Genomic DNA, 72,089 nt, shown 5'->3' on the forward strand with positions numbered 1-72,089 from the left:
CCAAGAGCTGAGCTTTCAGTTAGCAGCTGATTGCTTTAACCGCTGCATCAAAAAAACCCAAAAAGGCCATGTTTATTCAGCAGTGACTGTGCCAAGCACAGCTCAGGGTCCTTCACATTCAGTTCCTGGGACCACCTGAGGTAGGTATTGCTATTATCCTCATTATACAGATGAGGAAACTGAGGCACAGGAAGGGAAATTCACTTTCCCAAAGTTACACAGCAGAGCTGAGACTTGAATCAAGATACCTTGCCCCCACTACTCCGAGATGAGCCAAAGCTGATCCTGCCAGCTTATAATGGGAAAAAAAGAGGAACCTGAAGTGAAAGACGGGATGAGCCTCCTGCTGACTCTCCCGTGAGATCGCTGGACACACACGGGGCTTACCCTGTATCTACTGGCCAGGCTGCCTAGGCACCAGGGGGCCAGAGGAGGAAGGGGCTCCTGAAGGCAGGGGAAGGGGGTCACCCAGGACCAGCTGGGATGGGTGGACATGGAGAGGAGGGTGGTCGTTGGCAACAACAGGGAGGGAATAAAGAGTCCTGGACAGGCTGCCTGGGTGTGGGCTCTGGATGCCCCCCTCCCCTTGTATGCTGGGCTAACCAGGGGCCTGTGTCCTGGGGGATCCCAGGAGCCAGAAGAAGGGATCTGCCACTATGGGTTCCCTTCCCTGACTTAGGGCCTCAATCTTATCCCTTAAGTCCATCCTCAACCCTGGTGTCTCTCCTGCCCTACACCTCCCATGGCTCCCTGCTGTCCACAGGTTAATTCCATGATCCGGATCTGGGAGAACCCGCGGGCAGCAAGGTGGGTCTTGAGCTCCGAGTGACTGGGCCCTTCTCCACCCAATCACTCCCACCCACAGTCCTGCGGTCCCCAAGCACCCCTGCTGACTCCTGGGGAGACTAAGGTAGAAGTGACAACAAAGTTTTATTCCTGGGAGTCTCCTAAGGTAGGTGGGTGAGTAGGGGCGGAACTAAGGGTCAGCGTGGCTTATTTCTGACCCCCACCCAGCGGCTCCACCCGCAGCCACAGCCCATCCTCAGCGCGCAGGATCAGCTCCGGCTTCCTCCGAGGCTCAGCGTCATCTGGCAGGACACGGAAGCGCAGCAGCGTGAGCGCCAGGACCACCTTCATCTCGGTCATGGCGAACGTCTGCCCGATGCAGTTCCTGCCAACAGGACGGGGTCTCATTTAGCCCAGGTCCCTGTCCGGGCCTTACTGTTCCTGGAATCTGGCCCAGGACCCCCACTCCCATCCCGCCCTGATCAGCTCAAGGGATAAAGAGGGGGTGACCGAACCGGGGACCCCCATGAGGGCTTCCGTGGGTCCCCTGAGCTTGGCCCAGACTCCAACCACTTACTCAGAACAGCAGATGGGGAGGGGCTCTGAACACCCAGGGACCCCTCCTTGAATCCCACCTCCGTTCCCCCAGATCCTTGTCCAAATCTCAGGGGGTGGAGAAGGAAGGGGGCTGGAACTTGGACCACTGGAAGCTCTCCACACACGCACACACAGACACACACACAAACACACACACACAAATCAGGCCTAGACGAAGTCGCAGACGCTCCCCCCATATCTCACCCCATCCTCCCTCAGTCGCCTGCACATCTCACCTGGGACCTGCAGAGAAGGGAATAAAAGCCAGAGGCGACCTCTTCTCACTGTTGTCTAAGTCGAAGCGGAAGGGGTCATAGACCTGGGGGTGGGGAGACAGGACTGTTGGGTGAGGTCTCCCAAGACACACCACCCGGGAAAGGCAGATGCTTGTAGAGTGCCACATGCAGTGTCTGACTCCCCACTCAGGACCCTGCCCCTTCCCCAGGTTCCTTCAGTGGATAAGGATGGGTGGGCAAGGGCGGCACCTCAGGGTTCGGCCACACAGAGGGGTTGTGATGGGTCCCAAAGATGCTGATGAGGCAGATGATACCTGTGGGAGGAGGAGGCAGTCAGATGGAGATCCCCACTGCCTGGTGGGCTCCCCTTCCTGCCTGGGACCTCCCCCTTGCCAGGGTGGGCACCTTTGGGGATGATCCGGCCATCTGGAAATACTATGTCCTGGGTACAGCAACGTGCGATGGCAGTAACTGAAGGATACATCCGCAGACTTTCCTTGATGCACATGGTCAAGAAGGGCAGCTGGGTCAGGTCATCCCTGAGGAACCCCACCCCAACAATTAACCTGAGAGCAAAGACTCCCCCAGGCCCCGCCGTCTGGTGACACTTTTTTTTTTTTTTTACCATCTCTCTCTGACCTTCACTCCTTATAACAATATTAATTCCAGATTTATCAAAGATTAAGCATGGGATGAATAGATAAGCAAAACATGGTATATACACAGAATGGAATACTACTTATCCATAAAGAGAAATGAAGTCCTGATGCATGCCACTACATAAATGAACTTTGAAAACATCATGCTGACCAAAATAAATCAGTCACAAAAGGACAAATACTATATGGTCTCACTTATATGAGATAAGCAAATATAGGGAAACCAAAGATTACTAGTGGTTACCAGCGGTTGGAGGGAGGGGGACAGGACAGAATTTTTGCATAGGGGACCTTGAGGTTATGTTAATGGTGGTGAAATGATTTGGAAAAGGATAGCAAGAATGATCTCACAGCTTGAAGAATGTAATCAGTGTTACTGAATTATACATGCAGAAATTGTTGAGGTAGTGTATGTTTTATTATGTACATTTTCACCACAGTAAAATTAAGAAAGAAAGAAAAAAAAAGACGAAGCATTAGAAAAGCAATATAATCACATAAGTCCCAGAGAAAATTTAGCTAGGTGTTTTTAGCAGCCTTTCTCAGCAAACCACAACACCCAAAAGCCATCCCGGAAAAGGCTGACAAATTTATAGAAAAATAAAATATTATTTATGGTAAGAGAGAAAAATCAAAAGGTAAATGAGTAAGAAACGATGTAAACATATCCAAATTCTACTCCTACTTAACACCCTACTGGAGATAGTAGCTGATGCAACGAGACAAGAAAAAAAAAGTATAGCTATTAGAAATGTGGGGAAAATGTATCTGTACTGGCAATTAGTGGTTTTATACTTGGAAAGCGAGACAATCAACTGGAAAACTTTCACCAACAGTGAGGATTCAGTAACTAGGTTCAGTTGCCACTGAGTTATTCTGCCTCCTGGAGACCCCAGGTGTGTCAGAGTAGACCTGTATTCCACAAGCTATTCAACAACTGATTTTTCAGATGTAGCTCATCAGGCCTTTCTTCCAAGGTACCTCTGGGTGAACCTGAACCTCCAACCTTTCAGTCAGAAGCTGTGTGTGTAAATTATTTTCACCACCCAGGGACATCAAGAATTCAGTAAGGGGGCTGAATTTTTTTGATCCCTTTCTTTTTTTGTATGGCTATTTACATTTTTAAGTCACTGATACAGTCAAATGGTTCAAATTTCAAAAACTATGAAAGAGCACCTGTATAGCCCAGCACCACACACATTCCCTCCCCACAGGTTTCCCAGGTTATTATTTCGTTATGTGCCCTTCCAGAGATACTTTTCTGCATCTCAAGAAACTATATACACCTTTTCCTCGCTTATTGACACTTTCATTATCCATCATTTTGCACTTACGACAATAGTAAAAAATCTACTATCTGACTATTTTGCACATTAGCGGTGTATGTCTGGCACTAACAAATGGCCAGTTATGAGGTGAGAGTAATGCTGGCTTTGGTGATTAATGTTATGTATCACCTTGATTGGACCATGATTCTCAGAGGTTTGGCAGTTATGTAATGATGTAATTTAGCGGTTGTAAAAAAAAAAAAAAAAATTTTTTTTTTATACTGATGTAGTCATCCTCCATTTCTGCGATTGGATGTGGTCATCCTCCATTTTCACATAATGCCAACTTTGCATAACAACCTAGTCTTTGGAAGCTAACTGTGTTGATAGATGAGGAGAGGGTGCAGTAGCATACTATACACTATACACTCCTCTGTATCTTTTTAATTTGACAGTGTGTCTCTTCTTGTATACCTCCTCAAACTTGTGTCAAAATAGGACCTTCGCTATCAAATAGCTTTCACATGATTTCTTCTAGAGCTTTTAAGACTTCCTCTTTTAATTTTAAAGCTTTCCTTTATCAGGATGTTATATTGTTATAAGAAATGAGAATCAGTTGAATTAACTTTTTTCCAAGCAACTTTCCAATAGTCCCAGAGGTTTTTTATTAAATGATCCATATTTTCCCCAAGGTACAAAATAACATCCTAAGTATTTACTAAGTTTGCTGGGCACAAAATTTATATACATAAATCACAGATTTTTCTATGTAGATAACTGGTATGTATATAACACTAACCTGTTATAAACGATAATAATACTAACTAACTGGTAATAAAGAAAACAAAAGATGCTAATAATAATAATATAAAATACCTGGGTTAAATTTAACAAGACATGTGAAAGCTCTATATTCCAAATGCACTTATAAATCTGACTCAATCCAAATGAAATACCAATAGAAGATTCTATTCCCCATAGTGATGAAAGTATCAAAGGGTTCATTTAATAAAGCATGCCTAAGATCTCTAAGCAGACATTTTCTACTCTATTAAAAAACGATATGGTTATTTGAATAACTGGATATCCATCTATACCCTGGAATAGGATGTATTAATATAGCAAAGCATTCCACTTTCCACCAATAGATCATATACTCAATATAAATAAAGTTCCAGCTGATTTTCTTAGGAACTTGACAAACTTACTTTAAAATTTCTGTGGAAGAATAAAAGATCATGAAAAGCTTGGACAATTTAAAAATTAAAGACTAAAGACAGGAAACTCATTCTACCACATTTAAGACCTGTTGCAAAGCTGTAATAAACAAAACAGTGTGGTACTGTTGCAAGAACAGGATAATCCATTCGGGGGCAGACTAGAAAGCTAAGACACAGACACATGAATGGGTAAAAACTTAACATCCAATAAAGAAGGCCATTCCACAAAACCCTGGAGAATGGATGGATAGTTTGGCTGGAAAGAAAAGATGGATAAATTTGACTTCATAAAAACTAACAAAAAGTCTAAAGGCCATCTTTTGCAATACGAAACAGAAAAAGGATTAATTTTTAATATATAACTAATTCTTATAAAGACATCTGAAAAAAAAAAACACTTCCAAAACATCACAGCCATTGAAACCCTGTGAGCAGTTCTACTCTGAGACACATGGGGTTGCCATGAGTTGGAATCAATGTGACAGCGACTGCTTTGGTTTTTGTTTGGTTTGGTAGTTTGTCTAACTAATTAGATTCCTCTCCTTCCCCTCTCCCCCATCTCTATCTCTGTCTCTTTCCTCAGCCTTTGCCCAGGCAATTTCCTTAGCTTAGAGCATTCTTCCCAATTGCACCTAAATGGTTTCTCAGTTGAGGCTTCTTCTCTATTTCAACCTCAGTCCTATCCATGAAAGCTGGGACTATCCTGGCCTGGGACTGTTCCCACACCAGGCTGGGAACTCCTGGAATATGGGAACTGGGAACGGGTCCTTCCTGGGATTCCAGGACACAGAATGGAGCTGGGCATAGCGTTGGGGATGGAGGTTGAGTTGGGCACAGTGAAGGAGTGTCTGCTGGGTGAGGACTGGATGGATACTGATGCAGGTGTTCCTGGACAAGAAATGGAAGACTTTTACCCCCAGATGTCCCATGTGAATCCCTGGACTGGAAATTAGGGTAGAAATTAGGGGGTGGGAGAAGGGCAAACATCCAAGGGAGTAAAGATCTTTGAAAAACTGTGATTTCAAGGAGAAAAACAAGGGAGGTGGAGGGGAAGTTTGTTTACTGAACACGGGCTAAGTGACAACCGCCCTCATACGTTGTCGCTGTTCTCCCAACAGACCAGATCTTACGGACTCGAAAGCCACAACCTTTCCCCTCCTGACCAGGCTGGGTATCAGGCCTTGCATCTGGCCTCTGCTCCTATTCTCACTAAGCAATTAGGACAGAATCAGTAGAAAGATCTTCCCTCATCCCCACCAGAGCCAAGGAAAAGTGCTTGGGGAACAGGTCACGAGTTCATGCACTCACCATTCAATCTCCTCTGGTTGGCGGTCCCTCAGGAGCTCTCGCACCTCCTGCCGGCAACGCTCCTGGTATTCCGGGTGCTTGGCAAGGTTGTATAGGACCCAGGAGATGCCACTGGCCGTGGTGTCATGGCCTGACAGAAGCCAGGGAGACTTGGGTCACTGGGCTGCTTTAGTACCAGAAGACAGACATCTTGCACTGAGGTCCTCAAGGAGGACAAAGGAGGGTGGAGCATGATGCGGTGGTCCAGGGCCCACCCACCAAGTCCCTGGAAATGACAGACACCTGCCCCCAATGCAACCCCATGCTGGGACCCTCACCCTCGAACATGAAGGTGTCAGCTTCTGCTCGGATGTCCTCATCTGACAACTCCTTCCCATCTTCATCCTGGAAACAAGGCAAGACCACCATTATTCTTGAGTCGCATCAGCTGTAAGGGTCTCTGAGCCGAACCTCCAGAGTCATACCCAGTGGTCAGGTTTCAGTGGAGCTTTCGGACTAAGGCAGACTAGGAAGCCTGGCAATCTACTTCTGAAAATTAATCAATGAAAACCCTAACGATCACAACAGAACATTGTCCGATATAGTGCTGTAAGATGAGTCCCCAAGGTTGGAAGACACTAAAAATACACAGTGGCCACAACAATGGACTCAAGAACACCAGCTATTGTGAAGATGACGCAGGACCGGGCAACATTTCTGTGTTGTTGGGTGCAGAGTCACCACAAGTGGGAGCGGACACTCCAGCTGAGACCATCTGCAAAGATTCCTCTACCATCCAGAAACTGATGCTCACCCTGCAGTCCTAGAACCATCCCCTTCCTCGTCATTTCTAAAGCCCTCTCCCCATAGGCCTCCTTCCTTTTCTCCTTGCCACCTGTTTTACACCTAGTGGGAGGACTGAAGGCTCCATTAATGTTTCCATGTTTCTGCATGATGAAGGCTTTCTGAGAAAAAAAAATCACCGGCAACCTTGTTGTGTTCTTAGGTGCCCTGTTCCAACTCAGTGGCCCTATATACAAAGAACGAAACACTGCCCGATCCTGCTCAATCCTTATAATCACTGTTATGCTTGAGCCCCTTGTTGCAGCCACTATGTCAATCCATCTCACTGAGGGTCTTCCTCTTTTTCAATGACCCTCTACTTTACTGGTTGTTCAACTTTACCAAACGTGATGTTCTTCTCCAGTGACAGATTCCTACTATTTCCATGTTCACAGTATGTTCAAAGAAGTCTCAGCACCCTTGCCTCTAAGGAGCATTCTAGTCATACTTCTTCCGAGACAGATTTGTTCATTTTTCTCGCCGTCCATCGTAGTATACTCCACATTCTTCACCAATACCATAATTCAAAGGCATCAATTCTTCTTTGGTCTTCCTTATTCTTTGTACAGCTATTGAAGGCAACTAGCTTACACTGAACGATAACTACTCCTGAATGTGAGAGACTGAGGGTGGCTCCAGAGCCATTGGCTCACACCCGACGGTAGTAAGTCCATAGAGTTCCGTCTTATCTCCCTGAGAGGCATTTGCTTACATGTCAGGAGTTGTAAACCTAGAGACTTTGCCCTCTCTCTGGAGAGTATTTGTTTATACTCCAGAACAAACCTCACTCACTCTCCCCTCTCTAGCTCTCTGGAGGAGAGGAGGGCAGATGTGCCACCTATTCTATATGAACTAAAAGACTGATACTGTGGGGGTCATCTCCTATGGTGCAAACTCTTAGCTTATACAGATGAATAATTGGGCCAACATCTTGTGGACCTTGTGATAATTTGGAACTGGAAAATCATCACTATGATGCTACTCTGGATGCTGTTATTGCTGTGAAATAAATGATCTACTTTAACCCAAGAGTCCGATATAAAACATATACATATATATACACATATATATATGTATGTATATGTACACACACACACACACACACATATCTACTACCCATCTGCCAGTCTGCTGTACTATGGTGACTTGCATGTTGCTGTGTTGCTGGAAGCTATGCCACTGGTATTTCAAATTCCAGCAGGGTCACCCATGGTGGACAGGTTTCAGAGGAGGTTCTAGACTAAGACAGACCAGGAAGAGTGGCTTGGCAATCTACTTCCAAAATTAACCAGTGAAAACCCTAAGTATCACAAAAGAACATCGTCCCATACAGTGCTGGAAGAATAGACCCCTAGGTTGGGAGACACATAAAATACAAAGTGGCCACAACAATGGATTCAAGTACACCAACAACTGTGAAGATGGCACAAAACAAGCCAATGTTTCATTCTGTTGGGCACAGGGTCACCAAGAGTTGGAGCCTACACTGTGGCTGAGACCATCTGCAAAGATTCATCTTCCATCCAGAAACCCAACCCACCCTGCAGTCCTAAACATGTCTTCCTGACCATCCCCAAAGCTCGCTTCCCACACGCCTTCTCCCTGTTCTCCTTGCCTTCTGTTTTGTGCCTAGTGGGAGGATTGAAAGTTCCATGAGTATTGCCGTGTTTCTGCGTGACGAGGGCTTTCTGAGAAAAAATCACTGGCACCCTGTTTTACACTGAATGACTAAATGTCCCTAATGTTAGAGAGTGAGGGTTGTTCCAGAGCCATTTGCTCACAACCTAGGGTAATAAGTCCATAGAGTCCAATCTTATCTCCCCAAGAGGCATTTGCTTACATGTCAGGGGTTGTAAACCTAGAGACTTAGATTTATACACAAGAGCACAGGTCACTACCCCACTCTCCCCTCTGTCTCTTTGGGGGAGAGGAGGGCAGATATGCCATCTTTTCTATATAAGCTACAGGACTGATAATGTTGGGGTCATCTCCAATGGTGCAAACTCTGTGGCACATACAGTTGAATAATTGGCCCTTGGGATCATTTAGAAATGGGGAGCCAGCACTATGATGCTACTTTAGATGCTGTTATTACTGTGAAATAAATGGTCTGCTTTGATATTATATTTGTGTGCATGTGTGTGTGTGTATATCTACTACCTATCTGTCAGTCTGTTGTACTCTGGTGCCTTAAATATTGCTATGATGCTGGAGGCTATGCCACAGTTATTTCAAATACCAACAGGGTCAGCCATGGTGGACAGGTTTCAGCAGAGCTTTCAGACTAAGACAGACTAGGAAGAAAGCCCTGGCAATCTACTTCCAAAATTTAGCCAGTGAAAACCGTTTGAATCACAATAGAACATTGTCTGGTATAGTGCTGGAAGATGAGCCCCCTAGGATGGACCGAACCAAAACGATGGAAGGTTATCAAAATACACAGTGGCTACAACAATGGATTCAAGCACACCAACACTTGTGAAGATAGCACAGGACTGAGCAATGTTTCGTTCTGTTATAGATAGGAGTAGGGGCAACACTAGTAATAACAGCTACATTAAAAAAACTCACTGCTGTCGAGTTGATTCTGACTCACAGCAACCCTATAGGACAGAGTAGAACCGCTCCATAGAGTTTCCAAGGAGCGCCTGGCGGATTTGAACTGCAGACCTTTGGTTAGCAGCTGTACCACTTACCCACTACGCCACCAGGGTTTGCACAGCTATATCATATGTTATAGGAAACCCTGGTGGCATAGTGGTTAAGTGCTACGGCTGCCAACCAGAGGGTCAGCAGTTCGAATCCACCAGGCGTTCCTTGGAATTTTATGCGGTAGTTCTACTCCGTCCTACAGGGTCGCTGTGAGTCGGAATCAACTCGGCGGCACTGGGTTTAGTTTGGGATATTATATGTTACATATTAAGTAAACATGCACACACCATGTCTGTGTAACTTACTAGTTTGTAAGTAGACTAAAATCTCAGGCCCTTCACAATTCAAGATTAGCATTCCCTGCAGGTTGCATTCATCTCTAAAACATCTGATACATGACCCTCCCTTTCTCAAGCATCTTCCATGGCTCCCCAGTACCCTCTGAATCACATTCGAGTTCCTCTATCTGACATCTGAAATTGAGGTTTTGCCCATTTCTCAAACCAGAACCTACAGACACTAACCTTGCTCAGCAGGAGCACATCAATGAAGTCCAAAGTCTTGGCCTTGGTCTTAGCCTTGAGGAAGTCATCAACACCGTGTTCTGAGAGGGTGCGGCGCCGCTCCTGGATGACAGCATCTGTGAAGTCATGCACCAGGCGGCAGGCCCTGCGGAAGCGCTGCCCATCAGGAGTGAGGTGATACAGGAAGTCGAAATGCAGTGAGATCTGCCGGATCCGTTTCGACACAAGGGCGCTGAGCTCCAAGATGGCAGCAATATATTCACTGGGCTTCCTACAGGACGAGGACAAGAAGGAAGGCAGCAACTTCACACACCTAAAGCCCAGAGTGAACCTCCCACCTGGGACCAAGGCTCTAACTCTCGTGATGAGAGCATCGAGGAGAAGATGGCCCCAAAGATGCATGGTGGGAATGAGCCAGGAGATATGACTCTCCACATTTTCTTCTCTCCCTGCATCCCCATCCCCGGGAGCTGCCTCCAGGGGACAGTCACAAGGGAGAGCTTGGCCATCATGGTCATCACTCTCACCAGCCCCTTCTTCTTCCCAAACTGTCCATGCAGTTCACACTTCATCTTCTCCCACCTCATGCATGGGCCCAGACTCCTGTCTGATCTCCTATTCAATGGCAACACCATCCAGTGTCTACACAACAGTTGGTAGTCCACAGACACAGATTTCTAAAGCTCATCTCTGAATATGCCCCTCATCTGCTCAAATGCCTTCCGTGACTCCACGGAGACATTGTGAAACTGAACATCCAGGAGAAGAAGACCCCAAAGATGCATGGTGGGAATAAGCCAGGAGATATGACTCTTCACATTTTTCTCTCTCCTACACCCCCATCCCTGGGAGCTGGCTCCAGGCCCCAGTCACCAAGGACAGCTTGGGCATTATGCTCATCACTCTCACCAGCCCTGTCTCCTTCCTAAACTGTCTATGTAGCTCATACTTCATCCTCTTTCATCTTGTCCATGGGCCCAGACTCCTGCCTGGTCTCCATCCATCCAATGTCAACGCCATCCAGTGTCTACATGACAGTTGGTCTTCCACAGACACAGATTTCTAAAGCTCATTTCTGAACATGCCCCTCATCTGCTCAAATGCCTTCCGTGACTCCATTGGAGACCCCAAGATTAAGTACATACCTCTTTGCCTAGTTTCTTAATATCCTAAAGATCCAGCCCCTCCTTACCTTTCCAACCTCATTTCCAATGTGTCCTCTCACTATCTGTTGCACATGCTCTGCTCATCCCAGCCTTCTTGTCTTTACTCAAATATTGCCACCTACCTGAAAGGACCTTTCTTTCTCTCCCATTCCCTGTCCTTCGATGCCCAGCTCTGATCCACCTCCTCCAAGAAGGCACTTCTGATTGCCCTGGCCAGTCCTCCCTCTCCACTTACTCCCTTGGGTCAACGGCCCAAGTTCCCAGATCTAGGTTTAGGACTCACTCCTGGCAGTGGCTGTCAAAGCTGAAGACACATTTTTGCAGACTGTCCAGGGTCATGAGGCTGATGTGCTCAAACATGTCCAGACGGGTGCTGCCACCAGAGACCAGGTGCTTCCATTTGGCCTGGAAAGAAAAGGGGGCAGAGCTGGGTCTGTGCTCTGCCTCCTCTGGGGCCTCCCCCATAGCCCCAGTCACCAAGATGAACTCCACCCAGAACCCAACCTCCTGGTCCTCCATCCAAGGCACCCATCTCCAGAGTGGACCAGGCTTGAGTGACAGTGAAAGCGGTCACTATTAAGATGTGAAGACCTCACTGGTGTGAGTCAGGAGACCTGGGTTCAAGTCCCAGCTCTGCCTCTTATGTTCTATGTGCCCTTGATCAACCCATTATTTCCCCTTGGTCCCCCACTGTTAAATGTTCACTAAGAGTTAAGGTGTCTTTCCTCAGTGTCATATAAAGCAGGGTGGAATTCCAGCTTCACCACTTACTAGCCCACTTACTAGCTGAGTGAACATGGATAAGCTGCCTAATCTCTCTGAGCCATAGTATCATCATCTGTAATGGAGCAAAAATAACCATCTCTGCCTCATAGGGTTTTGAGAATTGAATTAGTCGGTATATGTCATGAAATGGTACATAGTTTCTGGCATATTGTGAGTGCTCAATAAACGCTAGCTTGCATCATCTTCAACATCATAATCCTTGTTCTAGATTTACTGCAAAAATATCCCCTGTATTGGGAGAGGCAGTCTTCCATGGCCCTTAGCATCCCTACACATTCTTCCTGGGTATATCAAGAATCCAAGGCCGTTATGGTTTTTACTTGGGCCACTTTTCAGACATGTCTTTGTGAAGAACAACATGAGGGATGAGGAAATGTCTTCCCTTAGGCAAAAATCAGGCTTTGTTCTGCTTACTATGAAAATTGCAGATTCCCTAAGCTCAATGTTCCTCCCCAGTATTACAACATACTGCATCCATCTAGGTCCACCTCTGTTGCTCCCGTGGGATTTGGGTGGCTTGGGGAAAGGATACAAACCAACATGAAGCACATACTTCCTGCTGTGCTGTGAATAAAAAAATTCTTTATTGCTGACCCAGGAAACTCACATCTTCTAGCAGAATCCATGAAATAGTAACAACCTAACTTATCAGCTTGCAAATCCCAGACACTTATTTCCTATTTCTTACCTCTCCCTAAATCCACACCCTTTGCAATGTGCCTTTGCAGCAACTTCTATTAGGAGGAGGAGCCTATTCCCCCACCCTTTGATTCTGGGGTGGCTGTGGGACTTGTTGAAGCTAATAAAACCTGGGGAAAATGATGGTGTTATAATTGTAAACCTAGACTTCAAGAGGCATTGCAGCTTCATCTCACTCTCTTGGAACCATGCCTTCACCATGTGAACAAGCTTGGGCTGCCAGCTAGAGGGCGAGAAACCACATGGAGGAGACCACTGGTTTCCAGTCAAGGTCATCCTAGATCAGCCTGTAGCCAGCTGAGTCCCAAACATGTGAAAGAGCCCAGACTGGGTCAGAAGAGCTGCCTACCTGATCCATACCTGACCACAGATGCATGAGGGAACCCAGCCAAGATCAGGAAAATGGCCCAACTGACCAGGAGGCTCATGAGCAACAGCAAATGTTAATTATTTTAAGCCACTGAGTTTCAAAGGGGTTCGTTACTCAGCAATAGCTACTATACAGTTTTCACCATTATCATCAACACTATAACAGGATTCAGAGAGGGGAACATAGACACTAACAGGTTCTGTACACCTACTATGTGCCAGGGACATGATTCCATTGCGTCATCTTGAACATCCTTCAAAGTGGAGATCATTATTCCCAATTTACAGATAAGGAAGCTGAGGCTTAGCGAGGAAGAACAATGGGCCCAAAGCCACCCAGCAGATCCAGGACCCCAGACCAGATCTGTTTGTGGCCCCTTCCCCCCAAGGCTCCATCACGGACTCTGGGTTCACGGGACTCACATGCATGATGTTCGTGCTCTCGTTGAAGATCTTCATGTAGGGCTTCAGGATGTTAAAGTGAAAGGCGGGTGCCAGCATGCGGCGGTGGTGGCTCCACTTGTCACCGCCACTCAGCAAGAGCCCGTCCCCTGTTAGGGGCAGCCACAGGCAGTGGGCAAGGGCAGCACCTTCCTCTGGACCCCACGACTATCCCCAACCCCCTTCAGTTACTCACCCAACCAGGGCTTCAGGAAACTGTAGAAGATCACATCCTTGGGTGCGATGGCAGCTGACATGAATGAGTGCCATCAGTGGCCAAGGAGAGAGGTAAGGGAGGGACTCTGGGTGGGGGTGTGGGCTGCTAGCCAGAGGTCTGCACCCCGCTACAAGCCCAGCACAGCAGGAATGGGGCCAAGGGCAGAGGAAGCAGGGTGAGCCAAGAGGGGACCAGAAACAGGCTGAAGCAGTGAAAGTGGAGCAAAGGCAGAGCTCACAAAGACACCCCAACATGCTAACACACCCTAACATGGCAAAACACATCTCAACATGCCTGGATGTGTCTCCTACATCCAACATTTCTGAAACACCAAGCAGAGCCCCAAACCCTAGCACTGAGGACACCCTGGTACAGCACGCCCTCCTCTGAGATCTCCGGACATGGACCTAAAACAGCTAACATGAGACCAACATGTCCCAACATGGCAACAGCATACATGTCACACCCTCACATGTCCATAACATGCTCTGACATGGATCTGAGACCGCTGATATGGTCCAAACATGTGTTAACATGCTCCACCATGGCCACGACATACCTGACACACCCTAACATGTCCATAACACAACACAACATGCCCTGATATGGACCAGAACCATCTGACATGACCTCAGAATATCACACAAACACGTCCCAGGCAGAATTTAAATATGGACTCATTAATGTCCCAGATGTGGCCAAGGAGTGACTGTACATATCTTGGACCTGTCTCACAGAAGATTAAAGTAACCTCCCAGACACTTCACAGAGGACCCTGGGTCCCAGGCACAGCCCAGCCTTGACATAGGGCAAGCCCAAACATGGCCCCCACATGACCAACAGGATACCTGCACAATCTCAAATGGCATCTCAGACAGACCTCGAGAGGCCCTGAAGTCTTGGGCTTCAGCTAACCCCAGATGTGATGGAGACCATTTCCAAATGGTCCCAGGTGTAAAAATTCACCCGACATGGCCAAACACCAGGCATCACACAGACACACCCTAGACGTGGCCAGACATGACTAGGGTCAGACAGTTCGGTCCAGGTGCATCAGGGACAACAGGCCCAACCCATAGCTCTCCTGTCTGCATGCTCAGTCACCTGCCAGCTGAAGCCAGCAAGCTGTGGGCAGCAGGCATCTGGCTGGGGCCAAGAGGACAGGCTTGATGAAGGTGGCGTGGAAAATGTGGACAACCACATGCCAGGGCCCCACCCCCCAGCAGCACACATCCACAAAGGCGTTGGCCAGGCCTTGTGTGTACCAGAGACCCTCCTCTCAGCTCTGGATCTGGGGAGGAACAAAGAGAACTGAGTTCATGCCCTTGTAGGTACCAGAGAGAAGGGTAGGAGGCAGAGATCCACCCAACCATGAGACCCCTGTACAGCTGTTTGTCCCCTCTGTACCAAAACCACTCCTGGCCCTATAGCCTGACACATGGTCATTCAGGGTCCCTCAGTCACAGGGGCAGAAATGGCCTCTCCCCATTGGGCATCCAACACCACCTTCTCCTTGGTGTTCTTTTTACCCCCATTTTCCACATAAGGAACCTAAGCCTCTGAAAGATGATCTCACTTTCCCAGAGTCCCCCAGACAGTAAGTGACTGTCTAAGACCTGAGCCCAGGTCTGTCTGAATCTAGAGCCTGAGTTCTTAGGCATTGTGTTGCTTGTGTCCTCAAAACAACAGCTCTGAGAGACCCGTACCCACCAAGACTGGGCAAACAGAGTTCCAGCAATTGTCTTGGGAGTTGATGGGAGTTAGTGGGCACTCTGGGAGAAAAGGTGAGCTTTCCCACTGCAATGAAGCTTGTTGAATCATCATTTACAATGTGAGGAAAGAGCCTTCTTAAGGTAAAACTGACAAGGAAAGTAGAACCAAGATATAAAGACAGATTCCTGGTGGCATTGTTTGAGACCTGGATTTAGCGGTGCGAAGGCCACCCTCCCTGGGCTTTTACTTCAATGGATTCTCTTTCTTTGCTTAGGCTGCACATGGTTGGGTTTCTACCACTCACAACTGAAAGGGACCTCGGCAACCAGAGTCAGGTAACTGCCCACAGTCACTGAACAGATTAGTGACAGAGTCGCGATCCCTGTTGGACACTGCCCATTCTCCTGTCCAGAGTACAAAAGGAAGAGGGCAAAGGAAGGGAGCAGAGATGAGGTGGGGTATCATAGGAGAGACATCTGGGGGTCTGGAACAGGAGAGGAATGAACATAGGATGGACAAGTCACAGGATGGTGTAGAAGGGACTGACCCACCAGAGATGGACGTCATGAAAGTAGTGGCCCAGAGCTCTCCTCATAGCACTGCAGCTGGGCGGGGGGGGGCTTGGACGCCAGGCCTGGCAGGAGGCTCAGAAGCCACCACTGCCCACTGTACCACCGTGCCCCAGCTTTAAAAATTCCTACACAACTTTCCACACCCATCTCCAACAATCCCTCCTCCAGGAAACCTTCCAGCCTGGCCCAACAGAAGTCTTCCTTCTCCTCTGAGATACTCTTGCCCACCTCTCTCACTGGACCCACTCCTGACCACATGCCCCAAAGTGTTTCCAAGGAGCAACTGGTAGATCGAAACTGCTGACCTTTTGGTTAGCAGCCAAGTTCTTAACCACTACACCTGTCCATGATTGGGGGTCCCTCCAGGACTGGTCCTGGATTGAGAACACCAGTAGGGTTGCAGATGATGAGGTGGGGGCTGTTGAATGCATGAAAGAAAGAGAAAGAAGGCTGAGAGAAGAGGGAAGGGACTGGGGTCTTTCCAGAGCCACCCAGAAGCTGGAAGCAGAGGGGAAGCAGCCCTTGGATGCTAACAGGGCACCCACCACCAGAAGCTCTGCGTGGGTACCTGAGGCGTTAATGATAGGCCGAATGATCTCGGGGTGGCACAGAGTGATGATGGGGCGGATGGGGCCCAACCAGGTCTTAAAGCCCTGCGGGTAGGTCGCTACCAGATGAGTCACTTCCATCAAACCCTCCTCCGTGGGGGAGCCCTGCAAATAACCAGAAGTGGTCACCTCTCCAGAAAGAGCTACAAGTGTCCACCCCTTCTCAGCTTCCAGAGGTGGCACAGCCTCTCTGTGAAACCTTGTCAGGATTCTGCCCGGAGGGAGGGACACCCTGCTTCCTCCTGCTCTGTCCAAAGGAACAAGCGTCCCTTGAGGGTGGGAGAGTCCTGGCACCAGCATCCAAGTCCAAGGGTATAACCAAGAACAGAGGGGTAAGGCATGCTCTCTAGCCACAAAGCTTGGCTCCAGGTGATGGGTTTTCTTGTCTTGGTTGTGGGTACAGTACAGTGGACATTCCCAGGGGGAGGTCCCCGTGGGGAGGTCTGCAGGCAGCAGTGGGGTCTCAGGACTATAGCATAGGGACTTGTTCCCACATTCTCTCTGGGCCCTGGCAGTCCACACCGAGGCCACTGGGTCCTCCACCGGGGAAAGTCTGCAGATCTGGGACCTTCCAGCTTTGCATGCTCCACAGGAGGAGGCATGAACTCTGACTGCCCATTACACAGCAGCCCTCCTCAACAGAGCACCTCCTGCATGCTGGGCTGGGACAATCACAAGGGGAGGTCCCCAGGGGAGGTCTCCAGGTAGCAGTGTGGCTGCAGGTCTCCAGCATATTAACTTGCTTCCACATACTCTCTGCTCCTCACCAATGCACAAGGCCTCTGGGTCCATCAGTCGAGAAGGTGTACAGGACCTTCCACATGTCCCCTTGGCAAATCCAATGGGAACAGACAAAAACATGGACTCACTTGGAATGTAGTTCAGCCAGACCCCATGCAAAGCCCTGGAGTATTTACAGCACCCCAAGCAAGTAGGCTAAGCTGGAGCCCAAGCTCAGACTGATCCCACTGTGTCTTAGTCTCCTAGTTTGCACCTTAACAGAAATACCAAAGTGAGTGGCTTTAAATTAAAAAAACAGGAATTTATCGTCTCACAGTTCCGGACCTGGGAGTCCAAATCAGGACACTGGCAGGACTATGCTTTCTCTGAAGGTTCTAGGTGTTCCTAGGCTTGTTGACAGATCCTCCCATGGTGTAACCCCTTGTATGTGTCTGTGTCTGTGTTCCCTTTTTTGTTTGTTTTGTTTTGTGTTTTCTCTTGGTCTCCTAGGGCTGTTGTAAGAGAAATACCACACATAGGTGGCTTTAAATAACAAGAATTTTTTGTCTCATAGTTCTGGAGACTAGAAGTCCAAATTAGGGTTTAAAACCAAAACCAAACCTTTGCCGTCAAGTCAGTTCCAACTCATTCTGGCCCTATAAGACAGAGTCAAACTGCCCCAAAGTGTTTCCAAGGAGCAACTGGTAGATCCGAACTGCTGACCTTTTCGTTAGCAGCCAAGTTCTTAACCACTACACCAACAGGGCTCCAATCAAGCTCTAGGGCGGGTCAATTACTTCCTTGTCTTTAGACCTGGGTGATCCCTGTTACTTGGCCAGGTGTTCACTTGCTCTCCTTTAGCCTCTGTTGGGGCTGTTCATCCACACAGAATACGCTCTCTCTTCTTGGCTTAAAAAAGCCCATTCCTCTTTCCAGCAGCCCCTCCTCCAGGAAACCCTCCTGCTTGCCCTCACTTCCTCACTGGGCTGCTCAGCCTCATCTCTTCCTCTGACCCACCCTCGACCACACAGGTTTGGGGTGTCTCCATCTAGTTCTGTGTTCCTAAGATTGAGGGTTCCCCCAGGGCAGAGCTAGGGGGGTGAGTCCTCTGTAGGTGGGGACTCAGGTCCAAAACACCACAATGGGGATTGGAAAATAGGTGAGAGAAAGACAAGGGTGACCAAGGGCACCTAAGAGAATAGCTTGGTGTCTTTATCCACAGCCACAGCACCCACCACCACGTGCTCCAGGTGATACCTGCAGTGTTGGTGACTGACCAGATGGTGTTTGGGTGGCAGAGGATGATGAAGGGGAAGATGGGGCCTAGTCACAGTCTAAAGGCCTGGGGGGTAGGTGGCCACCAGCTCAGTCAGGTCCACCAGGCCCTGCTCTATGGGGGTGATTAGCAAGCAAGGTGGGTGGTCACCTCACAGAGGAGCCAAAGGAACCCCCTTCAGGACCAGAGCAACTGGGAGTCCCCACTTTGAAAAGTCAGGTGAGAAGGAGCCAAGGCTGGAGACAGAAAGGCCCAAGGGAGGGACAGGAGACCAAGAGGATGTATCTGGAAGCCAGAGAAGACAAGGCTCCAGGAAGGATGGGGCAGCCAGCTGGCTGGGGGATGAGATCAGGGAGGTCCTGGTCATCCGTAAGTCATCTCATGGGTCATCATGGCATGATGGGGTAGGGTTTGAACTAGGACTGTGGACAAGCAATTGCGGAAACTGAGGCAACAAAAGCAGACAATGCTTAGTTCACGTGGAGATGGCAGAGTGGGCTGACCAGAGAGTTGGATGAAAATAGGACGCTTTGGCGGTGGGTGGGTAGGATTTATATGGTCATCTTTCTTTGGCTGTATTGTGGAGAAAGCCTAAGAGAACATGAGTATTTCTCATCAAAGCTAAATGATTTCCAAATGGCCATGAGCATGGATTCTGTAGTGGGGCTCATTAGTATATCCTGAGGGTGGAGGGCAAGATAAGAAAAGGAAGTGGCCTGAGGAAGGCGAGAGGTGAGGGAGACTGCCCGCAGTTCTCCCCCGGCCCAGCTGTACCCCTGTGGGTCTGGGGAGAGGGTAGGGGAGCTGCAGCCCTCATAGGAGTGGGCACTGGCCTGGGGCCAGCAGAGGTGGACCCCGCAGCGGATGGGGGGACCCTTGACTGTGTCCCCGATGAGGCCCCCGTTCAGGGTAAGACTATGGGAAAGTCAGGAGCTCCAGCTCTGTCCAGCCTGCCCTGGGAGGCCCCCAGAGTAGCCAGAGGTGCACTAATGGGTGAAATACAGGCAGGAAAATGGCCCAAAACAGTCTAGGCAAAGGCGAGAGGGAAGAACGAGAGAAAGGACTCAGGCATTGCGGGAGTCAGAGAGAAGAGTGGAATTGGGGCATGAGGGAAGAAAGTGGGGCTCCCCTCACGGTCCCCCACTGCTCTGCTGTCCTAGACTCTACCCACCTCTGGCCCCCAGCCCCCTTGTCCTCACTGCCCTGGTCCTGACACCCCAGATCTTTCCTACTGTCCCACTCACCAGGCCCAGGTGTCCCAAGAACCCGTTCCTCATTGGGGGCAGCGGGAAACTTCGGAGGCGGCGGCAGATGTCATAGAAGGTGTAGATCCAGGCCAGGAAGCAGGCCAGGAGCCAGGAGGCCACAGCCAGCAGCAGGAGCAGCCACGGGGAGGCTGTCCCGGGCCACAGTCCCAGCCATGACAGGTTCAGCAGAGACATCCTGCAGGCCAAGGAGAAGGGGTGCTGATGGGGAGCTCAGAGGCAGACGAGGGACGGACACAGAGTAGAGGAAGGGCCCAAGGGTGTGGGCTCCAGAGACAAAGTAGGGGGCTAAGATGCATAAACATGGGATCAAAGAGGGGAAGAAGGCCCAGGAAGGCCACGGGAAGAGGTGGAGTGAGAAGTGGAAGCAGAGAGGGAGGGAGGGAGTGAGGGAGTCCACGGAAGTCCAGGGGAAGGTAAGTGGAGGGAGAGAGACAAGGGGTGCAGCTGAAGTCCAGAAAGATCCAACCCGAGCCAAAGCAAGACCAAGGTGTCAGGGGCTCTATTTATCCTTTAATCAGGTGGTTCCAGGTCAGCTCGCTCCCTGGAGCCACCCAGCCATGAGCAGTGCACCCCCCACCCCCGCCATCACCAACTTGGCACCTCCTGTCCCCAGCAGCTTGTCCTGCACAACCTCCTCTGCCTCTTTCTGGGACTTCTTTGCCTTTGGCCTGTCCTTAGACCCTGGGGGCAGGTAGGAAATGACTCATTCCAGCCATCCAATCCCCAGAGCCCTGGCTGATTCCTCTTTGCTGGGCAGCCAGCCCAGAACAGCACTGGTCCAGGGAACCTAAAGCACAAGCTCTGAGTCACACGTGCGAAAAACAAAACCCATGACTTGGCACTTCTGCTTTATTTTCTCTGATACTCATGTCTTCAGTTATAAGCTGAGGAGAAAATCTGTTACCTCCCAGAGCTCTGCACATACCGTGTGGTCACTGAGTACCTCCTGTGAGCTCAGCACTGTTCTTGATACTGGGGTGGGGGCGGGAGGGGGCAGTAGTGAGCACAGCAGGCACAGTCTCTGCCCTTAAGGGGCTCACAACTAGTGGGGACACAGGCAGTGATCACGTACATGATCAAGAACCAGAGCGAGACCACCTGGAAGATGGTGGCATGGGCAGCATTATAGATTAAATTTTGTTCCTCCTGATAACATGTCCAAAGTATGTGAGACATAGTCTTGCCATCTTTGCTTCTAAGGAGCATTCTGAATGTACTTCTTCCAAGACAGATTTCTTCATTCTATTGGCAGTCCATGGTATAGTCAATATTCTTCACCAACACCACAATTCAAAGGCATCAATTCTTCTTCGATTTTCCTTATTTATCATCCAGCTTTCACATGCCTCTGAGGTGACTGAAAACACCATGGCTTGTGTCAGGTGCACCTTAGTTTTCAAGGTGACATCTTTACTTTTCAATACTTTAAAGAGGTCTTTTGCAGCAGATTTGTCCAATGCAATGAGTCTTTTGATTTCTTGACTTCTGCTTCCATGGGCGTTGATGGTGGATCTAAGCAAAATGAAATCCTTGACAACTTCAATCTTTTCTCCGTTTATCATGATGTTGCTTATTGGTCCAGTTGTGAGGGTTTTTGCCTTCTTTATGTTGCGGTGTAATCCATACTGAAGGACGTCTGAAGATAATCAGAAATAAAAGGAATTTGTAAAACCCAAACCGAACTTTTAAGAATTATTAAAGAAAGTCCTTAAAACAGATACAAACATCAATCCTAGAACTCTAAGCATCAAATAAAGGGATAAAGAACATGATATAGCACTGAATGGAAGAAGAAACTAACAGAGAATAGAGAATGAAGAGAGCTAGGGACTGGAGGTCTGCTTCCAGCTAACACAGTATAGAGTCACCATCTTGCACTGCAACCACCAAAGAGTCTGGACAGGGAGTGCAGGAAGGCAACTTCACAGAGCTCCCAACAGCAGACAGAGAACCTGGTCTGCACATAACATCCTATCCCTACCCTCCTGGTTATCTGTGCCATACCCCATGGGGGTACCAGCATGGACCCACAGAACCCACATACCCCACCTTCCCAGCCACAGTTTTACTGCAAATGACCTGTTCCCACCCCCCACCCCCTGCTGGACCTGCCCTGCTGCAACATAGGGAAGTCCTAGACAAGATGATGAGAACTATCGTGCCCGCGGACAAGCAAGCAACAAAACGCACCCAGCCCACTCACCCAGACATTACCAAATAAACAAAAAAACAGGACAAAACAAACCTACAATCAATAAACAACAGGCAATATTAAAACATATTTTTAAAAAATAGGATAGGATGGCTCCAGTAAGTGAACAAAATAAAACACCAAATGACCCTCCGGTAGAAGAAAAGGTACTAGAACTACCTGATAGGGAACTCAGAAGTCTTATATTCAGGGTTATCGAAGAGATTAGGAAAGAGATGAAGGAAAACACAGACAAAACGAAGGAAAAAATAGACAAAATCATGGAAAATACAAACAAAATCAGGGAAATCACAACAAAGAAATAGAAGAATTGAGGAAAATAATACAGGAACAAAATGTCAAAATAAACAAACAATTAGAAATTGTACAAAAACAGCAATTAGAAATCCAAAAAATAAACAACAAGATTTCAGAAATGAACAATACGATAGAAGGTTTTAGGAGCAAATTTGAAACAATGGAAGACAGGATCAGCAAAATTGAAGAAAATCCTTAGATATCATTTTGCTGGAGAAAAAATCAGAGAAAAGAAGGAAGAAAAATGAAACCTGAGAACTACGTGGGACACAATAAGAGCAGAAATTTGTGCATGATTGAATTTCCAGAACAGGGTGAGAAAAAGGAAAACACAGAGAAGATTTTTGAAGATTTGCTTACAGAAAACTTCAATAATATCCTGAAAGATGTAAAGCTGCTCATCCAAGAAGATCAACATACCACGTAATGGAGAGACCTCAAAAGAAAGTCACCAAAATATATCATAATCACACTAGCCAAAATCAAAGACAAAGCAAGAATCCTGAGAGCAGCTTGGGAAAAATGAAAAGTTACATACAAAGGAGAAACAATTAGACTAAGCTGTGATTACTCAGCAAAAACCATGCAAGCAAGAAGGCATTGGGGCAACATACAGAAAACCTTGAAAGAAAAAAATTGCCAACCAAAAATAATATAGAGAGCAAAATTCTCACCCAAATATGATGGCAAAACTGGGACATATCCAGATCAATAGAAATTAAGGGAATATGTAAAAATGAAATCAAACTTACAAGAATTATTAAAGGGAGTCCTTCGGTTAGAGAACTGACAACATCAGACAACAACCCAGATCTTGGACACAGGACAGCATCAGCCAGATACCAACCTAGCCAATGAACTCTCAAGGATAAAACAAAACTAAAATTTTTACAACAGGGAACCAGAGATGTCACTCTGTAAATGACTACAACATCAGAACAATAAAAGAGGGAATATAAATGGTGTAGGTACAGAACTTTCAAAAGGAGAGGGAGTGAAGGTGATATCAAATAACAAAAGACTGTTTCAAACACAGGAAGCCAAGGGTAAATTTCAAGGTAGCCACAAAGAAAGTTAACAAATCTACTCATCAAATTAAAGAACAAAAACATAGAGTCTCAGTAAATACAAAATCTATAAAAATGAAAGAAAAAAAAATCCAGAAAAAAAGGAATCCAGCACAGAAGAGTAAGAGGAACAAAGAAAATGTCACCACCCCCCCATAAAAACTACAAAATAACAGCAACAAAGTCACACCTATTGATAATCACACTGAACATAAATGGGTTAAACGCACCCATAAAGAGAGAGTGACAGAATGGGTTTTAAAAAAAAAAAAAAACAGGACTCATCAATATGCTGTCTAAAAGAGACACACCTTAGAAACAAATACAAAAATATACTAAAAATCAAAGGATGGGGGAAAAAAAGAAACCAAGCAAACAGAAGCAAAACACAGAGCAGGAGTGACAATACTAATCTCAGATAAAATAGACTTTAAGACAATATCAACCCTGAAAGACAGGGAAGGACATTATATAATGATTAAAGGGACAATAGACCATGAGGATATAACCATAAAAAATACCTATGCACCCAATGACAGGGCTCTAAAATACATCAATCAAACTCTAACAGCCCTGAAAAGGGAAACTCACAGTTCCACAATAGTAGTAGGAGACTTCAACACACCGCTCTCAGTAAAGAACAGAAAATCTAGAAAGAAACTCAACAAAGAACAAAATATCTAAAGGCCACAATTGACCAATTTGGCCTTGTAGGCATATATAGAACACTTCACCCAACAGCAGAAAGTATCCATTCTTTCCCAATGTACCTGGAACTTCCCCAAAATAGGTAACATTGCCACCACAAAGTAACCCTCAGCAAAATCCAAAACATTGAGATAATACAAAGCATCTTCTCTGATCACAATGTCATAAAAGTAGAAATTCATAACAAGACGAATGAGGGAAAAAGATCAAATAGATGGAAAAGTGAATAACACCTTGCTTAAAAACCACTAGGTAATAGAAGAAATCAAAGATCAAATCAAAAAATTCCTACAATCAAACAAAAATGAAAACATATCGCATCAAAACTTTTGAGACACAGCAAAGGCAGTGCTCAGAGGCCAATTTATGGCAATAGATGTACACATCAAAAAACAGAAAAAGGACAAAATCAACACATTAGCTACACAACTTGAACAAACTGAAAGAGCACAGCAAAAGAAGCCCACAGCCAACAAACCAAAAACTAAACCCGTTGTTGTGGAGTCCATTCTGACTCATAGGGACCCTATAGGACAGAGTAGGACAGCTCCACACAGTTTCCAAGGAGCACCTGGTGGATTCGAACAGCCTTTCTTTTGGTTAGCAGCCATAGCACTTAATCACTACACAACCAGGGTTTCTCGACAGCCATCAGGAGAAAGGAAACAATAAAGATCAGAGCAGAAATAAATGAAATAAAGAATAGAAAAACAATAGAAACATCAACAACACCAAAAGGTGCTTCTTTGAAAGGACCAACAAAATAGACAAACCCACTGGCCAAACTGAAAACACAAATACAGGAGAGGACACAAATAACCCAAATAATACATGAAATGGGGACATTACAACAGATCCTACTGAAATAAAAAGGATTATAACAGAGTACCATGAAAAACTATACTCCAACAAATTTGAAAACCTAGAGAAAATGGACAAATTTTTAGAAAAACACTACCTACCCAAACTAACACAAACTGAAGTTGTAAATGTGAACAGATGCATAACAAGACAAGAGATGGAAAAGGTAATTTTAAAAAACTTCCAACTAAAAAAAGAGCCCTGGCCCAGATGGCTTCACTGGAGAATTTTATCAAACATTCAGAGAGGAGTTACACCAGTACTACTCAAACTACTTCAGAACATAGAAATGGAAGAGAGATTTCCAAATTCATTCTATGAAGCCAGCATAACCCTGATACCAAAGCCAGGCAAAGACACCACAAAAACAGAAAATTTTAGACTAGTAACACTCATGAATACAAAGGCAAACATTCTCAGCAAAATTCTAGCAAATAGAATTCAGCATCATATCAAAAAAAATACTATACCACGATCAAGCAGGATTCATACCAGGTATGCAAGGATGGTTCAACATTAGAAAATCAATCTACATAATCCACCACATTAATAAAATAAAAGAATCACATGATCATTTCAATCCATGCAGAAAAGGCATTCAGCACAGCCCAACACCCATTCCTGATAAAAACTCTCAATAAAATAGGTATAGAAGGGAAATTTCTCAACCTAATAAAGGGCTTCAATACAAGACAGAAAAGGAAGAAAAGAGAAAAAGAAAAATGAACCGTCCCCAGGGATCCAACCGACTGTGGAAGTGGCTCCTAAGCTGTGCTAGAAGGGGCTCCCAAGCCTCAAAAAGAAAACAAACAAACAAAACAGAACAAAAAAACAAAACAAAGCCAAAAAAAAAAAAAAAAGGCCCTGGGCATCCCACCAGCCTGGTGTCTCGGGCTGGGTGAGTGGTTCCCCACTTGAACGGTATCTCACAGCCTTTGAAGAAGAAGCAAAGATGGCCCATGGAGCCAGGTGTTTGAGAGAAAGGGGGCGGGGGCGGGGCGAGGTGGTGGGACCCACGGAAGAAACCAGAAGAAACGGAAAAAAGCAAGTCCAGCAACAAACAGATGCCCTCAGGTAGCTGGCCAGTGTGGGCGGGGCAAATCCAAGAGGCCCAGGGGAAGCTCTTGCCTCCTGGCCAAGAGACTGCTGGAGGTGGGAAGCAGAGGAAGTTGTAGGGGGAAGAAGGGTGGGGTTAGAAAAGCACACATCGCTGTGTCTCCTGCTCTGAGCTTCATGAAGCTGCTTTCCCCTATTCCCTGTGCTCCGATCTCTGATGTGGGTGAGGCAAATCCAAGCAGCATGGAGGCTGCTGGCAGAGCCACTGCTGTCGGCCAGGAAGCACGGAGGTAGAGCAGCGGGGAGAGGATGCGGGGTGCGGTGGGAAAGCGTGTCTCACTGGTTACGGGGTGCTCTGTCTCCTGCTGGGAGCTCGGTGAAGCTGCTTTCCTGCCCTCCCTGTCAGCTGATCTCAACAGGAGTCCAAGACTTCGGATCCGTGCTGTGTTACTGCATAGGGAACATCTGCAGGTATCTCTCTTCTCTCTGTTCTCTGTAGGTTTCTTATTCCATTCCGTGCTTGGCTGAGTTCTTATCTCCTCATTTGATACTTTGGGTTCCAGGAGGGATGTTTGTCTCTGTTTTAGTTTTTCGGGTCTTTGCTGTGGAAGGACATAGTGATGCGTCTCTCTGGGGTGTCATGTCAGAAGTCCTCTGATCTCTATTTTTTGAGGGCTTTCACTGAACTCATAGATAAAAGAGCAGGCAGTAAAGGCACTAAAGGCTTGTGGTCACCCAAGCAAAGCTGCAGAATTTATTTGGTTATAAAAATGATTGTTGGCAAGTCCTATGCAATGTATCTACGTTGAATAATGGTACCAGATAAAATTACAGATGGGATTGAAATTTATATATCATCCGTTATCATGTGTAATCAATAAATGATTTAATATCCTGGGGAAAAAAAAGAAGGAAAAGTCTTAGTGTGTGTGCAATGATAAAATCCAGTTGCCATCAAGTTGACTTTGACTCATGGCAGCCCCACGTGTGTCAGAGCAGAACTCCTCTCCATAGGGTTTTCAGTGGCTGATTTTTTTCGGTGTAGATTGCTAGGCCTTTCTTCTGAGGTGCCTCTGGGTGGGCTTGAACTGCCAACCATTCTGTTAGCAGCCAAGTGGATGAAACATTCTCACCTACCATTTGGGGGCTCAAGTTCAATTCCCAGCCAATGCCCTCACGTCCAACCACCACCTGTCTATCAGTGGGGACTTACGTGTTGCTATGATGCTGAACAGGTTTCAGCAGAACTTCCAGACTAAAACAGATTAGAAAGAAAGGCCTGGTGATTTACTTCTGAAAATCAGCCAATGAAAACCCTGTGAGTCACAATGATTGGATCCACAGCTGACCATGGGGATGGCCCAGGACCGGGCGGCATTTCATTTTGTTGTGCATGGGGTTACCGTGAGTTGGGGGCCTACTTGACAGCAGCTAACAACAGTAACATATCATACATGGCCCGATGGTACCCAAAATAGTAGTTTCTTCGGTCCTATTAACATACTTGATGTTCCTGGAATGCTCATCCTCCCACTCTCCGAGGCAACTATTTTGCCCCCTCTTTTCTTCCTCAAACCTCAGACACCTCTTCCCCCTTCTCACCTTCAGCAATGACCTTGCTTCCAACTTCCCTGGTGAGGTGGCAGACTCTAATATTGTCCCCAGGATCCCTGCCTTCTGGTGCTCACGATCTTGTGAAATCCCCACCCTTTGAGTGTGAGCTGGACCTAGTGACTCATTTCTATCAATAAAATATGGAAAAAATCATGGAATGTCACTTCTGTAATTGGGTTACAAAGAGACTGTGGCTCCTGTCTTGAGGGCTCCCTCTCACCCACTTTCTGGCTTGCTTGCTCTGTCTTAGTGAAGCTGGTTGTCGTGTTGTGAGCTGCTCCGTGGAGGGCCCACGTGGCAAGAAAGTGAGGGCGGTCTCCAGGCAACAGCTAGTAAGGAACTGAACCCAACATCTTGGGAGGTACTAAACCGTGCTAACAACCACATGAGTAAGTTTAGAAGTGGATCCGCCCCCATCCCAGCCTTTGGCCTCTTCAACACCCTACTTGCAGCCTTGAAAGCCAGGAGATCCAGCTAAGCTGTGCCCAGACACCTGACTTCAGAGACCATGAGATAATACTTGGCTATTCCTTTAAGCCACTGAGTTTGTGTGTGTGTGGGGGGGGGGGGGGGTAAAAATATATGTAACAAAACATATACCATCCCAATGATTTCTACACCTACAATTCAGTGACATTTTTACATTCTTCAAGTTGTGTAACCACTCTCAATATCCTTTTCCAAATCATTCCACCACCATTAACGTAAGCTCACTGTCCCCTAAACAAAAACTTCTGCTCACCCCTCCCTTCCATCCCTGGTAACCATTAATAATCTTTGGTTGCTATATATTTGCTCTTTTCCTATAAGTGAGATCATACAGTATTTGTTCTTTTATGACTGACTTATTTCACTCAGCATGAAGTTTTCAAGATTCATCCATGTTGTGGCATGCATCAGGACTTCATTTCTCTTTATGGCTGAGTAATATTCCATAGATGGACCACATTTTGTTTATTCATTCCTCTGTTGTTGGACGTTTCGGTTGTTTCCACATTTTTCTGTTGTGACAAGTGCTGCAATGAACATTTGTGTACAGGTTTCCGTTTCCATTCCTGCCTTCGCTTCTCCTGGGCAAGCAGCTAAGACTGGGATTGTTGGGTCATTTAAACCACTGAGTTTGGGTATAATTTGTTACTCAGCAATAGGTAACTGGTACACCTAGGGGACTCAAAGCCACCAAAAGAGAACTTTCAAAAGCCTCAGCACCTCATCTTCTCCCAGCAGTGTTTCCTTCACACCTGGCACCACCATGGACCTTCCTTCTTCTTCTGTGAAGCCAGGCTGGGCCAGCCTCCCACATGCTCAAGAACAGTCTAGTGACTCCCTCCCCTCTCTCTTAGGCAGCCAGTGTTCACACTCCGTGGGGTCGTCCCCACTGGAAGACAGACAACACTGTCATTTCTTCAATCCTCAAAGTCCTTCCCTGACCCCACTTTCTTACCAGCTGATGCTCCGCTCCTTCACCCCACTAGGCAGTAAAGTGCTCTATCGAGGGATCAGCCTTTGAGGTTCCTCTAAGGGCTGTGATGGTGGATGAGAGGGAGGAGAAAGGAGGGGGGCAGGGAGCCTGTGGGTGCCCCAGCCCTGTACCCCTGTGTGTGTGATGCTCAGAACACACCTGGGCCTGCCGGTGCCATGGTTAGACCTCTTCCTAGACCAGAATGTGTTTGTGCCCTCTGCTGGAGAGTCCTGGGTCAGCAGGCTCTAAGGCCTAAGGTCTCAGTGCAGTGTGTGTGTGTACGCATGTGTGTGTGTTTAAGTGTGTGCTTATGTGTACTTTGGTATGTTAGTATATACAAGTATGTGAATATATGTGTGCATTAGTGTATGTGCATGCATGCTTGCATGTGCATGTGTGTGTGACCATGAGTGTGTGTTTGAGTGTGTTAGTGTGCACAAGTATGTGTGTGCGTTAGCATGAGTATGCACGTGTATGTAAGTACATGAGTATGTGTGTGCGTGCATGTGGGTGAATATGAATGTGTGTTTGAGTGTGTTAGTGTGTGCAAGTATGAGTGTGCATTAGTATGAGTGTCTGTACAGGGGAGTGTGTGTTAGTGTGAGCGTGTGCACACACATGTGGGTTATTTGTCTTTGTCAGGCCAGTAAGTATGGTCTTTTTTTGTGAATTTGAATTTTCTTCTACATTTTTCTCCCACTCAGTCTGAGACCCTCTATTGTGATCCCTGTCAGAGCCGTTGGCGGTGGTAGCCAGGCACCATTTAGTTCTTCTGGGCTCAGGCTGCTAGAGGCTGTGGTTTATGCAGTCCTTTAGTCCTCTGAGCTAATATTTTCCTTGTGTCGTTGGTTTCTTCATTCTTTTTTGCTCCAGACAGAATGGGATCAATAGATGTATTTTAAGTGGCCAGTAGTGAGCTTCAAGACTCCAGATGCTGTTCACCAAACTAAGATGTAGAACGTTTCCTTTAGAACTATGTTATGCCAGTTGGCCTAGATATCCCCCAAGAAGATGGTCTCCAGCCTTCAGCCCCAGTAACTCCATCCCTGGAGGTGTCGGGATGTGTCTAGGAGGCTTCTATGACTTTGCCTTCATTAAGTTGTGCTGACTTCCCCTATATTGTGTGTTGTCTTTCCCTTCACCAAAGTTAACACTTGTCAACTACCTAGTTAGTGATTTCCCCTCCTCATTCCTCACTTCCCTCATAGCCATCAAAGATTTTTTTTCTCTGTGTGTAAACCTTTTCTTGAGTTTTTATAATAATGGTCTCATACAATATTTGTCCTTTTGTGATTGGCTTATTTTACTCAGCATAACGCCCTCCAGATTCATTCCTGTTGTGAGATGTTTCATGGATTCATCATTGTTCTTTATTTTTGTGTAGTATTCCATTGTTTGTTTGTACTGTAATTTCTTTATCCATGCATCTGATGTTTCCTTTTTTTGCTATTGTGAATAATGCCACAGCGAACATGGGTGTGCACGTATTCGTGTGGCGGCTCTTATTTCTCTAGGACGTGTTCCTAGGAGTGGGATTGCTGGATCGTATGGTATTTCTGGTGTCACATACTCTGGACATGTTATCAGGAGGGATTAGTCCTCGGAGAAGAATATCATGCTTGGTAAATTAGAGGGTCAGTGAAAAAGAGGAAGACCCTCAAGGAGATGGATTGGCACAGTGGCTGCAACAATGGGCTAAAGCATAACAACGACTGTGAGAATGGTGTAGAACTGGGAAGTGTTTCATTCTGTTGTACATAGGGTTGCTATGTGTCGAAACCGACTCGACACCTAACAACAACAACAACATGGTATTTCTATTTCTAACTTTTTAAGGAGGCACCATATTGTTTTCCATAGCCATTGTACCACTTTACATTCCCAACAGCAGTGCATAAGAGTTCCAGTCTCCCCACAACCTCTTCAACATTTGTTATTTTCCATTTTTTTTTTTTTTTTATTATTGCCGGTAATGTTCGGGTGAGATGATATTGTAGTTTTCCTGTGCATTTCTCTAATGACTAATGATCTCGAGCATTTCCTCATGTCTGTTAGCTGCCTGAATGTATTCTTTGTTGAAGTTTCTGTTCATATCCTTTGCTCATTGGATTACCTTTTCATTATTTAGGTATCGAAGTGTTTTATAGATATGTTGTAGCCAAAATTTTTTTCCTAATTCTTAGGTTCTCTTTTTAGTCTTTTGGTGAAGTCTTTTGATGAGCATAAATGTTTCATTTTTAGGAGCTTCCAATTAATCCAGTTTATCTTCTGGTGTTTATGCATTGTTAGTTATGGCTTGTATTCTATTTATGCCATGTATTATGGCTCCTAGAGTTGTCTCTATTTTTTCTTCCATAATCTTTATCATTTTAGGTTTTATGTTTTTTTTTGTTTAGGTCTTTGATCTAGTTTGAGTTAGTGTATGCTGTGAGGTATGGGTCTTGATTCATTTTTTTACAGGTGGACATCCAGTTTTGCCAGCACTATTATATTGTCTTTTTTCCATTTAATGGACTTTGGTTCTTTGTCAAAGATAGCTGACCATAGGTAGATGGATTTACATCTGGGTTCTTGATTCTATTTCATTGGTCTATGTGTCTGTCATTGTACCAGTACCAGGCTGTTTTGACTACCATAGCTGTATAGTCGGTTCTGAGATCAGATAGTATGAGGACTCTTATTTTGTTCTTTTTCTTCAATAATGTTTTGGTTATCCAGGTCCTCTTTCCATATAAAACTGGTGATTAGTTTTTCCATCTTGTTAAAGAATGCCTTTGATATTTGGATTGGGACTGCATTATATGTATAGTTGCTTAGAGTAAATTGACATTTTCACAGTATTGAGTCTGCCTATCCATGAGTGTGGTATATCTTTCCATTTATATGTCTTTTGGTTTCTTGCAGTAGTGTTTTGCAGTTTTCTTTGCACAGGTCTTTCACATCCCTGGTTAGATTTATTCCTAAGTATTTTATCTTTTACATGGCTATCATAAGTGGTATTGCTTTCTTGATTTCCTTTTTGTAGTTCTGTTTATTGGTGTATAGGAATCCAACTGATTTTTGTATGTTTATCTTGTATCCTTCTACTCTGGTGAATCTTTCCATTAGCTCCAGTGGGTTTCTTGTGAAATCCTTGAGATTCTCTATGTATAAGATCATATCAACTGTGAATAGAGATAATTTTACTTCTTCCTTTCCAATTTGGATGCCTTTTATTTCTTTTTCTTGCCTTATTGCTCTAGCTAGGACTTCCAGCACAATGTTAAATAGGAGTGGTGAGAAAGGGCATCCTTGTATTGTTCCTGTTCTCAAGGGGAATGTTTTCAGCCTCTGCATTAAGAAGAATGTTGGCTGTTGGTTTTGTATAGATGCCCTTTATTATGTTGAGGAGTTTCCCTTCTGTACCTATTTTATTGAGAGTTTTTATCAAGAATGGGTGTTGGACTTTGTCAAATGTCTTTTCTATGTTGAACGAGATGATCATGTGACTCTTTTCCTTTGTTCTATTTATGTGATGGAATATGTTGATTGATTTTCTAATGTTGAACCATCCTTGCATACCTGGTATGAATCCTACTTGGTCATGGTGTATTATTATTATTATTATTGGTATAGTGCTGAATTCTCTTGAGTAGAATTTTGTTGAGAATTTTTGCATCTATATGCATGGGAAATATTGGCCTGTAATTTTATTTTTTGTGGTGTCTTTTTCTGGTTTTGGTATCAGGGTGATGCTCACTTCATAGAATGAATTTGAGAGTATGCCTTCTTTTTCTATGCTCTGAAATAGTTTGAGTAGTACAGGTGTGAGCTCTTCCCTGAATGTTTGGTAGAATTCTCCAGTGAAGCTGTCCAGGCCAGGGCTTTTTTTTGGTGGTGGTGTTACTTCTTTCATCTATTCTTCTGTTATGAGACTGTTCAATTTTCTATCTCGATTTGTGTTAAAGTTGATAGTGTGTTTTTAAGTTGATAGGTTCTCAAATTTGTTAGAGTACAATTTTTCATAGTATTCTGTTATGATCCTGTTTTATTTTAGCGGGTCTGTTGTAATGTCCCCCGTCTCATGTCTTATTTGAGTTGTTTGCGTCCTCTCCTTTCTTTTGTCAGTTTGGCCAATGGTTTGTTGATTTTGTCGATCTTTCAAGGAACCAGCTTTTGTCTTGCTGATTCTTTCTAATGTTTTCTTTTCTCTATTTCATTTATTTTTGCTCTAATTTTTATTATTTGCTTTCTCCTGGTGTCTGTGGACTCCTTTCTGTTTGTTTGAGTTGTTGAGCTAACATTTTGATTTTGACCCTTTCTTCTTTTTTGATGTGTGTGTTTATTGCTATAAATTGACCTCCGAGCACTGCCTTTACTGTGTCGCAAAGGTTTTGGTATGACGTGTTTTCATTCTCATTTGATTCTAGGTATTTTTTTACTCCTTCTATTACTCAGCTGTTTTTAAGCAAGGTTTTATTCAGTTTCCATTTATTTGATTTTTTATCCTTGCTCTTCCTGTTATTCATTTCTACCTTTATGGCACTGTGATCAGAGAGAATGCTTTGTATTATTTCAATGTTTTAGATTTTATTTAAAGTTGCTTTGTGACATAACATGTGGTCTGTTTTGGAGACTGTTCCATGTGCTCTGGAGAAGAATGCATAGTTTTCTGCTGTTGGATGAAATGTACTATATATGTCTATGAGGTCAAGTTGGTTGATTGTGGCCTTTACGTCTCTTGTGTTGTTGTTGAGTTTCTTTCTAGATGTTCTGTCCTTTGTCAAGAGTGGTGTGTTGAAGTCTTCTACAATAATTGTGGAACTATTTCTTTTTTCAATGCTTTGGAGTTCCTTTTATGTATTTTGGAGCCCCATTGTTGAATGTATAGATATTTATTAGGGTTACGTCTTCTTGGTGGATTGTCCCTTTAATCATTATAGTGTCTTTCCTTGTCTTTTATTGTTAGTTTTGCCTTAAGGTCTATTTTATCTGAGATCAGTATCATCATTCTTGCTGTTTTAAATTTTTTTGCTATTGTTAATAATGCTGCAATGAACATGGGTGTACATATGTCTGTTCCTGTGATGGCTCTTATTTCTTTAGGATATATTCCTAGGAGTGGGATTGCTGGATCATATGCTATTTCTATTTCTAGTTTTTTAAGGAAGCACCATATCGTTTCTCAAAATGGTTGTACTATTTTCCATTCCCACCACAAGTGCATAAGTGTAGTGCTGGTGTGAGCTTTTCACTGATGTTTGGTAGAATTCTTCAGAAAAGTCCTCTGGGCCAGGACTTTTTGGTTGGTGTTGGAAGTTTCTTTTTTAATAATTTTTATTGTGCTTTAAGTGAAAGTTTACGAATCAAGTCAATCTCTCACAGAAAAACCCATATATACCTTGCTACACACTCCCAGTTACTCTACCCCTAATAAGACAGCCTGCTCTCTTCCTCCACTCTCTCTTTTCATGTCCTTTTCGCCAGCTTCTAACCCCCTCCATCCTCTCATCTCCCTCCAGGCAGGAGATGCCAACATAGTCTCAAGTGTCCACCTGATCCAAGAAGCTCACTCCTCACCAGCATCCCTCTCCAACCCATTGTCCAGTCCAATCCATGTCTGAAGAGTTGGCTTCGGGAATAGTTCCTGTCCTGGGACAACAGAAGGCCTGGGGGCCATGACCACCGGGGTCCTTCCAGTCTCAGTCAGACCATGAAGTCTGGTCGTATGAGAATTTGGGGTCTACATCCCACTGCTCTCCTGCTCCCTCAGGGGTTCTCTGTTGTGTTCCCTTTCAGGGCAGTCATCAGTTGTAGCCAGGCACCATCTAGTTCTTCTGGTCTCAGGATGATGTAGTCGCTAGTTCATGTGGCCCTTTCTGTCTCTTGGGCTTGTAATCACTTTGTGTCATTGGTGTTCTTCATTCTCCTTTGATCCAGGTGGGTTGAGACCAATTGCTGCATCTTAGATGGCTGCTTGCTAGTGTTTAAGTCCCCAGACGCCACTCTTCAAAGTGGGATGCAGAATGTTTTGTTAATAGATTTCATTATGCCAATTGACTTATATGTCCCCCGAAACCATGGTCCCCAGACCCCTGCCCCTGCTATGCTGGCCTTCGAAGCATTCAGTTTATTCAGGAAACTTCTTTGATTTTGGTTTAATCCAATTGTGCTCACCTACCCTGTACTGTGTGCTGTCTTACCCTTCACCTAAAGTAATTCTTCTCTACTATCTAATCAGTGAATACCCCTCTCCCATCCTCCCTCCCTCCCCCATCTAGTAACCACAAAAGAATGTTTTATTGTCAGTTTAAACTATTTCTCAAGTTCTTATAATAGTGGTCTTATACAATATTTGTCCTTTTGCAACCGACTAATTTCACTCAGCATAATGCCTTCCAGGTTCCTCCATGTTATAAAATGTTTCACAGATCCCTCACTGTTCTTTATCAATGCGTAGTTTTCCATTGTGTGAATATACCATAATTTATTTATCCATTCATCCGTTGATGGGCACCTTGGTTGCTTCCAGCTTTTTGCTATTGTAAACAGTGCTGCAATAAACATGGGTGTGCATGTATCTGTTTGTGTAGAGGCTCTTATTTCTCTAGGATATATTCCAAGAAGTGGAATGCTGGATCGTATGGTAGCTCTATTTCTAGCTTTTTAAGGAAGCGCCAAATCGATTTCCAAAGAGGTTGTACCATTTGACATTCCCACCAGCAGTATATAAGTGTTCCAATCTCTCCACAGCCTCTCCAACATTTATTATTTGGTGTTTTTTGGATTAATGCCAGCCTTGTTGGAGTGAGATGAAATCCCATTGTAGTTTTGATCTGCATTTCTCTAATGGCTAATGATCGTGAACATTTGCTCATGTATCTGTTAGCTACCTGAATGTCTTCTTTAGTGAAGTGTCTATTCATATGTTTTGCCCATTTTTTAATTGGGTTATTTGCCTTTTTGCAGTTGCATTTTTACAGCATCATTTAGATTTTATAGATCAGGTGCTGATCAGAAATGTCATAGCTAAAAACTTTTTCCCAGTCTGTAGGTAGTCTTTTTACTCTTTTGGTGAACTCTTTGGATGAGCATAAGTGTTTGATTTTTAGGAGCTCCCAGTTATCCAGTTTTTCTTCTACGTTCTTTATAATGTTTTCTATACTGTTTATGCCATGTATTAGGGCTCCTAACGTTGTCCCTATTTTTTCTTCCATGATCTTTATCGTTTTAGATTTGATATTTAGGTCTTTGATCCATTTTGAGTTAGTTTTTGTGCATGGAGTGAGGTATGGGTCTTGTTTCATTTTCTTGCAGATGGATATCCAGTTATGCCAGCACCATGTGTAAAAAGACTGTCTTTTGCCCATTTAACTGTTTTGGGGCCTTTGTCAAATATCAAATGCTCAAACGTGGATGGATTTATGTCTGGATTTTCAATTCTGTTCCATTGGTCCATGTATCTGTTGTTGTACCAGTACCAGGCTGTTTTGACTACTGTGGCGGTATAATAGGTTCAAAAATCAGGTAAAGTAAGGCCTCCTACTTTGTCCTTCTTTTTCAGTAATGCCTTATTTATCTGGGGCCTCTTTCCCTTCCATATGAAATTGGTGATTTGTTTCTCCACCTCCTTAAAGGATGTCCTTGGGATTTGGATCGGAATTGCATTAAATGTATAGATTGCTTTTGGTAGAATAGACATTTTAATAGTGTTAAGTCTTCCTATCCATGAGCAAGGTATGTTCTTCCACTTATGTAAGTCTCTTTTGGTTTCTTGCAGAAGTGTACTGCAGTTTTCTTTGTATAAGTCTTTTACATCTCTGATGAGATTTATTCCTAAGTATTTTATCTTCTTGGGTGCTACTGTAAATGGCATTGATTTGGTGATTTCCTCTTCGATGTTCTTTTTGTTGGTGTAGAGGAATACAACTGGTTTTTATATTTTTATCTTGTATCCCGATACTCTGCTGAAGACTTCTATTAGTTTCAGTAGTTTTCTGGAGGATTCCTTAGGGTTTTCTGTGTATAAGATCATGTCATCTGCAAATAGAGATACTTTGATTTCTTCCTTGCCAATCTGGATGCCCTTTATTTCCTTACCTAGCCTAATTGCTCTGGCTAGGACTTCCAGCACAATGTTGAATAAGAGTGGTGATAAAGGGCATCCTTGTCTGGTTCTCAGTCTCAATGGGAATGTTTTCAGGCTCTCTCCATTTAGGTTGATGTTGGCTATTGGCTTTGTATAAATGCCCTTTATTATGTTGAGAAATTTTCCTTCTGTTCCTATTTTGCTTAGAGTTTTTATCATGAATGAGTGTTGAACTTTGTCAAATGCCTTTCCTGCATCAATTGATAAAATCATGTGATTCTTGTCTTTTGTTTTATTTATGTGGTGGATTACATGAATTGTTTTTCTAATGTTGAACCATCCCTGCATACCTGGTATGAATCCCACTTGGTCATGGTGAATTATTTTTTTGATATGTTGTTGAATTCTATTGGTTAGAATTTTGTTGAGGATTTTTGCATCTACATTCATGAGGGATATAGGTCTGTAATTTTCTTTTCTTGTGGTGTCTTTACCGGGTTTTGGTATCAGGAATATGGTGGCTTCATAGAATGAATTTGGTAGTATTCCATCCTTTTATATGCTCTGAAATACCTTCAGTAGTAGTGGTGTCAACTCTTCTCTGAAAGTTTGGTAGAACTCTTCATTGAAGCCCTCTGGACCAGGGCTTTTTTTTGTTGGGAGTTTTTTGATTATCTTTTCAATCTCTTCTTTTGTTATGGGTCTATTTAGTTGTTCTACCTCTGTTTGTGTTAGTTTAGGTAGGTAGCATGTTTCTAGGAATTCATCCATTTCTTCTAGATTCTCAAATTTGTTTGAGTATAGTTTTTCATTCTAATGTGATATGATTCTTTTAATTTCAGTTGGGTCTGTTGTAATATCACCCATCTCATTTCTTATTCGGGTTATTTGCTTCCTCTCCTGTTTTTTTTTTTTTTTTTTTTTTTGTCAATTTGGCCAATGGTTTATCAATTTTGTTGAGTTTTTTTTAAAAAAAAAAAAAAACAGCTTTTGGTCTTGTTAATTCTTTCAATTGTTTTTCTTTTTCTATTTTATTTAGTTCAGCTCTAATTTTTATTATTTGTTTTCTTCTGGCGCCTGTGGGTTTCTTTTGTTGATCTCTTTCTATTTGTTCAAGTTGTAGGGATAGTTCTTTGATTTTGGCCCTTTCTTCTTTTTGGATGTGTGCATTTATTGATATAATTTGGCCTCTGAGCACAGCTTTTGCTGTGTCCCAAAGGTTCTGATAGGAAGTGTTTTCATTCTCATTGGATTCTATGAATTTCTTTATTCCATCCTTAATGTCTTCCATAATCCAGTCTTTTATGAGCAGGGTATTGTTCAGTTTCCAAGTGTTTGATTTCTTTTCCCTGCTTTTCCTGTAATTCATTTCCACTTTTATGGCCTTATGGTCATAGAAGATGGTTTGCAATATTTCAATGTTTTGGATTCTAGTAACGCTTACTTTGTGACCTCATATGTGGTCATTTCTGGAGAATGTTCCATGTGCACTAGAAAATAAAGTATAGTTGGTTGCTGTTGGGTGGAGTGTTCTATATATGTCTACAAGGTCAAGTTGGTTGATTGTGGCATTTAGATCTGCGTCTTTATTGAGCTTCTTTCTAGATGTCCTGTCCTTCACTGAAAGTGGTGTGTTGAAGTCTCCTACTATTCTTGTGGAGCTGTCTATCTCACTTTTCAATGCTGATAGAGTTTGTTTTATGTATCTTGCAGCCCTGTCATTGGGTGCATAAATATTTAATAGGGTTATATCTTCTTGGTGTATTGTCTCTTTAATCATTATATAGTGTCCTTCCTTATCCTTTCTGATGGATTTAACTTTAAAGTCTATTTTGTCAGAAATTAATATTGCCACTCCTGCTCTTTTTTGATTGTTGTTTGCTTGATATATCTTTTTCCATCCTTGAGTTTTAGTTTGTTTGTGTGTCTAAGTCTAAGGTGTGTCTCTTGTAGGCAGCATATAGACAGATCTTGTTTTTTAATCCATTCTACCACTCTCTGTCTCTTTATTCGTGCATTTAGTCCATTTATATTCACAGTAATTATGGATAGTATGAATTTAGTGCTATCATTTTGATGTCTTTTTTTGTGTGTTGACAGCTTCTTTTTCCCACTTGATTTTATGTGCTGAGTAGATTTTCTTTATATATTGTCCTTTCCTGATATTTGTTGTTGTTGATTTTGTTTCTGCTAAGCCTCTATTTTTCCCTTGTATTTTATTTTGATGAGTAGGATAGTTTGTCTCCTTTGTGGTTACCTTATTACTTAACCTTATTTTTCTACATTTATAACTAACTTTTATTTCTTTGTATCGCTGTGTCTTTCTCTCCATGTGGAAGGTGTATGATTACATTTCTTTCTCCCTCTTTATTATTTTAACATTGTCTTCTTTTATATAATAACATCGCTGTTACCTTGTGTTAGGCTTTTTTTTTTTTTAATCTTCCCTTTTTTTTTGGATTTCCCTGTCTGGGTTGAATTCTGGTTGCTCTGCCCAGTGTTCTAGTCTTGGGTCGATACCTGATATTATTGATTTTCTAACCAAAGAACTCCCTTTAGTATTTCTTGTAGTTTTGCTTTGGTGTTTACAAATTCCCTCAACTTGTGTTTATCTGGAAATGTCTTAATTTCACCTTCATATTTAAGAGACAATTTTGATGGATATATGATTCTTGGCAGGCAATTCTTTTCCTTCAATTTTTTAAATATGTCATCCCATTGCCTTCTTGACTGCATGGTTTCTGCTGAGTAGTCCGAGCTTATTCTTACTGGCTCTCCCTTGTAGGTGACTTTTCTTTTATCCCCTGCTGCTCTTATAATTGTCTCCTTATCTTTGGTTTTGGCAAGCTTGACTATAATGTCTTGGTGACTTTCTTTTAAGATCTACCTTATGTAGAGTTCGATGAGCATCTTGGATAGATATCTTCTCATCTTTCACAATATCAGGGAAGTTTCCTGCCAACAAATCCTCAACAATTTTCTCTGTATTTTCTGTTATCCCTCCCTGTTCTGGTAGTCCAATCACTCGTAGGTTATTTCTCTTGATAGAGACCCCCATGATTCTTAAGATTTCTTCATTTGTTTAAATTCTTTTATCTGATTTTTCTTCAAATATATTAGTGCCAAGTGATTTATCTTCAAGTTCAGAAATTCTAGCTTCTACTTGCTCAATTCTACTCCTCTGACTTTCTGTTGAGTTATCTAAATCTGTAAGTTTATTATTAATCTCCTGAATTTTTGATTGCTGTCTATGGATTTTTCTAGCTTATTAAACTTTTCCTTATGTTCCTGAATAATCTTTCTGAGTTCTTCAGTTACTTTATCTGTGTGTTCCTTGGCTCGTTCTGCGTATTGCCTCATTTCCTTCCTGATGTCTTGAAGGGCTCTGTGTATTAAACTTTTGTATTCTGCATCTGGTAATTCCAGGAATGCACTTTCATCTAAAAGATCCCTGGATTGTTTATTTTGAGAGCCTGTTGAGGTGATCATGGCCTGTTTCTTTATGTGACTTGATATTGACAGTTGTCTCTGAGCCATCTATAAGTTATTGTATTAGTTTATGCTTGCTTACTGTGTCGTAGCTTCTTGCTTTGTTTTGTTTTGGTATACCCCTATGGGTTGCTTGACTGAGCTAGCTTGATTATTTTCACCTTTGGAGCTCTGGTGTCCTGTCCCGAGCTGGCTAGAGCTGTTATCAGGTATATCAGTCTAGGAGTCCATTCAGTTTTCTTGTATGAATTCAGCTCAGGTTTCCAGGCAGCTGATATCAAGTATGTGGTACAGGCTCTGTCCTACAGTCTTAGAGGGGCAGGGGTGATTGGCGTATATACCCATATCTGATTGCACCAGGGGGTCACGCTCTGAACAAGGCAGGGGGCTCAGAACCTACCCCCAAGTGTCTCTGAGGAAATCACATCTCTGTTCCCTAGACTGTGTTGGTGGGTGGGCTCTGCAGAGGGACCATGGGCACCCAAAGTTTTTGTTGTAAAGACTGGGAGGTTCCAGTTATCCCTGGACCCCTGTCGCAGGTGGCTGGGCGACCCAAGTGGAGCCACCAGTCCTTAGGTCCCATTGTGGGTAGGTGAGGACCTTGTTTAATAGGCAAAGCAATGTCAAACGTCAAACACCCACCTCTCCACCGCACTGCTGAAATGGTTGGAGTTTGCCAGCAAGGGCCTATTCTCCTGAAATAGCCCCACACAGGTCCATACAGAAGGGAAAGATGCTCAAGGTCCACGGACAGTTTATGCCTGGACAGGAGCCGCTTCTGTCCTGAGCTCCCCCAGTTAATGGAGCTAGCAAATTATCTTTTTCCCCCTAGTTGGAAATTTTTTCTTTCCCCAAGGCTGGGAGGACGGCTCCACGTGCTCACCAGGGTCTATCTGAGGCCTAGAGATTCAGCTGCTAAAGCTGGCTTGGGGGTGGCGGGGGGGGGGGGGGACGCGATAAAATATACGCTAGTACTTAGCTTTTGCTGAGAGCGCCCTTCTGCTCAGGTTCCGGAGGTGTGAGTGGGCTGTGTGGCTGGCTGCTTCTCCCTGAGGAAACTGCGGCGGAACGCTAGTGCCAGCCCACCGCTGCTGCCGCAGCCGCTCCGGCAATGGTGCCTGAGGGCTCCCCGTGATTCAGGTCCAGTAACTCCTCTCTGCTTCTGAATGGCCTCTTCCTCCCCCTGCCCCTCAGTTCGTTGTCTAAGCTTGCCTTTGATGCTCAGGGCTCCCAGCTTGTCACAAATATACTCATTTCACTTGTCTTTTCGGGTCTTTGTTGTAAAGAGGGCTCGACGGAAGCACCTGTCTATTCCGCCATCTTGGCTCTGCCTCTGGAAGTTTTTTTAAATTATCTTTTCAGTCTCTTGTTATGGGTCTGTTCAGATTTTCTACCTCAGTTTATGTTAATTTAGGTAGGTAATGTGTGTCTAGAAATTTGTCCATTTCCTCTAGGTTTTTAAGTTTGTTGGAATACAGTTTTTTACAGTACTCTGTTTATGATCTTTTGATTTCAGTTGGGTCTGTTGTAATGCCCCCATTTCATTTCTTATTTGGGTTATTTTCCTCCTTTTCTGTTTTTCTTTGGCATTTTGGCCAATGGTTTGTCGATTTTGTTGGTCTTTTCAAAGAACCAACTTTAGGTTTTTTTGTTTCTTTCTATTGTTTTTCTGTTCTCTATTTCATTTATTTCCACTCTGATATTTATTATTTCCTTTCTTGTTATGGCTATGATTTCCACTCTGATATTTATTATTTCCTTTCTTGTTATGGCTATGGGCTTCTTTTGCTGTTCTCTTTCTATTTGTTTGAGTTGTAGGGTTGGAGTTTTGATTTTGTGCCCTTTTTCTTCTTTTTTTATCTTTTGTCATTAAATTATATTTTAGGTGAAGGTTTACAGAGAAAATTAGTTTCTTATTAAACAATTAATACACATATTGTTTTGTGACATTAGTTGCCAATCCCACAACATGTCAGTACTCTTCCCTTCTCAATCTTGGGTTCCCTGTTACCAGCTTTCCTGTCCCATCCTGCCTTCTCTTCCTTGCCCCTGGGCTGGTGTGCCCATTTAGTCTTCTTTTGTATTATGAGCCTGTCCATTTTTTGGCTGAAGGGTGAACCTCAGGAGTAACTGCAGTACTGACTTAAAGGAAGTCTGGGGGGCATATTCTCAGGGTTTTTCCACTCTCTGTCAGACCAGTTACTCTGTTCGTGTGTGTGTGAGACAGAGTTACAATTCTGTTCTACATTTTTCTCCAGCTCTGTCCAGGACCCTCTTGTGATTCCTGTCAGAGCAGTCAGTGTTGGTAGCCAGGTACTGTCTAGTTGTACTGGACTCAGTCTGGTGAAGGCCATGGTAGATGTGATCCATTAGTCCTTTAGACTAATCTTTCCTTTGTGTCTTTGGTTTTCTTCATTCTTTCTTACTCCAGATGGGGTGAGACCAGTGGGGCATCTTAGATGACCGCTTGCAAGCTTTTAAGACCACAGACACTACTCACCAAAGTAGAATGTGTTCCTAGTCTCTTCAGCTTCTGCTTCCTGGTTCCTTGACCTCTCAGCCCCTCAGGCCTCGGTGCCCGTGTCTACCCTCCTGGAGCAAGTGTTCCAAAGCTCTTCAGCTCCACTGACAAGTCCCTGAAGGCAACTCACTCTGCCAGTATACTTTGGTTAGAAGGCACTGGGTTCTCTTGCTCCATGAGTTGGCAAGCCTAGCTCCATCAATAAGTGCCTGGAGGCACCCCACTCTGCCAGGAAGCCTCCTTAGAAAAGGTTGGCTCTAGCGCTGTCTCGCACTGGTCTCCTGGTTCTGCTGCTGCTGTTTCTCTGTTGCTTCTTGCCATCTGCACCATCTCCAATGTAAGAGTTCCCCTCATTTCCTCCTGAGTCCTCACCAGAATTGCCTTTGACATCCATAATTCTAACAGCAGTCCCTTTAAAACAATCTAGGCTTTTACTATTAGGCAAACAGTTCCAGGCTCTACCCATTCACAGTTTCAAAACCGCTTCCACATTTTAAGTATTTATTAGAGCAGCACCCCATTCTCTGGGTACAAAATTCTGTTCTTAGTTATGTAGTGCTGCTATAGTAGAATGTCACGAGTGGATGGCTTTAACAAAAGGAAATTTATTCTCTCACAGTTTAGGAGGCTAGAATTCAGGGTGCCAGCTCCAGGGGAAGTCTTTCCCTCTCTGCTGGCTCTGGGGGAAGGTCCTTGTCATCAATTTTCCCCCGTTCTAGAAGCTCCTCAGTGCAGGGACACTGGCTCGAAAGGTTTTGTGCTCCTGGCTCTTCTTTCTTGGTGGTCTGAGGTTCCCCTTGGTAAACTCCTTTGATGAGCTTAACTGTTTAATTTTTAGAAGATCTCAGTTATGTAGCTTGTCTTCTGATGTTTGTGTATTGTTACTTATGGTTGTATCCTCTTTATGCCATGTTTTAGGGCCTCTAGAGTTGACCTTTTTTTTTCTTCTATGATCTTTATTGTTTTTAGTTTTATATTTAGGTCTTTGCTCTATTTGGAGTTAATTTCTGTGTATAGCGTGAGGTATGGGTCCTGTTTCTTTTTCTTTTCTTTTTTTTTTTCTTTTTTTGCAGATGGACATCCAGTTTTGCCAGCACCATTTGTTAAAAAGACTGTCTTTTCCCCATTTGATAGACTTTGGGTCTTTGTTGAAGATCAGGTGACCATATGTGGATGGATTTACATCTGGGCTTTCAATTCTGTTCTATTGGTCAATGTGTCTGTCGTCGTACCAGTACCAGGCTATTTTAACTACCATAGCTGTATACTAGGTTCTAAGGTCAGGTAGTGCAAGTCTTCCTGTCTCCTGTATACCTGACACTGTGTGACATCTATACCCCCTCTAGCCAGGCTATACTGCTCAGCCTAGGAGCCACTCCCTGCTCTTTGCAGCTGCATCAGTGGGACCCCTGGGGGCTTTTCTTTTTTCTTTTCTCAAATTTTTATCTAGTTACTTTCTTATTCTTTTTCTCTTTTTGTTTTCTCCATTTCTTGGTTTCTCACCTCTCCACTCTAATGGCAAGCTCCCTTAAGACTCTTTTTGTTTGTTTGTTTTTGGCTCCTCTTTCTCTCTCCACTCTCTTCTCTTTCTCATACCCATATTAGCTCCACACATCACAAACTCCCCCCTCCTTCCCACCTACCTACACTGTGCACTGAACATCACACCCCCAAGCAGCACAGGCATGGCCTACTGGAACCTACCCTGCACTGATTCCCGCCCCACACTGTTGGCCTTAATACGCACCACAAACAACCCATCCCATCCCCTCCCTTTCAGCTGGACCTGCCCTGCTGCACCATAGCTGAGTGACTAGCCTTGCCCATTGGAAAAGTAGGTGAAAGGTATCATGACCACAGATGAGAAAACAACAAAGAATGCACAGCCTGCCTGCTCAGACATAACCAAATAAAACAAAAAAGTAGGATGAAACAAACAGATCTACAACGAATAAACAAAGAAAATAACTACTGAGTGTCCCAAAGACAGCAGACAATATCCAAGCATATTTAAAAAAAAAAAAAAAGATGGTTCCAGTAGGTGTCCAAAATAAAACACCAGATGACTTTCCACTAGAAGAAAAGGCACTAGAACAATCTGATAGGGAATTCAAATCTCTAATATTCAGAGCTATCCAAGAGTTGAAGCAAAAAACAGACAAAAATGAAGAAAGAATAGACAAATTCATGGAAAAGGCAGACAAATTCAAGGAAACTACAGACCAAAAAATGTAACAATTCAGGAAAATAATACAGGAACAAAATGCCAAAAGAAATTCACAACTAGAAATCATACAAAAACAACAATTAGAAATCCAAAAGATAAACAATAAGATTTCAGAAAGGGACAGTGTCATAGAAGGGCTGAGGAGCAGGTTTGAAATGATGGAATACACCATCAGCAAAATGGAAGACAAACACTTGAATACAATTCTGTTTGAGGAAAAATCAGAAAAAAGAAACCCTGAGAATTATGTGAGATACAATCAAAAGTAAAAGTTTGTGAGTGATCGGAGTTCCAGAATGGGTGAAGAAAACGGAAAACACAGAGCAGATCATTTAAGAATTGCTGAGAGAAAACTTCCCAAATATCACGAAAGATGAAAAGCTGACCATCCAAGAACCTCAACAAACCCCATATAGGATAGACTCCAAAAGAAAATCACCAAGGCATATCATAATCACACTCACTAAAACCAAAGACAAAGAAAAAATCCTGAGAGCAGCTCGAGAAAACAAAAAGTCACATACGGAGGAGAAACACTAAAACTAAATTCTGATTATTCAGCAGAAACCATGCAGGCAAGACGGCAATGGGACGATATATACAAAAGCTTGAAAGAAAAAAATTGTCCACCAAGAATAATATGTCCTGAAAAATTCTCATTCAAATAGGATGGTGAAATTAGGATATTTCCAGATAAACAGAAATTAAGAGAATATATAAAAACCAAACCAAACTTACAAGAATTATTAAAGGAACTCCTTTGGAATGAGAACAAACAACATCAGACCACAGCCTGAATCTAGGACACAAGATTGTACCAGCGAGATACCAACCTAGGAAATGAACTCTCAAGGACTATCTAAAACCCAAAGAATTACAACAAGGAACCAGAGAGGTTAACCTGTAATAACAACAATGTCAGAACAATAAAAGAGGGAATAAACAGTGTAGATATAGAGCTTTCTAATGGTGTGGAAGGCAAGGCAATGCCAAGTAATAATAGACTGGTTCAAAACTAGGAAGATAAGGGTAAATTTCAAGGTAATCACAAAGAAAGTTAACAAACCAACTTATCAAAATAAAGAAGAAAAACATAAAAACAAAATCTACAAAAAAAAAAAAGAAACGAAAAAGAAATCCACAAACAAAAGTTCAGCACAGGAATAAATTCACACCATTCAATAATTACACTGAACGAAAATGGCCTAAATGCTCCCATAAAGAGACAGAGAGTGACAAAATGGATTAAAAAAAAAAAACAGGATTCATCCATATGCTATCTACAAGAGACACACCTTAAAAACAAATATGTAAATTTATTTTAAAAATCAAAGGATGGAAAAAAAATACATCAAGCAAATAGCTGCCAAAAAAGAGCAGGAGTGGCAATACTAATTTCAGATAAAATAGACTTTAAAACAAAATTCACCATAAAAGACAAAGAAGGGCACTATATAACGATTAAAGAGATGATCCATCATGAAGACTTAGCCATAAGAAACATATGTGCACTGAATGACAGGCCTCCAAAATACAAACTCTAACAGGCTGAAAAAAGAAATCAACAGTTCCACAATAATCATAGGAGACTTCAACACACCACTCTCAGGAAAGGACAGAACGTCTGGAGAGAAACTCAACAAAGATACAGAAGAGCTGAAGGGCACAATCCACCAACTTGACCTCGTAGATACATGTAGAACACTCCACCCAACACCTGCAAAGTACACATTCTTTTCCAATGCAGGTGAAAAGTTCTCCAGAATAGACCACATCTTAGGCCACAGGAAAACCCTCAACAAAATCCAAAACACTGAAATTATACAAAGTATATTCTCTGACCACAATGCCATCAAAGTAGAAATTAACAACAGGAAGAGAAAGGAAAAAAAATCTATTAGATGGAAACTGAATAACACCCTGCTTAAAAACCACTAGGTAACAGAAGAAATCAGAGATGGAATAAAAAAAAAAAAAACCCTAGAATCAAATAAGAATGAAAACTCACCATACCAAAAACTTTGGGACACAACAAAAGCAGTCCTCAGAGGTCAATTTATAGCAATAGATGCACACATCAAAAAATAAGAAAGGGACAAATCAAAACTTTAGCTACACAACTTGAACAAATAGAGAACAGCAAAAGAAGCCCACAGCCACCAGAAGAAAGGAAACAATAAAGATCAGAGCAGAAATAAATGAAATAGAGAATAAAAAAACGATAGAAAGAATCTACAAAACCAAAAGTGGTTCTTGGAAAGAATCAACAAAATTGAGAAACTACTGGCCAAACTGACAAAGGAAAAACAAGAGAGGATACAAATAACCAAAATAAGAAATGAAATGGGGAATATTACAGCAGATCCAGCTGAAATAAAAAGAATCATAACAGAGTATTAAGAAAAAATATACTCCAACAAATTTGAAAACCTAGAGGAAAAGACAAATTGTAGAAACACACTACCTACCCAAAGTAACACAAAATGATGTTGAAAATCCGAGCAGACCCATACAAGAGAAGAGATTGAAAAGGTAATAAAAAGGACTCCCAACAAAAAAAAATCCGTGGCCCAGATGGCTTCACTGGAGAATTCTACCAAGCATTCAGAGAAGAGCTTCTGCCAGTACTGCTCAAACTATTTGAGAATATAGAAAAGGAAGCGATACTTCTGAATTCATTCTATGAAGCCAGCATAACCCTGATACTGAATTCAGGCAAAGACGATACGGCACTTCCTCACCCACGTTCACTGCAGCATTGTTCACAATAGCAAAAAGTTGGAAACAACCTAGATGCACATCAACAGATGAATGGATAAACAAACTGTGGTACATACACACAGTGGAATATTATGCAACGATAAAGAACAATGATGAATCTGTGAAGCGTATCATAACATGGATGAATCCAGAGAGCATTATGCTGAATGAAATAAGTCAGTCACAAAAGGACAAATATTGTATGAGACCGATACTGTAAAAACTCATGAAGAGGTTTTCTACACAAAAAGAAACCATCTTTGATGATTACAAGGGAGGGGAGGGATGGGGATGGAAAAACACTAAATACACAATAGATAAGTGGTAACTTTGGTGAAGGGTAAGACAGTACACAGTACTGGGGAAGCCAGCACAACTTGTACAAGGCAAGGTCATGGAAGCTCCATAGATACATCCAAATTCCCTGAGGGAACGAATTTCTGGGCCAAAGGCTGTGGGGACCGTGGTCTCGGGGAACATCTAGCTCAACTGGCATAATATAGCTTATAAAGAAGATGTTCTACATTCTACTTTGGTGAGTAGCATCTGGGTCTTAAAAGCCTGTGAGCAGCCATCTAAGACACTCCACTGATCTCACCCCTTAGGGAGCAAGGAAGAATGAAGAAAACTAAAGATACAAGGGAAAGATTAGTCCAAAGGACTAATGGATCACATCTACCACGGCCTTCACCAGACTGAGTCTAGTACAACTAGATATTACCTGGCTACCACCACTGACTGCTCTGACAGGAATCACAAGAGGGTCCTGAACAGAGCTGGAGAAAAATATAGAACAAAATTCTAACTCTAAAAGAAAGACCAGATTGCTGGCCTGACAGAGACTGGAAAAACCCTGAGAATATGGCCCCTGGACACCCTATCAGCTCAGTAATGAAGTCACTCCTGAGGTTCACCCTTCAGCCAAAGATTAAGCAGACCCATAAAACAAAACGAGACTAAAAGGGCACACCAGCCAAGGGGCAAGGACTAGAAGGCAGCAGGGGACAGGAAAGCTGGTAATAGGGAACCTAAGGTTGAGAAGGGAAAGTGTTGACATGTCGTGGGGTGGTTAACCAGTGTTATAAAACAATATGTATACTAACTGTTTAATGAGAAACTAGTTTGTTCTGTAAACCTTTATCTAAGGTACAATAAAAATAATTTTTAAAAAATTTCTTTTATCTCCAAAAAAAAAAAAAAAAACAGATTAGAGAAGAGAATTACTCTGGAATAGATAGGACAAGGACGCTGTAGTATTTCCTGAAGGAACCCTAGCAGTGCAGATGGTTAAGTACTTGGCTGCTAACTGAAAGGCTGATGGTTCATACCCACAGAGGCTCCACAGGAGAAAGACCTGGCAATCTCCTCCCATAACTGTTACAGCCAAGAAACCCTATGGGGCAGTTCTACTCTGTCGTATATGATCTCTCTGGGTTCGAATCTACTCAACGGCACCTAACAACTGTTTCCTGGCTATTCTGCCAGCATTGCAGCTTCATTATTTCATTATGAAGAAATCGTATGGAGATAAAATGTCATCTGTGTGCATATGTGTGTGCGTGTGGGTACATGCGTCTTCATGCTACATATGTTTATATATAAATATATATATGTTTTTATATAAATATATAAATCTCCAAAATCCCTCCTCCCCAAGAGGACAAATCAAGACTTTTGAATTGCCTGATATGGACGTTTGGATTTAGATTCTCCAGAAAGTTCAATTACCCACCACAGTACTTCCTGTCTTCGTGGAATTGAGAGATGAAAATGTTTCCATTCTCCTCTTGGGATAATCCAAGTCTCATGGGCTCCAGCTCCCTCAGCTGTTAATTTTCTCTTTGGCAAAAGGGGAGACAAAAAGAAGCTTTCTGATGCAATATCGCCCTCAGAGCCTCAGTCCTCAATCCTCAGATGATTTTGTTGGGCACCCCATGGACCAAGGCAAGATTCATTAACCAAAACTGCTGGGTTCCAGGGAGGTTTTTTCAGAAGGTCATCCCAGGGTAAGGAGAATTGAAGTACATGTAGGGGTCGGTGGAGGGGGTGGGGCGGGTGGGATGGTCTCTTGGACCCCAGAAAGCAGGAGTGAAAGCCTAGAACCCCATGCTGCAGGGCTTCCTAGAGCCTAGCCATGATTAGAGAGGAGATATTAATGGCAAGAAAGAACCCAAATTGTTGCTAAAACCAAAACTAAACTCTTTGTGGTTGAGTCGATTTCAACTCATGGCAATCCTTGTGTTACAGAGTAGAGCTGTTCCATAGGGTTTTCTTGGCTATAATCTTTACAGAAGTAGTTCACCAGGCCTTTTTCCTGTGGTGTTGCTGGGTGGGTTTGAACCACCAACCTTTAGGTTAGTCGTTGTTGTTTAGCCATCAAATCAGCGCCTGACTCATGGCGACCGCATGCATTATAGAGTAGAACTGATCCACAGGGCTTTCTTGGCTGTAATCTTTACAGAAGCAGATCACTTAGGCCCTTCTTCAACAGAGCCACTCGGTGGGTTCAAACTGCCAACCTTTAGGTAGTAGTCGAGTGCAAACTCTTACACTACTCAGGGACCTAAGGAGCAGCTGGTTTTACTTTTTTTTTTTTTTTAATAATCATACTGGTACATGAAAGGAAAAAGAGATGTGCACGACTCTTCATCTTTCCCAACTTGCACGCAGGCCCTGGCCATTTGTTTAATCTCAGTTGCTCAGCACTGCCATGAACCAGGAGACATCATCCATTTTAATGTCCATACTTGAACTTCTCCAGAAGTTTCTGGAGCCCTTGACCATTGCTGAGAGGTTGGGACCTAGAAATACTTCCTGACACAGCCCTAGACACCTTCAGCTCCCCTTTCAGGGACAATCTAAAATACACCCAAAAACAGGTTTCAGGGATTAAATCGGGTTCATTTCAAGGCCCAGGACAGAAAGAGCTGGACCTCAGTTCGATGGACAGAGTAGAGGGAGCCTATGATTTAGGGCCAGTCTGCAGGGGGTCAGCTCCCAGATCTGCCAGTTCACCCCTTTGTGATTTGAAATACATCATCAAACCCAGTATTTTCCTTGCAGATTTTATTCATTCAACAAATCTATATTGCATACTTGCTATGGACCTAGTGCTGTATGATAGGGGATGAGGGCCAGGTAGATCATAAAAGGCAAAGTGATCTGTAAACAGAGTCTCTGGGTGATGGAAAGAGCAAACTCTCTCAGCTGCTCATCAAAACATCAGAAGGTTCGAGTCTGCCCAGGGACACTTCGGAAGAAAGGCCTGGTGATCTGCTCCTGAAAGATCACAGCCATTGAAAACCCTGTAGAGCACAGTTCTACACGCGGGGTTGCCATGAGTTAAGTCAACTCAACAGCAATTGGTGTGGTATGGTGTAGCTCTGTGAACTGAGCTCTCAAAGCCAAAAAGCCAAACCCATTGCCGTCAAGTTGATTTCAACTCATAGCAACCTTGTAGGACAGGGCAGAACTGCCTCATTGCATTTCCAAGGAGCAGCTGGTGGGCTTGAACTGCCAACCTTTTGCTTAGCAGTCAAGCTCTTAACCACTTCACCACCAGGCTTCTCAAGTAAGTCATTATAATGATTACTAAACCAACAAAGACAGGGAAAGGCAGGGTCACAGTGCGACTTTCATGGGCTACAGTCACTTTTGCCTCCATGGGCCCCTTCCTCAAAAAAAAAAAAATTAAAAATTCTATTGGTATAACACAAATATAATCCAGGCTGGGTGTATTTATCTTTTTTCTAATAAATTTAAGAGAAATTAAAACATTGTTGTGAGACCCTGAGGGATGCCCTGCACCCTGATGGATTCCAGCCCCAGAGAAAGGGCTTATCCCTGCACCATCACAGACGAAAGATGTTGTGAAGGTTTTCTTGGCAATAGGGAGTCCACTAACCTCGATGTAGCTTCTCTTCTCTCATTTTCAGCAAAGAGCATCAGGTCTTAAATGTTGGGAGCAGCCAGTACAACATGAAAAAGGAGGGTTTAAAAAGTCAACTTAAGGATTTTGGGAGGGACTCTTCATCTTAATTTGCAAAGGAGCTGATTTAGAAATAGAAGACATTTCACCTAGGTTTAGCCTGAGCTAATACTTGTCCCTGGCGTTCTGCCTTCTGAGCTGGGGAAGATAGGTTTGGTAGAAGGAAAGAAAGAGTGTATCCAAAACCCAAGGCAAACCATGGCATAAGAGGTCACAATCCTATTGGAGAGGCTGCTTGCAGGAGATTCCAAAAGCTGGGGGTGGGGGGTGGTTGATTCATGCAGATGCATCATTAGCAGAGGGACCACCTGGTAACTCTGGAAGGAAAAGGATCCACTCCTGAAAACCTGGCCATTGAAAACCTTATGGAGCACAGTTCTACTCTGACAAACATGGAGTCGCCCTGACTCGGAGCTGTTATGGTATGGTATACTCCGTGAACTGGGCTTATCATTGTAGAAGCATCGTTAGCAGAGAGACCACCTGGTAACCCTAGAGGGGAAGTTGAGGTCAGGGAAGCACAGGGTTGAGTGTGTTGCGGGAAGGAAGCGGGGTTTTACCGAGAAGACATTGGAAGATATCCCAGATGTTCCTCAGAGGCTGTGGATCCCATATACCAGGGACAGAGTATTGAATTCATCCTATTCCAGACCAGTTGATAATTCTTGTAGGTCAACCACCAAGCAGACTTGCACGGCCTCTCCTCAAGGTGGAGACTGGGGAGCCATTGATCAATCAGCTTACCAATCATCACAAAGGACCATCACAATAGAGCCAGGCGAGTGACCAGGGGATCTCCAGGACAAGGACAGAAATGATTCAATTTTCTACTTGCATCCTCCAACAAACTTTAAGACCTGTGAGGGCAATGCTAATGGTTGTTGTTTTTCTAGCCCACGCATCATTGATTGAAAAAGTCAAACAGTAACTCCTGAAGCCGTGCATCCCATTTTGGGGTTTATGTCATTCTTAGGCAGTCCCAGGGCGGCACAAACTGTTTGTGCTTGACTACTAACCTAAAGGTTGATGACTTGAACCCACCCAGCAAGACCATTCAAAGAAAGGCCTGGTAATCTACTTCTTAAAGATTACAGCCAATAGAACCCTATGGAGCTCAGTTCTACTCTGTAACATGAGGTCACCATGAGTTGGAACTGACTCAATGGCAATGGGTTTGGTTTTGGTTTTTTGGTCATTCTTAGAGAATTTTCTGATAAATGGAACCATGTACCGCGGGTTGGTAAATGCGGTTTCTGCACCCAGACAGGCAGAAAGCTAATCATCAAACAGTAGAAATAAGCATAATGTGACTGGGGCAGAAAGTCGGGGTTTATTTGGGGAAGTGGATCCTAAACAATCCATTACAGCACTGGTGGGGAAACATGGGATGGAGAGGCAGAAGCAGGAACTCTGGTATGACATCAGCTGTTGCTTAAACATGGTTTCTAACACTAGTCTACTGGGTGATGTTGGGTGAGTTATTGCATTTTTTGGGTCTCTGTTCCCTCACAATACAGATAATAACATCTGGTGTTGTTGTTAGTTGCCATTGAGTTCATTCCAACTCATGGCGACTCCGTGTGTGCAGAGTAGAACTGCTCCATAGGGTTTTCAAGGCTGTGACCTTTTGAAAGCAGATCACCAAGCTCTTCTTCCAAGGCACCTCTGGGTGGGCTCAAATCACCAACCTTTTAGCTACTAGTCAACTGCTTAACAATTGGCACCATGCAGGGACTCCATAACAACATCTACTGGTGAAGATTAAGTTTAAAAAAAAAAAAGAAGCCTGCAAATTACTTTGCATTATCTAGCCCAAATGCCAATAGTGCTGAGGCTAAGAAATCCATCAGCTGACACCCATCATCCCATCTGTAACCTTAGCATGGCGCCAATACATAGAAAAAAAAAAAAAAGAACATTGCCATCGAGTCAGTTCTGACTCATGGCAACCTCACGTGTGTCAGAGTAGAACTGTGCTCTGTAGGGTTTTCAGTGGCTGATTATTTTGGGGAGTACATCACCAGGCTTTTCTTTCACAGTGCCACTGGGTAAATTCAAGCTATCAACCTTTCAGTTAGTGTTGTTGTTGTTAGGTGACATCAAGTCGGTTCTGACTTGCAGTGACCCTATATACAACAGAACAAAATACTACCTGGTTCTGCACCATCCTCACAATCATTGCTATGCTTAAGCCCATTTTTGTAGCCACTGTGTCAATCCATCTCATTGAGGGTCTTCCTCTTTTTCGCTGACCTTCTGCTTTACCAAGCATGATGTTCTTCTCCAGGGACTGATTCTTCCTGACAATATGACCAAAGTATGTAAGAAGTAGTCTTGCCATCTTGCTTCTAAGGAGCATTCTGGTTGTACTTCTTCAGTTAGTAGCTGAGTACAAATCATTTGCACCACCCACCTACAGCCTGATACATAGTAAACGCTTAATGAGAATCAGCTTCCTTTCCTTCTCCTTATGGGGGGAAACGTGTGAAAAGAGAAGAATCAAGTTTGTGGCCCATTTGAAAATATTTTCACAAGATGCACAAGGACTGTTTGGCTATGCGTTAGCCCCAAAGGACAAGGATTCAGGAAGAAACCCTTCTCTGTACAGAGAGGTGGAAACAGTGCAATTCTCCAGGGGTTTAAGCTGGGACTGGTCTTATTAATCTTTATTTTAAAGCATAATTGGAAATTCCATCTCATAGAGAAATCTCTAAGCGCTCATACAACTTGAAGCTCATCTCTGCTGAAAACCCAAATCAACAGACCCTAGAGGGCTCCAGGGGCCTATTGAAGGGCTGATGGGTTTCATTTGAAGTGTTTCTTCACCTTGGCACTAACAACATTTGGGCTGGGTCATTCTTTGCTATGGGAACCTGTCCTGTGCACTGTAGGGTTTTGAGCAGCATCCTTGGTCTCCACTCCCTCAATGCCAATAGCAGCCATGCCCACAGTCATGGCAACCACACATGTTCCCAGATGTTTCCAAGTGTTCCCTGTTGTTGTTAGTTGCTGTGGAGTCTGTCCCAACTCCTGGTGACCCCATGTGTATAGAGTAGAACTGCTCCACAGGGTTTTCAAGACTCTAACCTCTTGGAAGCAGATCTCCAAGCCTGTCTTCCGAGGTGCCTCTGGATCAGTTTGAACAGCCTAGCTTTCAGCTAGTAGTCAAGTGCCACCCAGGTGCTCCCCTAGTGGAGGCAAAAATCACCCCCCCCCCACTCCACGGTTGAGAACTACTGAATTAGAATAAGAACAAGGGAACTGTCATTTCGGGAGAGTGTGAATTAGAATGAGTTTGAAGTGACTCCTTTTGCCTATGGAACTGGACTAGAGTTACAATGTTGAATAAGGTCAACAAAAAGCTCTAGCATACATTGAGCAGTCTTACCTAATATGGGCCAGACACTGGACTAAGCACTGGGCATGCATTGTCCCGCTACTGGAAGGGATTATAGAAGCCACCCAGCCGAACTGTTCTAATGCTTGCATTTCCTTTATCATATGCATAAACCTCCACCCCAAAAAAAACAAACGCACTGCCATCCAGTCAATTCTGACTCATAGCAGCTCTGTAGGACAGAGTGGAACTGCCCCATAGGGTTTCCAAGGCTATGAATCTTTCTGGAAGCAGACTGCCACATCTTTCTCTTGCTGAACAGGATAAAAAAAAATAGCAGCTGTGAATTTAGATTGAGCCATTACCATATGGCTGTCAGTAAGTTAAACTCTTTTATTCATTATCTCATTTAATCCTTATAGCAAGTCCTACAAGAAAAGTGTTATTTATCCCCATTGGGTGGTGCAAACAGTTAACACACTAGCTGCTAACCAAAAGGTTGGAATTTCGAGTCCACCGAGAAACACCTCAGAAGAAAAGCCTGGTGATCTACTTCTGAAAAACCAGCCATTGAAAACCCCATGGCACACAGTTCTACTCTGACACACGTGGGGTCGCCATGACTCAGAATTGACTTGATGGCAACTGGGGTTTTTTTGTTACAGATGGGGAAAGTGAGTCCCAGAAAGGTTAAATAACTTGCCCAAGGTCACAAGGCTAGACTGCAGCTGAGTTGGCACTCATATCCTGTTCTATCTGAGCCCAGAGTGCATTCTCTTAACCATATGCTAAACAATCCACACATGATAGTCTTCCTCTTTGAAATGACCTTCCTTTCTCTATCTGCCCAGAAAACAACCCTACCTCACTTTCAAAACAAGGCTCAAAAGGTATCCCCTTCTTCAAAGCCAGATTCTAGACTCCCTAGGCAGAGTTGGGCATTGCACACCACCCCACCCTCACCCAATCCTCACACCATGTCCGAAAGTGGTTGCTTACCTACTCGTCTCTCCCATCAAGTGAAAGCAATCCTAAGGCATATGTGTATTTCCATCCCACACATTATTGATTGAAAAACACAGACACTATTCATAAGCAGGTCCCTGGGTCGCACAAAGTTTTCCCTCAGCTGCTAATCTAAAGGTTAGTGGTTCGAACCAACATAGCAGCACCATGGAAGAAAGACCTGGTGAACAGCTTCTGTTAAGATTACAGTCAAGAAAACCCTATGGAGCTGTTCTCTGTAATACATGGGATCACCATGATTTGGAATAGACAAGAGGGCAACAGTTTTGAGGTTTTGGGGTTTTTAGTCATAAAGCTGTCCATTCCATTTTGGGGTCAAGGTCATTATTAGAGAATTCTTTGTTAGATGGAATCATAACTGGCCTGTCCAATTTCCACCCATAGGTAGAATGAGATAATTAGATCTCCTCTGCTCATAACAGTCCCAGATATTTTGAGGGCAGCTCTCACCTGTCCAGAGAGGCTTCCCTCAACCACATCATCCAAAGGTATTTGTATTAGTACCTTTTTATAAGATTGCCCTATTTTTCTGTTTTTGTTTTGTTTTGTTTTTTACATTTATTTTTATTACAAAGTATCTGGTTTATTTGTCCCCTTGTTTGTTATCTCTCTCTCTGATGAAACTGTGAGCCTCATGAACGCATGGATTTGTCTGTCTTTTCCACCACTGTGTCTCTTATGCCTCCTGCAGGGACTAACACATAGGAAGAGCTCGATTAGTTTTTCATTGAATGAATATGTGAATATTTGGCCCTTCATATGATGGTACATCAGGATGATCAGTAATTCAGATAGATAAAAAAAAATAGATTAGATAAATAAAAAGATAGGTAGGTAGGATAGGTGGGTGGACAGATGGACGGACAGATGGACGGACGGACAGATAGCTGCTATTGAGTTGACTCTGACTCATGGCAATTGTATTGGCCTCAGGGTGTCTGGGTGAGGCATATTCCAACATTCCACTAGGGCCACCTTGTGCTCTGTAGCTTGGGGACAGACAGGTTAACTACATGTTTTGATGGATAGTGCTTGTGTGGAGGGTAAAGGCAAGACCTGAACTCAGAAATGACAAAAACAGGGCATCGTGGTGTTACTCCCTATCTCTTGACCACAGCAGACATAATAAATCAATCGTGGCGTTTTTTCCTACTGGCCTGGAAGTGGCTCGTCATTCTTCTCAAAACTGCAGGCAGCCATAACCAAACAATGCAGCTGGCTTGTGTCTTAGTTCCCTAGCACCAGCTATAACAGAAATACCACAAGTAGGCATCTTAAATAAACATAAATTTGTTTTCTCACAGTTCAGGAGGCTAGAAGTCTGAATTCAGGGCACTGGCTCTAGGAGAAGGCTTTCTCTGTCCACTCTGGTGGAAAATTGTCTCTTTCAGCTTCTGAGGAAGACTCAGTTCTCTTGGTGATCTCCACATGACAGCAATATTTCTCCATTTGTGCTTCCCTAATTCTTGTCTTATCTGCTCTTTTTAGATATGAAAAGTAGTTGGCTTACAACACACCTTACACTGATATGGCCTGGTTAACATAACAAAGAAAACCCTATTCCCAAATGAGATTACATCCAAAACCAAAACTACTGCCGTCGAGTTGATTCCGGCTCATAGCAACCCTATAGGACAGAGTAGAACTGCCCCATAGAGTTTCCAAGGAACGGCTGGCAGATTCAAACTTCCAACCTTTTGGTTACCAGCTGTAGCACTTTACCACTATGCCACCAGGGTCTCCTCCACTGGGGTTAGGATTTACAAAATATTTGGTAGGGAGAGGACACAATCCAACCCATGACAGTATATGAGATGAAACTCATTTATCATCCCCACCGAGACTCCTCACCAAAAGTCCCATTCTTCCTGCAGATTAATGTTGCCTCCTGGAAAATGAGGAAAGCAAATCAGTCAATAACCTTAGACTTCATTCTTGTGGGGATCTTCAGCCACTCAAGACCACACTTTCTCCTCTTTTCCCTCGTGGCCTTCATGTTCACCACGGGCCTGCTGGGTAACACCATCCTGATCTTCTTGATCCGCATGGACTCCCGGCTCCACATGCCCATGTACTTTCTGCTCAGCCAACTCTCCCTGTTGGACATTGGTTTTCCCCTAGTCACCATCCCCAAGATGGTGGCCAACTTCCTGCAGAGAGAAGGATCCATATCCTTTGGGGGTTGTGCTGCTCAGCTGTTCTTCCTAATGCTGATAGGAGTCTCCGAGGGTGTCCTGCTGTGCCTCATGTCCTATGACCGCTATGTTGCTGTGTGCCACCCCCTGCATTACCCTGTGCTAATGAGACGCCAGGTGTGCTTGTTCATGGTGGGCACCTCCTGGCTGTCAGGTGTGCTTGTTGCCACCATCCAGACCTCTATTACCTTACACTTCCCCTTCTGTGCCTCCCACGCTGTGGACCACTTTTTCTGTGAACTACCTGCCCTGCTGAAACTCTCCTGTGAAGACACCTCTGCCTATGAGTTGGTGCTCTCTGTCTCAGGGGTGCTGATCTTGCTACTGCCCATGTCGCTCATTGCCACCTCCTATGGCCATGTGTTGGGGGTCATTCTCCGCATGCCCTCAGCAGAGGCCAGACACAAGGCCTTTACCACCTGCTCTTCGCACATCACTATGGTCGGGCTTTTTTATGGGGCAGCCCTGTTCATGTATATGGTGCCAGGCACATACCACAGCCCACATCAGGACAACATGATCTCTCTTTTCTACAGTCTCATCACGCCCACACTCAACCCCCTCATCTACAGCTTGAGGAACCGAGAAGTACAAATGGCTTTGGTCAAGGTCCTTGGCAAAGCTGGCTTCAAGTCAAAGAGATGACCTCAGAAGGAGGTGCTGGGCTGTCCCAGGGACTCCCCATTACATCTGAGACCTGTCTCAAAAGTACTCATTTGCAGTTCATCTGGTCCAAGACTTACTATCCAGCCAACTCCCTTATTCCTCCTAGACTCAATATTTTTCTTTTAGATTTATAGAAAACATTAGTGATCCCAATCACTTAAACAAGAAGAGGGCTTTTATTTTCAATTTTAAACAAAAGGGATTTTTGGTTTTTTTTACTGCAAGAATAAAAAAAAAAAAAAGCAAGAATAGCACGCCCAAAAACAGCACTGAACCCCAGCTGGCGCAAAGGATTAAGTGCTTGACTACTAGCATAAGGTTGGTGGTTCGAGTCCACCCAGAGGCACTTCAGAAGAAAGGTCTGATGATCTACTTCCAAAAAATCAGCCATTGAAATCCCTGTAAATCACAGCTCTAACCTGCCCACATGAGGTTGCCATGAGGAAGAATTGACTCAGTGGCACCTAACAACAGCATAGCACCCTGCCTTACACCCATTCTTAAGCATTTCTGCACAAAGTGATGGGACTAGTATCCAACCACTGAAATTAAAGCAAGAAAGGGGATCTAGGGGCTGGTGCTCTGACAATGATGGACCACATGGTTCTAGGATCCATGTCCCTGATGATCCTCAACAGTGTCTTTGGGTCATGCTTGTATTTTTTACAGAAGTGGAAGACTGTCATTCAAAACAAACCCTGGCTGGTCAATCCAAGCATGTATTATGTCTGCTGTCTCAATTGTTATAGAACAGATATGAGAAATGGTGAAGTTCGTTCTTGATTGATTATCAGGGCCATCTAAGATCAACTGCTACCATTTTTAAACTTTCTTTGTCTCCACCAAGGGGCATAAGAGGCAAAGAATTAAGATTCCTCAAGAAAGTTTCAAGAGGAATAAAACAGTTCCATTATTTATCTCTGTAGAGATATTTATCTAATATCTCTTTGGACTAAGAACCTGAACCATTTCTGTGCATGTAAAGGCTGAGTTGACATGTCATGCTAAGCATTTTGAATAGCAGGTGCCAATATAAATGGGGCAGGGGGTTTGGCAAGTTAGGAGTGGGGCTTTTAAGTGTTTGAAACTATACCATTAAGCCCAGACTCAAGCCCAAGCCTTATTTCGTGCTGGCTGGGACTCTAACAATCATCAGAGATGACTCGTACTGATATTTATGTGAGCAATAAATAGATTTTCACTTGTAAAGCCACCAGGGTTTTTCTGTTATTGAAGCATAGACCCCCATCAACCCTTTAGGTACGTAATTTTTTTTTTTAATTGCCATTGAGTCGATTCTGAGTCATGATGACCCCATGCATTATAGAGTAGAACTGAGCTCCATAGAGTTTTCTTGGCTGTAATCTTTATGGAAGCAGATCACCAAGCCTTTCTTCCATGGAGTTGCTGGTGGGTTTAAACTGTCAGACTTTCAGTTAGCAGTCAAGCACAAACCATTTCACCAGCCAGGGACTTTTGAGTACATACTACTCTTATTTATTATGGTGAAGTGAGTTCCTTTATGTGACCTTTTGCCTTGGTTCTTTGGGAAAACAGCTTGAGAGATTTTTCTCATACACCTTGCAGGGATTGGTCAATAGACTATGCAAATGAGGTGAGTTGTAGCCTGCTATACAAATGAAGTTTCTATTGCCTAATGAGAGGGGATTGGTCACTTCATGGCACTAGCGGGAGTGCCACACCTTGAAATTGACAAGGAGTTTGTGTATTTAAGCAGCCAGCCCCACAAAGGTTTTTTGAGACAGGAAGGAGGAAGAGAGAAGAATCAGAGACAGAGAGGAAGCAAGGAACCTCTTAAAAGAGCAGTAACGTGGTCAAGGGATATAACACTGAAGACAGCGAGAGGGCCAGAAGGGGTCCAGTGACAGAGTGGGCAATGACAGATGGCAGGGACAAGAGGAGCCTACCCTGAGGGGACTAAGAGGAGCCTGTCCTCAGGGGGGCTGAGAGAAGCCTGTCCTGGGAGGGGCCCAGCAGCACAGCTGGTAGCAACAGGCCCAGAAGGGACCCAGGGGTACAGCCAGTGGTAACAGACTGCAGGGCCATGAGGAGCCTGTCCTGAGGGGCCCTGGAGTAGTGCCTCGTCAGGGAGTCCAAGAGGAGCCTTTCCTCAGGGAGCCAAGAAGAACCTGTCCTTAGGGAACTAAGAGGAGTCTGTCCTCAGGGGGCTGAGAGGAACCTGTATTTATAGAACTGAAAAAAGCCTGTCCTCAAAAGCTGAGATAAGCAAGTCCTCAGGGGGCTAATAGGAGACCTGCACAGTGGAGAGGAACTGAGAGAGCTGTGCTAAAGAACCGAGACTGCCTATATGCTTCCTGCTCCTGCTCCTGCTCCTGCTCCTGCTCCTGCTCCTGCTCCTGCTCCTGCTCCTGCTCCTGCTCCTGCTGCTGCTTCTGAGTTGTAGCCTGTTGCTCCTGATTGCAACCTGTACCCTGTTCTTTATAAACCACTTAACTGTAGGTATAGTCTGTGGTTTCTGCATGGCCATTACAATGGACTATCGAACCCAGAAGAGAAGTAGAATGCCATGGGAGGGACAGCTGGTGTCAGAACTGGTAAAAAGGCTGGAGGATGGAGGTACGTCTGAACTCCACCTTGGGCTGAACTCCAGCCTTGGGGTGACCTTTATTCTCATTATCCCCCCTGAAGTTAAATAGGTTCAGACTCTACTACTCCTACTACTCCTACCGTTTCACATTTATAGATGAAGAAAGTGAAGCACAAGGAGTTTAGATAACATGTCCAAGGTTACTGGAGTCCCTGAGTGATGATAATGGTGAATGTGCTAGACTACTAACTAAAACATTGGCATTTCAAGTCCTCCCAAAAGCACCTCAGAAGAAAGACCTGGCCATTTTTTCTCCAAAAAATCAACCATTGAAAACCCTATGAAGGACAGTTCTGTTCTGACACAAATGGGGTCACCATGGATCAGAGTCAACTCCATGGCAACTGATTTGGGTTTTTTTTTTAGTCTGAGGTCACTAAAAATAGAGGAACTGGGATTCAGACCAGAGTCCACGTTCAACAACATCTCAACTCTCCCAGCTAGAAAGTGACTCTTGAAGAGTTCAAAGGAAGTTGGCTTCTTGCAGCAGGCAGGTTCCATTACCTTCAGCGGCTGTGAAGCAGTGAAGCTCAAATGCTCTTCCTGATGTTGATATGTCATCAGCCCGTTTGTGATGGCACAAAAGCAGCCCTTACTTATTGCTGTGGTGCACCACCCCATAATTATTTCATATAATGACTCTATAATTCCTTTATCATTGCCACTTCCTTATTTAAGCTACAATTTCTGAACATCAAAATAATTTTGACCATGGATATCCATGTCCGACAATGGTTTCCTGAAGTTTTATGACATTCCATCATAACTGGAAGCTCTAACTATAAAGTAAAACTCTTGTTGTTGTTAGGTGTCATCGAGACTCAGAACGAACCTATGTACAACAGAACAAAACACTGCCAGGTCCTGAGCCATCCTCACATTCACTGCTGCGTTCGAGCACATTGTTGCAGGCATCGTGTTAATCCACCTTGTTAAAGGTCTTCCTCTTTTTCTCTGACCCTCTACTTTACCAAGTATGATGTCCTTCTCCAGGGACTGATCCCTTCTGATAACGTTTCCAAAGTTTGTGAGACATAATCTCGCCATCCTAGCTTCTAAGGAGCATTCTGGTTGTACTTCTTTCAAGACAGATTTGTTCGTTTGGCAGTCCACAGTATCTTCAATATTCTTTGCCAACACCACAATTCAAAGGCATCAGTTCTTCTTCAGTCTTTTTTATTCATTGTCTAGCCTTTGCCTGTATGCTAGGAGATTGAAAACATCATGGCTTGGGTCAGGCGCACCTTAATCCTTAAAGTGACATTTTTACTTTTTAACACTTTCAAGAGGTCTTTTGCAGCAGATTTTCCCAATGCAATACATTATTTGATTTCTTAACTGCTGCTTCCATGGGCATTGATTGTGGATCCAAGTATAATTAAGTCCTTGACAACGTCAATCTTTTCTCCATTTATCATGATGTAGTTGGTCCAGTTGTGAGAATTTTTGTTTTCTTTATGTTGGGGTGTAATCCATACCAAAGGCTGTAGTCCTTGATCATCATCAGTAAGCGCATGGAACGTTCTCTAGAATAGACCACATATTAGGCCATAAAGCAAGCCTTTACAGAATCCAAAACATCAAAATATTACAAAGCATCTTCTCTGACCATAAAGCCATAAAACTAGAAGTCAATAACAGAAATATCAGGGAAAAGAAATCAAACACATGGAAACCGAACAACTCTTTGCTCAAGAACGATTGGATTGTAGAACAAATTAAGGATGGAATAAAGAAATTCATTGACTCCAATGAGAATGAAAACACTTCCTATCAGAGCCTTTGGGACACAGCTAAAGCAATGCTCAGAGGTCAATTTATATTAATAATGCACATGTACAGGAAGAAGAAAGGGCCAAATCTAAGAATTATCACTACGACTTGAACAAATGGAAAGAGAGAGCAACAAAAGAAACCCTCAGGCACCAGAAGAAAGCAAATAATAAAAATTAGAGTGGAATTAAATGAAATGGAGAACTGAAAAACAGTTGAAAGAGTTAACAAGACCAAAAGCTGGTTCTCTGAAAAGATTAACAAAGTCGATAAACTGTTGGCCAGACTGATAAAAGAAAAACAGGAGACGAAGCAAATAAGCCAAATAAGAAATGCGATGGGCCATGTCACGACAGACCCAACTGAAATCAAAGGAATCATAATGGAATACTATGAAAAATTGTACTCTAACAAATTTGAAAACCTAGAGGAAATGGACAAATTTGTAGAAACACATTACCTACCTAAACTAACACAAACAGAGGTAGAACAACTAAATAAACCCATAACAAAAGAAGAGATTGAAAAAGTAATCAAAAAAACTCCCAACAAAGAAAAGCCCTGACCCTGACGGCTTCACTGGAGAATTCTACCAAACTTTCAGAGAAGAATTAACACCACCACTACAAAAGGTATTTCAGAGCATACAAAAGGATGGAATACTCCCAAACTCATTCTATGAAGCCAGCATAACCCTGATACTGAAACCAGTTAAAGACTCCACAAAAAACTAAAATTATAGACCAATATCCCTCATGAAATTGTTGTTGTTGTTGTTAGGTGCAGTCGAGTAGGTTCCAACTCACACCGATCCTATGCGCAACAGAACAAAACGCTGCCGGTCCTGAGCCATCTTTACAATCGTTCTTATGCTTGAGCCCATTCTTGCAGCCACTGTGTCAATCCGCCTTGTTGAGGGGCTTCCTCTTTTCCACTGACTCTATATTTGCCAAGCATGATGTCCTTCTCCAGAGACTCATCCCTCCTGACAACATGTCCAAAGTATGTAACAGCCAGACTCGTCATCCTTGCTTCTAAGGAGCATTCTGGTTGTACTTCTTCCAAGACAGATTTGTTCATGCTTCTGGCAGTCCATGGTATATTCAATATTCTTCGCCAACACCACAATTCAAAGGCATCTATTCTTCTTCAGTCTTCCTTATTCATTGTCCAGCTTTCACATGCATATGATGTGATTGAAAATACCATGGCTTGGGTCAGGTGCACCTTCGTCTTGAGGGTGACATCTTTGCTCTTCAACACTTAAAAGCGGTCCTTTGCAGCAGATTTACCCAATACAATGCGTCTTTTGATTTCTTGACTGCTGCTTCCATGGCTGTTGATTGTGGATACAAGTAAAATGAAATCCTTGACAACTTCAATCTTTTCTCCATTTATTGTGATGTTGCTCACTGGTCCAGCTGTAAGGATTTTTGTTTTCTTTATGTTGAGGTGCAATCCATACTGAAGGCTGTGGTCTTTGATCTTCATTAGTAAGTGCTTCAAGTCCTTTTCACTTTCAGCAAGCAAGGTTGTGTGCTCTGCATAACGCAGGCTGTTAATGAGTCTTCCTCCAATCCTGATGCCCCATTCTTCTTCATATAGTCCAGCTTCTTGGGTTGTTTGCTCAGAATACAGATTGAATAGGTATGATGAAAGAATACAACCTGTCGCACACCTTTCCTGCCTTTAAACCAATCTGTGTCCCCTTGTTCTATCTGAACAACTGCCTCTTGATCTATGTAAAGATTCCTCATGAGCACAATTAAGTGTTCCGGAATTTCCATTCTTCCCAATGTTATCCATAATTTGTTATGATCCATGCAGTCCAATGCCTTTGGATAGTCAATAAAACACAGGTAAACATCCTTCTGATATAATCTGCTTTCAGCCAGGATCCATCTGACATCAGCAATGAGATCCCTGGTTCCATGTCCTTTTCTGAAACCGACCTGAATTTCTGGCAGTTACCTGTCGATATACTGCTGCAGCCATTTTTGAATGATCTTTAGCAAAATTTTGCTTGTGTGTGATATTAATGATATTGTTCTATAATTTCCACATTCAGTTGGATCGCCTTTCTTGGGAATAGGCATAAATATGGATCTCTTCCAGTCAGTTAGCCAGGAAGCTCTCTTCCATATTTCTTGGCATAGATGAGTGAGCACCTCCAGCACTGCATCAGTTTGTTGAAACATCTCAATTGATATTCCATCAATTCCTGGAGCCTTGTTTTTTGGCAGTGCCTTCAGAGCAGCTTGGACTTCTTCCTTCAGTACCATCGGTTCCTGATCATATGCCACCCCTTGAAATGGTTGAACATGGACTAATTATTTTCAGTATAACGACTCTGTGTATTCCTTCCATCTTCTTTTGATGCTTCCTGGGTGTTTAACATATTCCCCATAGATTCCTTCACTATTGCAACTCAAGGCTTGACTTTTTGGTTTTCCATTTCCAGTTCTTTGCACATGCCATTATAATACTTTGTCTTCTTGAGAGGCCCTTTGAAATCTTCCGCCCAGTTCTTTTACTTCATCAATTTTTCCTTTTGCTTTAGCTGCTCGACATTCAAGAGCAAGTTTCAGAGTCTCTTCTTGGTCTTTTCTTTCTTTCCTGTCTTTTCAATGACCTCTTGCTTTCTTCATGTATGATGTCCTTGATGTCATTCCACAACTCACCCGGTCTTTGGTCACCAGTGTTCAATGCATGAAACCTATCCTTCAGATGGCCTTTAAATTCTGGTAGGATATACTCAAGGTCATATTTTGGCTCTCATGGACTTGCTCTGATTTTCTTCAGTTTCAGCTTGAACTTGCATATGAGCAATTGATGGTCTGTTCCACAGTCGGCCCCTGGCCTTGTTCTGACTGATGATATTGAGCTTTTCCATCGTCTCTTGCCACAGATGTACTCAGTTTGATTTCTGTGTGTTCTATCTGGCGAGGCCCAGGTGTGTAGTCACCGTTCATACTGGTGAAAGGAGGTATTTGCAATGAAGAAGTCATTGGTCTTGCAAAATTCTATCATTCGATTTCCAGCATTGTTTCTATGACCAAGGCCATATTTTCCAACTACTGATCCTTCTTCTTTGTTTCCAGCTTTCACAGTCCAATCACTAGTAACTATCAATGCATCTTGATTTCATGATAGATCAATTTCAGACTGCAGCAGCTGATAAAAACTTCTATTTCTTCATCTTTGGCCCTAGTGGTTGGTGCATAAATTTGAATAATAGTCGTATTAACTGGTCTTCCTTGTAGGCATATGGATATTTTCCTATCACTGACGCATTGTACTTCAGGATAGATCTAATTCTAATTTTCCTAGATTCATACTTCGGACATTCCAGGTTCTGATTATTAATGGATGTTTGCAGCTGTTTCTTCTCATTTTGAGTCACGCCACGTCAGCAAATGAAGGTCCTGAAAGCTTTACTCCATCTACATCATTAAGGTCGACTCTACTTTGAGGAGGCAGCTCTTCCCCAGTCATCTTTTGAGTGCCTTCCAACCTGGGGGGCTCAATTTCCAGCACTATATCAGACAATGTTCCGCTGCTATTCATAAGGTTTTCACTGGCTAATGCTTTTCAGAAGTAGACTGCCGGGTCCTTCTTCCTAGTCTGTCCTAGTCTGGAAGCTCAGCTGAAACCTGTCCTCCATGGGTGACCCTGCTGGTATCTGAATACTGGTGGCATAGCTTCCAGCATCACAGCAACACACAAGCCCCCACAGTACAACAAACTGACAGATACATGGGGGCTCATGAACTTAGATGCAAAAACCCTCAACAAATTCTAGCCAACAGAATTCAACAACATATCATAAAAATAATTCACCATGACCAAGTGGGATTCATACTGGGTATGCAGGGGTGGTTCAACATTAGAAAAACAATCAATGTAATCCATCACATAAATAAAATAAAAGACAAGAACCACATGATATTATCAATTGATGCAGAAAAGGCTTTTGACAAAGTCCAACACCCATTCATGATAAAAACTCTCAGCAAAATAGGAATAGAAGGAAAATTCCTCAATATAATAAAGGATATTTATACAAAGCCATCAGCCAACATCATCCCAAATGGAGGGAGACTGAAACCATTCCCAGTGAGAACAGGAACCAAACAAAGATGCCCTTTATCACCACTCTTATTCAACATTGTGCTGGAAGTCTTAGCTAGAGCTATAAGGCTAGATAAAGAAATAAAGGGCATCAAAATAGGCAAAGAAGAAATAAAGGTATCCCTCTTTGCAGATGACATGATCTTATACACCAAAAAACCTAAAGAATCCTTAAGAAAACTACTGAAACTAATAGAAGAGTTCAGCAGTTTCAGGATGCAAGATAAACATACATAAATCAGTTGGATTCCTCTACATTAACAAAGGGAGCAACAAAGAGGAAATCACCAAATCAATACCATTTACAATAGCCCCTAAGAAGATAAAGTTCTTAGGAATAAATCTTACCAGAGACATAAAAGGCCTATACAAAGAAAACTACAAGACACTACTGCAAGAAACCAAAGGAGACCTACATAAGGGAAAAAACATACCTTTCTCATGGATAGGAACACTCAACATTGTAAAAATGTCTATTCTTCCCAAAGTGATCTATAGATACAATGCAATCCCAATACAAATACCAGTGACATTTTTTAATGACATGAAGAATCAAATCACCAACTTCATATGAAAGGGAAAGAGGCCCCAGATAGGTAAAGCATTACTGAAAAAGAATAAAGTGGGAGGCCTCACACTATCTGATTTTAGAACATATTTTACCGCCACGTTACTCAAAACAGCCTGGTACTAGTACCACAACAGATGCATAAATCAATGGAAGAGAATTGAGAATCCAGACATAAATCCATCCACAGATAAGCAGCTGATATTTGACAAAGGCCCAAAGTCTGTTAAATGGGGAAAAGACAGTCTCTTCAACAAATGGTGCTGGCATAACTGGATATCCATCTGCAAAAAAAAAGGAAACAAGACCTATACCTCACACCATGCACAAAAACCAACTCAAAGTGGATCAAAGACCTAAATAAAAAAAAAAATAGAAAGCTTAAAATGAAAAAGTTCATGGAAGAAAAAATAGGAACAATGATGGCATAAACAGTCTACAAATTATTACTAGACCTGTACAAACAGCAAAAGAGAAATTAGATAACTGGGAGCTCCTAAAAGTCAAACACCTATGCTCATCCAAAGACTTCACAAAAAAAGTTAAAAGATAACCTACAGACTGGGAAAAAGTTTTTAGCTATGACATCTCTGATCAGCAGCTGATCTCTAAAATTGACATTTTAGTGCAAAAACTCAACAACAAAAAGACAAATAACCCAATTTAAAAAATGGCAAAGGGTATGAACAGGCACTTCACTAAAGAAGACATTCAGGTAGCTAACAGATACATGAGGAAATGCTCACGATCATTAGCCATTAGAGAAATGCAAATCAAAACTACAATGAGATTCCATCTCACTCCAGCAAGGCTGGCATTAATCCAAAAAACACAGAATAATAATTGTTGGAGAGGTTGTGGAGAGACTGGAACACTCACACAACGCTAGTGGGAATGTAAAATGATACAACCACTTTGGAAATCTATTTGGCGCTTCCTTAAAAAGCTAGAAATAGAACTACCATACGATCCAGCAATCCCACTCCTTGGAGTATATCCTAGAGAAATAAGAGCCCTCACATGAACAGATACATGCACACGTCTTCACTGCAGCACTGTTTATAATAGCAAAAAGATGGAAACAACCAAGGTGCCCATCAACAGATGAATGGATAAATAAATTATGATATAGTCACACAATGGAATACTACGCATCGATAAAGAACAGTGAGGAATCTGTGAAACATTTCATAACATGGAGGTATTTGGAAGGCATTATGCTGAGTGAAATTAGTCAGTTGCACAAGAACAAATATTGTATGAGACCATTATTATAAGGACTCAAGAAATAGGTTAAACAGAGAAGAAAATTTTTTTTGATGGTTATGAGAGGGGGCAGGGAGGGAGGGAGAGGGGATTCACTAAATAGTGGACAAGAACTAATTTAGGTGAAGGTAAGGACAACACACGAGACAGGAGAGGTCAGCACAACTGGCCTCAGCAAAGAAGTTTCCTGAATAAACTTCAAAGGCCAGCGTAGCAGGGGCGGGAGTTTGGGGACCATGGTTTCAGGGGACATCTAGGTCAACTGGCATAATAAAAACTCTTAAGAAAACGTTCTGCATCCCATTTTGGAGAGTGACGTCTGGGATCTTAAACGCTAGCAAGCGGCCATCTAAGATGCAACAATTGATCTCAACCTACCTGGAGCAAAGGAGAATGAAGAACACCAAAGACACAAGATAACTATGAGCCAAGAGACAGAAAGGGCCACATAAACTAGAGACTACATCTGCCTGAGACCAGAAGAACTAGATTGTACCTGGCTACAATTGATGACTGCTATGAATCCCTGAAGGAGCAGGAGAGCAGTGGGATGCAGACCCCAAATTCTAGTAAAAAGACCAGATTTAATGGTCTGACTGAGACTAGAGGGACCCTAGACATTATGGTCCCCAGACATTCTGTTAGCCAAAGACAGGAACCATTCCCAAAGCCAACTGTTCAGACAGGGATTGGACTGGACTGTAGGATAGAAAACGATACTGGTGAGGAGTGGGCTTCTCGGACCAAGTAGACACATGAGACTTTGTGGGCAGCTTCTGTCTGGAGGGGAGATGTGAAGGCCGAGGGAGCCAGAAGCTGGCTGAATGGTCACAGAAAGACAGGGTTGAGAGAAGGAATGTGCTGTCTCATTAGAGGGAGAGCAACTAGGAGTACATAGCAAGGTGTATATAAGGTATAAGAGACTGACTTGATTTGTAAACTTTCACTTAAAGCACAATAAAAAAAAAAGAAGGGATCTGATAGACTATTCTGAGAAGGAAGCAGCAACAGAACTTTACAACCCACTTAGAAAAATCAAGTTGCTAAATGGTAAAACAACACTGTTACTCCACTCCTCCTTCCTCTCCCCTTTCCTGTTCTCCAATCTTGGGGTACCCAGAATCCCTGGTGAAGGTCAACAAACATCACATTTCCCTCCAATTTCTCCCATGTACACCTTGTGTCTGTTTCACCATTGTTTTTTGGAAGCAGGTAACCTGTATTGTAGATTGCACAGGTTCTCAGATGAAAAGGAACTTTGCCCCAGGATGGAATATGCCTAATGTCTCACCCATATTTGATTTAAATGACACAGAAAATGAGGTTTTGTACTTGGAGTTGATTTAAGACTTTTGGGATGATGTGAAGGGGTGAATGTGTTTCACATGTGGCAAGGACATGAATTTCAAAGGATCAAAAGGTAGAATGATATGGATTGAATTGGGTCCCCCCAAAATATGTATTGTAAATCCTAATCTCTATGCCTGTGGTTATAATCCCATTTAGGAATGGGTTGTTTTGTTATGTTAATGGACAGGATTAGTGTAGGGTGTGTCTTAAGTCAATTTTTTTTAGATATAAAAGAGATTAAACAAGCAAGTGAAAGAAGCAGAGATGGGAGAAGAGAGATACCAAGCCACATGAAGATCACCCAGGAACAGAAGCTAAAAGAGATGGTGGTATGAATTGAATTGGGTCCCCCCAAAAATGTATGTCAACTTGGCTATTCCATGATTCCCAGTATTGTGTGATTGTCCACCTTTTGTTATCTGATGTGATTTTCCTGTGTGTTATAAATCCTACCTCTATGATGTTAATGAGGTGGGATTAGCAGCAGTTATGTTAATGATGCAGGACTCAACCTACAAGATTAGGTTGTGTCTTGGTCTGACTGAGACTAGAAGGACCTTGGAGGTCATGGTCCCCGGACCTTCTGTTAGCCCAACACTGGAACCGTTCCCAAAGTCAACTCCTCTGACAAGGATTGGGCTGGACTATAAGACAGAAAATGATACTGGTGAGGAGTGAACTTCTTGGCTCAAGTAGACACATGAGACTGTGAGGGTAGCTCCTGTGTAGGAATGAGATGACAAGGCAGAGGGGAAAAGAAGCTGACTGAATGAACACAGAGAACACAGGGTGGAGAGGAGGACTGTGCTGTCTCATTGGGGGAAAGCAACTAGGAGTACATAGCAAGGTGTATAGAAGTTTTTGTATGAGACTGACTTGATTTGTAAACTTTCACTTAATGCACAGTAAAA

At 43.4% G+C, this 72,089-nt stretch overlaps 2 protein-coding genes across 2 annotated transcripts; one reads left to right on the forward strand and one right to left on the reverse strand.

Moving 5' to 3' along the window:
- Positions 1-918: 918 nt before the first annotated feature.
- Positions 919-20,338, reverse strand: LOC126072309 (cytochrome P450 4F2-like). The gene is made up of 12 exons (XM_049877279.1): positions 19,884-20,338; positions 16,604-16,748; positions 13,730-13,783; positions 13,516-13,643; positions 11,522-11,643; positions 10,073-10,343; positions 6,392-6,458; positions 6,075-6,204; positions 2,025-2,158; positions 1,869-1,933; positions 1,620-1,702; positions 919-1,171 (listed from the first exon to the last, which is right to left on the reverse strand). Exons 1-12 carry the CDS (start codon positions 20,079-20,081, stop codon positions 994-996), a joined length of 1,575 nt encoding a protein of 524 aa, XP_049733236.1. The 5' UTR covers positions 20,082-20,338; the 3' UTR covers positions 919-993.
- A 38,157-nt stretch (positions 20,339-58,495) lies between these two features.
- On the forward strand, positions 58,496-59,440 carry LOC126072312 (olfactory receptor 2Z1-like). The gene has a single exon (XM_049877281.1). The coding sequence runs from the start codon at positions 58,496-58,498 to the stop codon at positions 59,438-59,440; it is 945 nt and encodes a 314-aa protein (XP_049733238.1).
- Positions 59,441-72,089: the final 12,649 nt, after the last annotated feature.

Source organism: Elephas maximus, chromosome 3, assembly GCF_024166365.1.
Source record: "Elephas maximus indicus isolate mEleMax1 chromosome 3, mEleMax1 primary haplotype, whole genome shotgun sequence".
Lineage (NCBI taxonomy): Eukaryota > Metazoa > Chordata > Mammalia > Proboscidea > Elephantidae > Elephas > Elephas maximus.

Bases quoted from the DNA above. Each gene is read 5' to 3' on its own strand.
- LOC126072312 (XM_049877281.1), top strand. From the start codon at position 58,496: ATGAGGAAAGCAAATCAGTCAATAACCTTAGACTTCATTCTTGTGGGG.
- LOC126072309 (XM_049877279.1), bottom strand. From the start codon at position 20,081: ATGTCTCTGCTGAACCTGTCATGGCTGGGACTGTGGCCCGGGACAGCC. The intron at 1,703-1,868 runs GTGCCGCCCTTG...CCCCACCCCCAG, and splicing joins CTGTGTGGCCGAACCCTGAG to GTCTATGACCCCTTCCGCTT. The intron at 1,172-1,619 runs GTGAGATGTGCA...TCCTGTTGGCAG, and splicing joins CCCTTCTCTGCAGGTCCCAG to GAACTGCATCGGGCAGACGT.